Source organism: Chiloscyllium punctatum, chromosome 19, assembly GCF_047496795.1.
Source record: "Chiloscyllium punctatum isolate Juve2018m chromosome 19, sChiPun1.3, whole genome shotgun sequence".
Taxonomy (NCBI): domain Eukaryota; kingdom Metazoa; phylum Chordata; class Chondrichthyes; order Orectolobiformes; family Hemiscylliidae; genus Chiloscyllium; species Chiloscyllium punctatum.
The window spans coordinates 29,361,393-29,433,481 of record NC_092757.1 but is presented as its reverse complement, the minus strand read 5'-3'; the positions used below and the strand labels follow the sequence as shown (position 1 = coordinate 29,433,481).

Below are 72,089 nucleotides of genomic sequence, written 5' to 3'. Positions count from 1 at the left end.
GGGTCACCAGGCTCAAAACGTTGACTTTGCTTTCTCTCCACAGATGCTGCCAGACCTGCAGAGTTTCTCCAGCAATTTCTGTTTCTGATTCGATAATATCAATTTTTCTTTCGCAGGCATTGCTGGTTCAGATATCATTGTACTAAACAGTCATGCCAACTACAGTCAGAACCTCACTTATATCTGAGGCAGTAAATCAAAATTCCAGAGTTAATTGAGACTAACCGACCAGTTTGAAAATATATGATAAAAAGTGACCTGGTATCTGCAGAAAGACGGTCAGTAGTATCAGTCCCACAGTAAAACCAGCATATTTACACAGTTTCTGTACAAACCCACTTACCCGGAATACCAATGATGGCCAGGATCATGTCATATATTTTGTTGACATTGCGAATAATTCCGTGCATTTTCTGACAGCATTACTCTGCCTCGAGCAACCCGACTGAATTAAACTTGGAGTCAATGAAGCCAATTATCTATATTCTTTGGAAATCTCCACAGGGACATTCAGATGGCAGCATTTTCAAAGATTTTGTGTACAGTTTAGAACATACAAAAATACAGCGCAGTACAGGCCCTTTGGCCCTCGATGTTGCGCCGATCCAAGCCCACCTAACCTACACTAGCCCACTATCCTCCATATGCCGATCCAATGCCAGCTTAAATGCCCATAAAGAGGTAGAGTCCACTACTGCTACTGGCAGGGCATTCCATGAACTCACGACTCGCTGAGTAAAGAATCTACCCCTAACATCTGTCCTATACCTACCACCCCTTAATTTAAAGCTCGTAATAGCTGACTCCATACGTGGAAAAAGGTTCTCATGGTCAACCCTATCTAAACCCCTAATCATCTTGTACACCTCTATCAAGTCACCCCGAAACCTTCTTTTCTCCATTGAAAACAGCCCCAAGTGCCTCAGCCTTTCCTCATACGATCTTCCTACCATGCCAGGCAAACCTGGTAAACCTCCTCTGCACCCGTTCCAATGCTTTCACATCCCTCCTATAGTATAACGACCAAAACTGCACACAATACTCCAGATGCGGCTGCACCAGAGTCTTTTTGTTATGTTACTCATACCAAAGTGAATCACTTCACACTTACTCACATTGAACTCCATTTGCCACCTTTCTGCCCAGCTCTGCAGCTTATCTATATCCCGCTGTAACCTGACACATCCTGCCTCACTGTCAACAACTCCACCGACTTTCGTATCATCCGCAAACTTGCTCATCCAACCTTCTAGCCCCTCCTCCAGGTCATTTATAAAAATGACAAACAGCAATGGTCCCAAAACAGATCCTTGTGGAACACCGCTAGTAAGTGCACTCCAAGATGAATCTTTACCATCAACTCCTACCCTCTGTCTTCTTCCAGCCAGCCAATTCCTAATCCAAACCTCTAATGCACCCTCAATGCCATACCTCCGTATTTTTTGCAGTAGCCTACCATGGGGAACCTTATCAAATGCCTTACTAAAATCCATATACACCACATCTACCGCTTTGCCCTCATCCACCTCCTTAGTTACCATCTCAAAGAATTCAATAAGGTTTGTGAGGCACGATCTGCCCTTCACAAACTGGATAAACAAATTCTGGCAGCTATCCACATCAGAACACTGATGAGGTAGAATATGATGATACTGAATTGTTAAGTAATACAAGTGGATAATTTATGTGAATCAATGATTTTTTTGTTGCAAAAGTATGCAGCACTTTATGAAATAATATGTGCAATACAGTCCATTAAAGTCCATTTCAAATCATACAAAACAGAAAAGGCAAAGTGACCATAGTCCTGATCTCTCATTAGACAGAGGTCACTGGTGGTGGTTTAACCTGAAGATCACGACATCTCAGACAAAGGGAAAGGTTGAGAAGGAGAGTCCTTCTTCGTAACCTCAGCCAGGGTGCCATTTGAACTTCTGCTATTAGTATTACAAGCCACCTGCCCTGCCAACTGAGCTAAACCAATGGCTCATAGTGTTCAGGGCTGTGCAGGTTAGGTGCATTAGATTGGGGTAAACGTAGAGTAGTAGGGTAAGGGAATGGGTCTGGGTGGGTTACTCTTCAGAGGCTCAGTGTGGACTTATTGGGCCGAAGGGCCTGTTTCCACATTGTCGGGATTCTGGAAAAAAAGGCAATGTGATTGTTGGCCCTTATTTCAAGGAGGTTGGAGTATAAGAGTAGGGAAGTCTTCCTGTAACTGTACAAGGTGCTGGTGAGACGACATCTGGAGTACTGTGAACAGTTTCAGTCCCTTTATTTAAGGAGAGGCATCATTCCATTGCAGGCAGTTCAGTGAAGATTCGTTCGGATGGTCCCGAGAATGGATGGATTGTCTTATGAATAGTTTGGGACTGTACTTACCAGGATTCAGAAGAATGAGCCGTGATCTCATTGAAACATAGGCTTTGACAGGGAAAATGCAGGGAGGATGTTTCCTCCCATGGGAGGCTTGGCCAGTTCACCGAACCTGCACATCTTTGGAATGTGGGATGAAACTGGAGCATCCTGAAGAAAGCCACACAGACACAAGGAGAACGTGCAAACTCCACACAAACAGTTACCAGTTTGTTGATGGCATTTGGAGGTGGCAGAAATGGGGCTTATGCTGTGTAGCGATACCTAACTCAATTCTGGTTTTCTTCCATTGACCAGTTCCTTCCCACTTACATCTATAATTTCTCTGATATTTTACGTCAGTTTCAGAATTTTCAGTTTGCAGGCTCTAGCCACCTCCCCTTTACCGTGGACAAGCAATCCTTTCCCCATCCATCCCCATCAGGGTGGTCTCAGGGCTCTCTGATTCTTCCTGGAAAAATGGCCTGATGGGCCCTACCCACCACCACCCTCCTCCACCTGGCTGAGCTTATCCTCACCTGAACAGCTTCTCTTCATGGCACTCACCTTCTTCAGGTCAGAGAGGTGGCCATGGATACCCACATAGAGCCCAGTTATGTTGCCTCTTTGTGGGGTATGTGGAGAAGGGAAGAAAAGCAGAATGGAGTGAGGTCTCTCTACACTCCATAAGCCCCATTTCTGCCACCTCCAAATGTCATCAACAAATATGTCCTCCCATCTCCTCTCCTCCCGTGTCAGCCTTCTGCAAGGACCATTCCCTCTGGGAGACTCTGGTGCACTTCTCCTTCATTCTGCAACCCCAGAAGGTGGAATATCTGCCCATTTACTTCCTCCATCATCAATATCTCAGCGGCTAAACACACCTTCTAGATGAAGTCATACTTAATCTATACTTCACTCGATTTAGTTTACTGCAATCCCTGCTCAAAATGTGGTCTCTACTAAACTGGGGAAACAAAGCATAGACTGGGTGACTGCTTTGCAGAACATCCATGTTCTGTGTGCAAAAAAATGTCCCTGAGCTTCCAGTTGCTTGAAACTTCAGCATCCCATCTTGCTCTCTGGCCTACATCACTGTGTCAGGCTTGCTGCATTGTTCCAGAACAGTGCCTCATTTTCTATTTGAGAACTCTAGAGCCTTCCAGACTCTTGAGTTCAACAATTTTAGAACTTGAAACACCTTCTCCCATTTCTTGCCTCAACCCCAAGCCTTGTCCTTGCATGGTCTGCTATTATATACAATCCATTATTAGCCATTAATTTATCCCCCTATTAGCTATTTGATTTCCCAGGCTGCTCCACTTCGCCGTCTGCCCGACTGTTTATCTCTTCTCTCTGGGCTCCATCTCCACTTTACTCCTTCCCTCCCCCACCCCCAACCCACTCTATCTTCTGCATAAAAAAAAACAATGCTTTCCTAGTGACTAGCAGCTCTGTGGAAGAGTCACTAGACCCAAAATGTTAAATCTTGATTTCTCTCGACCTACCAAAGCACAACCCACCCGGACCCATTCCCCCCCCACTTCACCTCATACTACAGGCAATTTAGCATGGCCAATTCACCTAACCTGCACATTTTTGGACTGTGGGAGGAAACCGGAGCAAACCCACACAGACACGGGGAGAATGTGCAAACTCCACACAGACAGTCACCTGAGGCGGGAATTGAACCTGTGTCTCTAGCGCTGTGAGGCAACAGTGCTAACCACTGTGCCACCATACCGCCCAGACTTGCTAAAGTCTTCCAGCAAATTCTGTTTTTGTTGGTGATATGTTGTGATTTGTTTAATTAAATGCTGATTGGAAGCTGTTGCTGTTCCAGACCAATCATGTGATGCTCAGTGACCGAGGGGCATCGCGATTTGCTGAAACACTGGGGTTTCCCGAAGTCCCAATGGAGGCTTTGATTACAGAATGTTTAGGGGATTGATGGCAGCGAAACGTCCAAGCAGCTTCCACCCCAGTGGATTTGCAAATGGGAGTGTATTTAATTCTATCTTATTTTGTTCATTAAACTATACCTTGTACAGAATCCTGTACAATGATTTTTATTGACCTCAGTATCATTACGGTTATGGGGTTTTAGTGAGGGCTCATTTGATATAATTAGCATTTCTTACAATATGGTACTTGTTTGAATCAAGTTGCCTGTTACCTTCCCTGTTTTACTGTCGTGTTAGATGTGGAGCTGGAGTTGAGCATGATTTTCTGAATTCCCATATCTGCAGAATCTGAGCCAAAATGTAGAAAGAAGCACGAGCCTGGATTATGGCCAGAGCTACTTTTACACTTGGATGTTATTCATTCACCCTCCATTTGCCTAAAATAGTCACATTCGCAATAGTGTTATACACATTGTACACAGATCGTCAGAATACGGTCACCGGGCATGTGATATCAGAGTGAATCACTTATACTTGCAGTAACCAGCAGTTTCCTTCTGCTATGTTAATGTTTTAGGTGAAAGTGAGGACTGCAGATCCTGGAGATCAGAGTCAAGATTAGAGTGGTGCTGGAAAAGCACAGCAGGTCAGGCAGCATCTGAAGAGCAGGAAAATCGATGTTTTGGGTAGGAGCCCTTCATCAGGAATGATGCTGGGAGCCTCCAAGGTGGAGAAATAAATGGGAGGGGTGTGGGGATGAGGAGAAGGTAGCTAAGCATGCAATAGGTCAGAGAGGAGGGTGGAGTGGATAGGCAGGAAGGAAGATTGGCAGGTGGGACAGGTCATGAGGAAGGTGCTGAGCTGGAAGGTTGGAACTGGGGTAAGGTGGGGGGAGGGGAAATGAGGAAATGGTGAAGCCCATATTGATGCCCTGGGATTGAAGTGTTCCGAGACGGAAGATTAGGCATTCTTCCTCCAGGCGTCGGGGGGTGAGGAGGCCCAGGACCTGCATGACCTTGTCAGAGTGGGAGGGGGAGTTCAATTTCTGCCGTCACTCATAAAAGATTTTATCTTTGTTGTACAGAAATGTGAGCATAACTTCAGTACACCATGCAATAACTTCATGACCCAAAGTTTGACTGTCTGCGAATAATATTATGTCATAATTGGAGCATTAACACTTGCTTCAGTTCAAGTGGACAAGTCGAGGTCATTTTAGCCTAGTTGCTGTGCTTAATTGTTTAAAGTAGTTTAATACTGAAGAGCTGTGCACTGATACTTCATATATGATTTCCAATTTCTTAAGCTTCATTTTTTGCTAACATAGTGACCATGTGCTATTGCATGAGACAGTTTTGGGAATGTGGCCTGTACTACCTCCACTGGAGGCCTAACCAACACCTTGGTCGGCCAGATTGGTGATAGCCCCTGCATAGGTAAGTAATTTCTCTTGTTGCTTGCATGGTATTCCTAACTTATCTGCTTTTGCACGCTCTATCCATGCAGTCACAGAGCAAGAGAAACCAACTTCCATTCACTGAGGGTGGAGCAAAGGGGAGGTTGGAGGGCTTGAGGGAGACTGGGGGGAGATGTGGAGGTCAAGGAACTATCGGAAGCAGGAGAAATGGAAGGATTGGTGAATGGTGGTTGGGGGGGGGGGGGGGGGGGGCGGGAGAATAGGGAATGGGGCTGAATTCTGCCTTGGGAAAAGATAAATGGAGATGGAGAAGAGGGACACTTGGAGGGAAGTCCCATGTGGAACCAAACCACCTTTTATCAACTATCATTCCTCCATCAAATACATGCACTGGCCATTCATCCTGCTGTCAGTGGAGCCTGTTTCTTTTACTATAAATCGTTTCTATCAAATCTTCCCTTCACCTACTCTGCTGTAAGAAGAATATTCCTAGCGTCTCTTGATTCCAACTATTCTTGCTATCATTCTTTATCCTCAATACCATTTCAGTGAATCCCCTTTTTGTGCGTTGCCATTTGTCCTATATTATGTTACCCAGTGTTGAGCAGAGTTCTCTGAATGGGACTTAACCAATGATTTTTCAAAATCGGGAGAAAATCTTTTGCTTCATTGTAATCTTTGCATCTATTTGCTCCTTCATAATGTCAGAGGTGAGAATATTTACTGATGACCGTACAATGTTAAGCACCATGTGCAGCTCCTGTCCTTACTGTATCCTGGATCCACTTGTCAAACTGTTCCTTCCAATTCTGGAATCTCCATCATTGAAAAGGACAAAGTTGACAGGTGCATTCATATTCATGTCCTACCTTAATTTAGAACTAGATTGGTATTCCTGCATTGTCACTGAATCAAAGTCATGAAAATCCCTGCCTAACATCAGTATAGACGCATCTTCACCGGAAAGACCAGTTGTTCAAGTCAGCAACTCACCAGCACTGTCTCAATGGAAGTGAATGACAAGCCTTGCTAGTGTTGGCTCTGTTGCTAATCTGTAAGTTAAAAACAAGATTGCTGGAAAATCATGTATCCATAACCTGTCAACACAAATGGAGCTCCATTTCAGGTGCATTGTTTGTAGATATGTTCTATGTTCAAAGTTATTGCACATCTCTGGAGCAGATGGGATTTGATCCCAGGCCTCCTTGACAAGACACACACATTTTACCATAAGAGATCTTCAAATTATGGATTTATGAGGTGCAATTTTGGATTGATTGTCTAATCTATGTTACAAATCGGTCTGTAGATGCGCTATTTAATTCCTGTAGAGGGAAGTAAATGTTTTGCCTTGGGAGCAGAGCATGATAATTGGAGCTGTTCTGGGAACGTCTTTAAAACAGGTAAACATCTTACAACTCCGACAACTTTTCATAAGACACAACAGGTTTCGAAACTAAATTGGTTGGTCAGTTTGTCCGAAACATCCTACAAAAGCAATAAAAATCATACTAAATATGAAACCTTTCTGCCTTCTCCCCATGCTCAGTAATTGGACTGCATTTTGCAGCTGAGGATGATGTAAAAATGCTGAAAATGTGTTGCTGGAAAAGCGCAGCAGGTCAGGCAGCATCCAAGGATCAGGAGAATCGACATTTCGGGCATGTGCCCTTCTTCAGGAATGGACACATTTTCAGCTCTGATCTCCAGCATCTACAGTCCTCACTTTCTCCTGGATGATGTAAAAATGTCCTGTACTAAAAACTTTTAAAATTGATTAATAGCTTTGCTGCTTTTTGTTTAGAATTTTTCAGACACATCAATGTCAGCAGCGCTTCCACTGACTGCCTGATTTTACAATATCATCTCAAAGGTCTCTTCTGTTTTGAGCAACTGACTATGCAGTGATTGGGGGGGGAAAAAATGATGTTTTGCAGTGCCCTTCCTGAGTGACTTCTGGATTCTCACCAGAAGTGAAATTCATTTTGAGTATATTCTGTCTTCATTTAGATCTCCGTCTAACCTGCACCTTTATGTCCAAGACCTTTTCAAATGCTTGTTCCTTTTCAAAAAACATTGAGCAAAGAGAGTTTTAACTACTTCAAGTTAAAGTAACAGTGGTGCAATATAGTTTGTATTTTGAAATACTTCCATTGGAAGCTTTGACGAAAGAAAGAGTAACAGGGATTTTAATGCTTGGCTTTTTATTTAAAACCGAAGACAATTCTTGGAGAAATCTAACCTAATCTAAAAATAAAGTGACAAAGTTGATTGATGAGGGAAGGGCTGTAGATGTCATACTCATGGACTTCAGTAAGACATTTGATAAGGTTCCCCAAGGTAGGCTGATGGAGAAAGTAAAGTTGCTGGGGCTCCAGGATGTATTAGCTAGATGGATGGAGATCTGGCTGGGCAACAGGAGACAGAGTAGCAGGGAAGGGAGTTTCTCAAAATGGAGAACTGTGACCAGTGGTGTTCCACAGGGATCAGTGTTGAGACCACTGTTGTTTGTTATATACATCAATGATCTGGAGTGATGTACAGGTGGTCTGATTTGCAGATGACACTGAGATTGGTGGGTTAGCAGATGATGAAGGGGACTGTCAAGAGAATGCAGCAGAATATAAATAGATTGGAGAGTTGGGCAGAGAAATGGCAGATGTAGTTCAATCCGGGCAAAATGTGAGATGATGCATTTTGGAAGATCCAATTTGAGAGCGAACTACACGGTAAATGGAAATGCCCTTGGGAAAATTGACGTACAGAGTGTTCAGGCCCTGAAGGTGGCAATGCAGGTCGACCAGGTGATCAAGAAGGCGTACGGCATGCTTTCCTTCATCGGACGGTGTTGAAGAAAATCTCAGATGCAGACCTTGGAAATTGACCAAGCTTATTACATAATATGTCATGGGTAGCAGCCAGTCCATAAAACAAATGGATCACGACTGCGCCGAAAAGCTCCAGTTGAGTGGGGATTTATAAATGGCCCAACGACAATTTGCTTAACTAGACTCAGTACCACAAATTAGCCACTAGATGGCCGACTTACACTTGCATGCAGCAGAGTTGAGACCTTGCCAAGAGTGGGTATTAATGGTGCATTGTTCTCAGGACTTGTGTCAATACTCTGTATTCACATGCTCATTAGCGACAGTCTCCAGATAAGGCAGTTCATGAGTCATGCGAGAAAGCATTCTATCTCATAGGTAAGGCAAGTCTATTTCTAGAGCAAATTATACAATGATGGAAGAGAAAGTTAAAAATCAGACAACACCAAGTTATAATCGAACAGGTTTATTTGGAAGCACTAGCTTTTGGAGTGCTGCTCCTCCATCAGGTGTATAAGATAATAAGACACAGGTCTTTTTCAATATATCATTTCAGTTGCATCACACTGTCAACTTTTGCTATAAATTCTGTGTCTTACGATTTTATATTCCACGAACATTGAAAGCACTACGAAGGCTAGTGCTTCGAAATAAACCTGTTGGATTATATCCTGGTGTTGTGTGATTTTTAACTTGGAACCGAATGAAATATTCTAAGTATGGCTTAACCAACATAATATAAAGCTGCAACATGACATCCTGACTCTTGGACTTAATATCCTGACCAATACTGGAAATACGACACACACCTTCTTAACACCCGATCTACATGTGTGGCCACTTTCAGGGAGCTACAAACTTGAACCCTAATATCCCACTGTACATCGATATGTTCAGGGTTCTGCCCTTAACTGTATACTTTTCCTTAACATTTGATCTCCTAAAGAGGAGCACCTCACACTTAGACAAATTAAACGCCCTCTGCCACTTCTCCGACCATATCTGATCTATATGCCGCTCCATCCTCTCACAACCTTCTACAATATCCACAACTCTACTGATCTTTGCATCATCTACAAACTCACTAACCCACCCATCTACAACTTCATCCAAGTCATTTATACCTGTTACAAAAGCAGAGGCCCCAGTCTGATTCCCTGCAGAACACCACTAGTCACCATTCTCCAGCCTGAAAAACACCCTTCCACAACTACTCTCTGCCTTCTATGGGCAAACCAATTCTGAATCCATGCGGCCAAGTTACTGTGGATCCCATGCATTATACCCTTCTGGATGAGCCTACCATCAGGGACCTTGTCAAAAGCCTTACTAAAATCCATGGAGACAATATCCACCCGCTCTACCCTCATCGATCACCTCCTCAAACAATTCAACCAAGTTAGTATGACACGACCTGCCCTACACAAAGCCATGCTCACTGCCCCTAATTAGGCAGTGCTTTTCCAAATGTGCTTAAATCTGATCCTGGAGAATTCTGTCAATAGCTTCCCAATGACTGATGAAAGACTCACCAGTGTATAATTTCCTGGATTATCCCTAATTGCAGTCTTGAACAGAGGAACAACATTAGCTGCTTGCCAGTCCTACGGTACCTCTCCAGTGGCTAGTGAAGATACAAATGACTTGGTCAAGGTCCCAGTAATCTTCTTTCTTGCCTCACTCAAAAACCTGGTGTAGATAGCATCAAGCCCTTGCGACTTATCAACCTTAATGGTCTTCAAAAAACCCAATAACGCTTCTTTCTTGATCTCAAAATGCCCTTGCATATTAGCATGCGCCACACTAATCTCACTATCCTCTAAATCCTTCTTCTGAGTCAATACTGACACAAACTACTCATTTAGGATTTTGCAAGCCTCCAAGCACAAGTTACTCCTTTATTCTCAAATGGTCCTACCTTCTCCCTCATTATCCTCTTGTTTTTATTTTTTAATGTATGCCTAGAATGCCTTGGAATTCTCTTTAAACCTATTTGTCAATTTCATGGTCCCTTCTTGCTCTACTAATTCCCTGCTTGAATTCTTTCCTGCTTTCTTTATATTCTTTACAGTCCTTGTCCAATTTTAGCTTCCTAAACCTTCAATTTGCTATTTTTTTCTTTTTGAGTAAATTCACAACCTCCCTCTTTGTCCATGGTGCCCTTACCTTGCTATCCTTATCCTTTCTCCTTACAGGAACATGCCGGTCCCAATATTGACCCGTTGGGAACTCCACTCCAAACCTTCCTCCAGCCAAAAAATATCCACTGACCATTGACTCTCTCTTTCCTATCACTCAGTTAATGTTGTATCCATGTTGCCCGTGCCTCTTGTACCATGACTGTAATCTTCCGCACAATTTGTTGTATGCTATCTTCTGGAAATCCATGTTAATCTCATCAGTAACATTGCCCTCATCGACCCATTCTGTTAAGTCATCAGAAAACTTTAGCAAGATAGTTTACACAATTTCCCCTTGACATTTTTAAACCAACCCACCTTTATCCATGTGATTATCAGTTTTATCACAATAGTTGTTTCCAGAAGCTCTCCCAACACCAGTGTTAAACTGACAAGGCTGTCAATTCCAGGATTAACTTACAAATCTTCACAGAACAAGGTCATAATGTTGATAACCCTCCAGTCTCCTGACACCTCCTCTCAGTCCAGAGGAGACTGTAATGTTGTGGCCAGTGCCCCCTCTCACTTCAATCAGGATCCTTGGATGGATCTCATCCTGATCTGGTGTCCTGTTAACCCCGAGTGCCAACATCATTTGGACAGGTAATTGGATAGAAAACCTTTCCTCCTCAGTGTATCCGCACATTAACAATTTACTGATTAGTATCATCGCTGTTTTCTCACCTTCACTGGAAAGATTTAAAAATAAACTCGCGCAGAGTCGGTTAAACGGCCGCGCCTCGAGACCCCGCGTGAGCCCTCAGGGCGGGCCTTTACTCACATCCAGCTCTGATTGATCAGAACATCTGTCAATCTCGTGCTTATAGCCAATAGAAGTGCGGTCCCGCGTGGGGACGTCATCGGGAAGTGAATGTGGATGAAAAGAGAAATCGCTGGAGAAACTCGGCGGGTTTGGCAGCTTCTGTGGAGTTAAAACAAAGGTAACGTTTCAGATTCAGTGACCCTTCATCAGGACTGAAAGTATCTCGGAAAAAAAGTGCAGTTAGTGGCTCTCACTCCTGCAATAGGTGGCGATAGAGCCCAGAAAGAGAGAGAAGAGACGCAGATATAAAGGGGATGGATAATTGTGAGACAGGGAGAAATAAAAGCTGATACAGGGGAAAATGTAGGAGCAGATTACTGCAGATACTGGAATCTATTGAAAACAAGTCACATTCCTGATGAAGGGCTTATTTCCGAAATGTGGACGGCACAGCATTTCTGCGTTTTTAGGGTTTCGCTTGAGGGAAGGATAGGATTGATAAATCAATGGCTGAAAAGGTGGTGCAATGTGCAGGGATTCAGTTTCTTGGATCGTTGGGATCTCTTCTGGGACATAAAAGATCTGTTCATAAAGGATGGGTTTCACCTGAACTGGAAAGGGACCAATATCCGACTGGGGAGATTTGCTAGTTCTAGTTTCGGATCCTGTCAACATTTTGAGTGGTGAGGTGGGAGCTTCTAAGTAACAGTACATAGACAGAAATATGAGGATGGTTCTGAATCAGAAAAGAACAAGTTAATTCAAAAAGACAGACATGAGTGGTCAGAGAATGATTTAACTCTCAGGTAAGGCTGATAAGCTCAGCGCATGTATGGGAATGTGGGTTTGAGATGTCAAAGCTACTACAGAAGCTTGGCTGAGGAATTGACAAGAGAGGCAGCTCAACATTTCAGGCTTTAGGTGTTAAAGGAGGGATAGTAAGAGAGGAGAGGGAATGGTATATTTAATTAAGGAAAACATTACTACTGCAATTAGAATAAAATTAAAAATCACACAACACCAGGTTATAGTCCAACAGGTTTAATTGGAAGCACACCAGCTTTCGGAGCGTTGCTCCTTCATCAGGTGATTGTGGAGGGCTCAATCGTAACACAGAATTTATAGCAAAAATTTACAGTGTGATGGAACTGAAATTACACATTGAAAAATTGATTGTCTGTTAAGCCTTTCATCTGTTAGAATAAAGTGATAGTTTCATTTCTTTCATGTGTAAATCACAAAACATTTTTTAAAAGTTGCATTCTCGGGTTAGCTGTTAACAATGGTGATAGCTAGACAATATGTTGAAGGTGTTAGCCCCCTGTGTTCTCTGTCTATGACCTGATGTTTAGATTGATTCTAATCTAAAAAGTAAGATAACAGAGTTTTACATAAATTCATGCAGTTTTTGAGCTCAGAGTTCTACATGAATGTATGCAGTTTTTGAGCAAAGTGCAATGTAACTCTGCAAGTACAAATTCACCCCACAAAATATATGTGTGCATGTGGGTCTTTGTCTGTCTGTGTGTGTGTGTCTGTCTGGGGTGGGGGTTGTAAGTGTGAGAAAGTGTGTGTGTGTGTGTGTGTGTAGTGAGTGCAGAGTGTCTTAAGTCTGTGAGGGGGTGCATGTGGGAGTGTGGGTGTGTGTGTGTCTATAAGGGTGTGTGTGGGTGTCTGTGTGCACATCTGTGTGTACCTGTGTCTGCTGTGTGTGTGTGTGTGTGTGTGTGTGTGTGTGTGTGTGTGTGTGTAGTACAATGGTGATCACCTATAATGTGACATGAACCCAAGGTCCCGGTTGAGGCCCTCCCTATGGGTACCGAACTTAGCTATCAGCCTCTGCTCGGCCACTTTCCTCTGCTGCCTGTCCCGAAGTCCACCTTGGAGGATGGTCACCCAAAGGTCTGAGGCTGATGGTCGGACCTTCAGGTGACCATCCTCCAAGGTGGACTTCGGGACAGGCAGCAGAGGAAAGTGGCCGAGCAGAGGCTAATAGCTAAGTTCGGTACCCATAGGGAGGGCCTCAACCAGGACCATGGGCTCATGTCACATTACAGGTGATCACCATTGCACTACACACACACACAGATATTCCTACACACACACACAGACACACACACTCTCTCACATACACATGGACACAGGTACACACAGACGCGCACACGACACCCACACACGCCCTTATAGACACACCCACTCCCACACTCACACATGCACCCCCTCGCAGACTTAAGACAATCTGCACTCACTACACACATACATTCTCACACTTACAACCCCCACCCCAGACAGACAGACATCTTCAACATATTGTCTAGCTATCACCATTGTTAACAGCTAACCCGAGAATGCAACTTTTAAAAAATGTTTTGTGATTTACACATGAAAGAAGTGAAACTATCACTGTATTCTAACAGATGAAAGGCTTAACAGACAATCAATTTTTTAATGTATAATTTCAGTTACATCACACTGTAAATTTTTGCTATAAATTCTGTGTTAGGATCGAGCCCTCCAGTATCACCTGATGAAGGAGCATTGCTCCAAAAGCTCGTGTGCTTCCAATTGAACCTGTTGGACTATAACCTAGTGTTGTATGATTTTTAACTTTGTACATCCCAGTCCAACACCGGCATCTCCAAATCATGGTAATTAGAATAGATATTTCTGAGGGACTGTCGTAGTGTTAAAGTTTTGGTTAGTGAAGAATTTGTTAAATGTGTTCAAGAAAATTTTCTTTATCAATATATAAATGTTCCTGTGGAGAATGAGCAAAACTTGAATATCTTTTGCAAAATAAGGCAGAGCAAGTGACTGGAACTGGTGATTGTAATGCTGTTAGTTTTAAAATAGCTATGGAAAAGGATAAATCTTGCAAAAAAGTTAAAACTCTTAATTAGAATAAGGCAAAATTTAAGGGAATGATGCAATAACTTTCAAAAGTTGATTAGAGCAGACCGTTTACAGGTAAAAGTATGACTGACAAGTGGAGTCTTTAAAAGTGTGATAATGAGAGTTCCTGTTGGTTGAAGGGTAGAAGAGGGTAGGAACATGCTTAAAAAGGAAATCAGAAAGGCAAAAATGGAAAATTAGATAACCTTGGCAAGTAAGATTTAAGATAACCCAAAAAAGATTCTATAAACACTTCAAGAACAGGAGAGCAATGAGAGAGAGTAGGACCCTTTAAAGATCAACAAAGTTGTCTTTGTGTTGAACCTCAGGAGGTGGGAGAGATGGTAACTGAATATTTCACATCAAATTTTACTGTTGAAAAAGAAATGGGGGCGAGAGAACTCAGGGAAATAAATATTGATATTTTGAAAACAGTTCACATTACAGAAGAGGAAGAACTGGAGTTCTTAGAAAACATAAAGATAAATAAACCTCCAGTACCTGATTATATTTGTCCCAGGATGTTGTGGGAAGTTGGGTAGGAAATTGTGGGGCACCTAGTAGAAATGAAAAGGAAAGGGGACTAATTGGAAAGTCTATGTCAACTTAACTGGTTCTACAGCCTGCGCTGATCATTCAGCAAAGGGAGGAGACATTATCTTGCGAAGGAAGATAAGGACAACCTTTCACATTACCTCATAGTAAGGAATGCATAGCCAGCAAAGTTCTGGCTGGGGACACAAAATGGAACTCTCAGCCGAATCAGGAAAATGGCTTCTGGGCAAATAATGTTAACTTTTCCCCAACACATAGATAAACAAATATTTCTACTAGGTGGAGAAAGTGAGGACTGCAGATGCTGGAGATCAGAGCTGAAAATGTGTTGCTGGAAAAGCACAGCAGGTCAGGCAGCATCCAAGGAACAGGAGAATCGACGTTTCGAGCATAAGCCCTGCTTCAGGAATGAGGAAAGTGTGTCCAGCAGGATAGAATAAAAGGTAGGGAGGAGGGACTTGGGGGATGGGCGTTGGAAATGCGATAGATGGAAGAAGGTCAAGGTGAGGGTGATAGGCCGGAGTGGGGTAGGGGCGGAGAGGTCGGGAAGAAGATTGCAGGTTAGGAAGGCGGTGCTGAGTTCAAGGAGTTTGACTGAGACAAGGTGGGGGTAGGGGAAATGAGGAAACTGGAGAAATCTGAGTTCATCCCTTGTGGTTGGAGGGTTCCTAGGAGGAAGAAGAGGCACTCTTCCTCCAATCGTCGTTTTGCTATGGTCTGGCGATGGAGGAGTCCAAGGACCTGCACGTCCTTGGTGGAGTGGGAGGGGGAGTTGAAGTATTGAGCCACGGGGTGGTTGGGTTGGTTGGTCCGGGTGTCCCAGAGGTGTTCTCTGAAACGTTCCACAAGTAGACAGAGGGAATTATCAATTGTTTCTATTATCCAAAGCAGAATTATTTTTCTGTGCTGGTTGGGTCGGATTTGACTGTTTTGATTGGGTTTTAATGTCCTTGGTTCCATACACTTTAATTCTGTCGCTCAGTGCTGACAGTGAGACATATTTTTGTGACAAGTCGGGCCCATCAGAGACTGAAGGGCCATAGCAAAGGAGAGAATCCCAGTGACCCAGAGTTGGAAAGCAGAAGAAAGTCTGTGATATTACTTTTGTGGTTATCCGACACTTTCATCATTCTGTGGTCGGTGCAAGAATTATAGAATTCTTTTATTATAACATTCGGGGAACATACCTGAGACATTACAACAGTTCAGAATTTATATTTGCAATGGTTGGCGTTTCACTGGTGAATTTAAATTGCTGCATAAACACTCAGTTCAAGTTCAGACTGCAAGTCAAAGAAATGATGAAGTATCCTGTCATATTAAATATCCAATTAATAAATAAACAACATATCTGAGAGTAGTCTAGAGAACCCAGTATATACATCACATGAATGAAAAAAAAACTCACGAAGGCTATTGCGAATAACTGGAATCCAAGCATAGATCTTTATACTACCCAGTGTCATTACCTTCCACTCCAAACAATACACGTGCTGTTTGCTATGAATTCTCAATTCAAGTCAGTATATTATCCTGATCCCATTTGCTTTGATGTTGCAAACTAACTTTTTATGTGGAGCTTTGTCAAAAGATTTCTGAAAATCCAAGTACCCCCGTCCACTAGATCTCCCTTATCTATTCTCTGAGATAATACCAACTTAACAGAATTATTTGAGGAAGTGCCAAAGTTGTTTGATGAGAGAAGGGCTGTAGATGTCATATACGTGGACTTCAATAAGGCGTTTGATAAGGTTCCCCAAGGCAGGCTGATGGAGAAAGTGAAGTTGCGTGGGATCCAGGGTGTACTAGCTAGATGGATAGAGAATTGGCTGGGCAACAGGAGACTGTGAGTAATAGTGGAAGGGAGTTTCTCAAAATGAAGAACTGTGACCAGTGGTGGAGTAGCAGTTAGTGAAGGGGACTGTCAGAGAATGCAGCAGAATATGGATAGATTGGAGAGTTGGGCAGAGGAATGGCAGATGGAGTTCAGTCTAGGCAAATGCGAGGTGATGCATTTTGGAAGACCCAGTTCTCAAGCAAACTATACAGTAAATTAGAATCCCTAGAGTGTGGAAACAGGCCATTTGGCCCAACAAGTCCACACCAACCCAGTCCCCTACACCAATTACTCTAGACTTCCCCTATCTAACGCACCTTGCTTACATATCCCCGAACACGATGGGTAATTTAGCAAGGTCAATTCACCTAACCTGCACATCTTTGGACTTAAGCCTTGGGGAAATTGACATATGGAGAGATCTGCGTGTTCAGGCCCATATTTCCCTGAAGGTGGAAATGCAGGTCAATAGAATGGTCAAGAAGGCATACGGCATGCTTTCCTACTTCGGACGGGGTATTGAGTACAGGATTTGCCAGGTCATGTTATTGTTGTATAGGACTTTGGTTCGGCCACATTTGAAATGCAGCATACAGTTTTGGTTGCTACGTTACCAGAAGGATGTGGATGCTTTGGAGAGGGTGCAGAGGAAATTCACCAGGATGTTACCTGGTACGGAGGGTGCTAGCTATTAAGAGAGGTTGAGAAGAATAAGATTATTTTCATTAAAAAGATGGAGTTTGAGGGGGCGATCCTGACTGAGGTCGACAAAATCATGAGAGGTATAGACAGGGTGGATAGCAAGAAGCTTTTTTTTCCCAGGGTGGGGGACTTAATTACTAGGGGTCACAAGTTCAAGGTGAGGTGGGAAAGGGTTAAGGGAAATATGCGTGGAAAGTTCTTTATGCAGAGAGGAGGTAGAGATGGACATGATGGCATCGGTTAAGATGTATCTAGACAGCTACATGAATGGCCGGGGACAGAGGGATACAGATCCTTGGAAAATAGGCGACGGGTTTTAATTGAGGATCCGGATCAGCAGAGGCTTGGAGGGCTGAAGGGCCTGTTCCTGTGCTGTAATTTTCTTTGTTCTTTTTTGTTAGCGTGGTTTTGTCAGAGGGACAAAATGCATCACAAGTGTGGTGAAATTTTTCGAGGAAGTGACCAGGTCTTAGGATTCGAGTAGGACAATTGATGTAGTTTATATGGATTTTAGCAAAGCCTTTGACAAGATTATATTCAATTCCCTACAGTATGGAAACAGGCCAACAAGTCCACATTCAGCCTCCAAAGGTTAATCCATCCAGACCCATTCCCCTGCCTAATGCACCTAATGTCTATGGGCAATTTAGCATAGCCAATTCACCTAACCTGCACACCTTTTGGAGGAAACAAGCACCGAGAGGAAACCCGCACAGACACAGGGAGAATGTTTAAACTCCACACAGACAGTCACCCAAGTCTGGAATCGAACCCAGGGCCCTGGAGCTGTGAGGCAGTCGTGCTAAGCGCTGAGTTACTGAACTGTCCCAAAGCCACACATAGGAGATTGACAACTAAAGTAAAAACACATGGAATTCAGAATAAATTAGCAAATTGACTCAGTCAGAGGAAGCAGAGGCAAAGCTGAAAGAAGGCTGTTAGTGTGATTGGAGACTGGTATCCAATGGGATCAATTTTGGATCTTTTATTATTTGTGATATTCGTAAATGATAATAAAGAGTGTGTGTGTATGTGTATGTGAGTGAGTGTGTGTACGTCTGCATGTGTGTGTGTGTGTTCATGTATGTGGGTGAATGTGTGTGTTGTTGGGGGGTGGCGGTGGTTGGGGATACTAAGTAGGTTTGTGATGACACAAATCTTGACTGGGTGATTAGATTAGATTAGATTACCTACAGTGTGGAAACAGGCCCTTCGGCCCAACAAGTCCACACCGACCCGCCGAAGCGCACCCACCCACACCCATTCCCCTACATTTACCCTGCAGCTAACACTATGGGCAATTTAGCATAGCCAATTCACCTAACCTGCACATTTTTGGACTGTGGGAGGAAACAGGAGCACCCGGAGGAAACCCACGCAGACACGGGGAGAATGTGCAAACTCCACACAGTCAGTCACCTGAGGCGGGAAATGAACCCGGGTCTCTGGTGCTGTGAGGCAGCAGTGCTAACCACTGTGCCACCGTGCCGCCCTTGTGGTGGTTGGCGGTGAGGAAAATATTCTTAGGCTACAAACAAAAATAGGTAGATTGGTCAAACAGGCAGATCAACGGCAGATAAAATTTAATCCTGATAAACCCTGACGTGATACATTTTGCCAGAAGTTGCAAGACAAGGCAGTATCAGTGAATGGGAGGACACTATGCTGCATAAAGCAACCAAAAGATCTTAAGGTGCTTGTTAACAGATCTCTGAAGGTGGCAGGTCTGGCTAATAGGGTAGTTAAGAAGGCGTAGAGGATATGTGCCTTTACTAGTCAAAACGTAGGTTATAAGAGCAGGGAAGTGCTGTTGGACTTTGTTTAGGCCATAGTTGGACTATTGTGTGTAGTTCTGGTCACTGCAGCATGGGAAGGATGTGTTTGCATTGGAGGGAGTGCAAAGGACATTCAGCAAAATGTTGCTTAGGCTGTAGCAATTTAGCTGTGAAGAGGGAGGCTGGATAAGCTCTGGTTGCTTCACTAAGAACAGAGATCGGAGTAACTATGAAGACCATAGACAGGGTGAATAGAAAGCAGTTGTTCCCCTTAGTCAAAGGGTCTATAACAGGATACTATAATTTTAAGCTGAAAGGCAGGAGGTTTAGAGGGGACATGAGGAAAATTCTTCCCACCTAGAGGTTGGCGAGGGGCCTGAAATTGAAATCGGAAACCTCATGAAAGTACTTGGAAGAGCACTTGAAATGTCATAACATTCAAGGCTATGGGCCAAGTGCTAGAAAATGGGACTGATGTAGATTTAGTGTCATTTTGGTGGGACAAACAATGGTCCAAAGGGCCTCTTCTGTTCAATGTGATTCTGTCATTTGAGAATTCTGAGGATAAGGATCTGAATTTGTTCCTGTTTTTCTTTGTATTTATTTTAAGAAAGTATTGCCTAGTGTGAGTTCTAGCAGTTGTTGTAGTCAGCATCAGCTTTTGGTTCTGTACCAGGGTGCTCATTGACAGATAGAATTTCCGAAATGAGTTACAAAACTGAATGAACAAGAAAAGCAGTGGGATAACAGTATTTAGTAAAACAGCTTTCAAGGTGTTCTACAACATGAGGTATTGATTGGCTGAATAGCCTTAGCAAAATGAAGGTCATCACTGAAAGGAATATTGAAAGATATTTCAATATTGATGGGACTGATAGTGGGTGAAATCATGCAAGTCTTATTGTTTGAATACAAATTGGAATGAGCATTTGAGACCTAATAGGTTCAGATTAATCCAGTCTTTGGAGTATTAAAGTACAAACATAAATCTCAAATGATATCATATCATTAAAATAAACCTGTTGTCATTCAATGATTTTAAAAATAATGAGATACCACACAAGATAAAATAGTCTCTGAAACTGTCTCTTCTTCAATTATGAGATAATTCTCCAATTCTGAGACATTGCCAGCAGCAGGAAGGGAGAGGTTATTTCACAAACAACAACATGTACTTTCCAAAGCTAATTATCTTGAAAGTATGCTACATCATCCTTCACATTGTTAGTATGCCTGGTAAATCTTGTAACAACTTATGTTACATAAATCTCTATATTTCCACTGTACACCTGATATGCGAAATGACTGTGTGCTCACTAACTGAGTTTAAAGTGAATAGTTTGTCAGATAGGAGGCTCCTCGGTATTGTGCAGTATTGTGGTTTTCTCCATGCAATACAGAATGTGTATACACTGAGGCCGCATTGATGGAATTTGGTTGAGCACTGACCCTATCTGGTCAAGAAAGTGTTCAGCAAGACAGTCTTTCCCTGTAGTAGTTTAAAGCCTGCTATTTCTCAGATGTGTTTTGTAATGACCCACTTCTCAGTGACATCTGGTGTTTCCCATTCCTTGATGTAAAGAGATTTTGTTGGTGGATCTTGCTCAGGCAGCTTACTCCAAATGGGAGCCCAGCTACAATATTAGCAAAAGGTGAGTTGAGCAGGTCGTTATGGAGTGACAACTGATGGTGAGCATGGATGGCATTGACTATCTGTGTGTTTTCATCAATCAATGGATGTGTGGGGACATGATATTTTTGAGGACAGGTCACTGGGAGCGATGTTAAGCACAAGGTTCCATTTATGATGTGTATTGTTGAATGATTTGTTTGTCAAAAAGACATGAGTTATGCTATTTGTAGAAAGTGGCATAGTGCTGTGGTGTACAGTTTAACAGGACAAACACTAAGATCTGGAGTGTTGTGATAGCAGCTGTCCCAGAGAGGATCAAACAATTTTGTCAAACAGGACGTTTCCCATCTTGCCCTTTGTTGCTGTTATCCTCTGGTGTTCCACAAATGATAATGGTCTATGTGAAGATACTCCCATGTACATTTGCTTGGGATTGTTATTTCATTTTAGGCTATTAATTTGCATAAGTATTTATTATTGCTATTATTATTTTGTTAGTACTGACATTTTAGAGATAAATGTCTGGATATATTTTGAGACCAATTCACTGTGAGGCCATAGTGTTACACCTTGATGCATCTGTTATTCGACCTGGTCCAGAGGCCTCACCACTGTGGAAATTGGTTGGTCCAAAAGGATTTGTCACAGATGAAAGCCAAGTTGGTTTATGATGACTGACATGTGATTTAGGATATTTGATATTTTTGTGCTGCTCCAAGGCTCCAATCAGGATCAAGAACATTTGGCCCGACAGAGTGAAAGTCAGTGCTGCTATTGTGTATTCCTGATGAAGAGCTTATGCTCAAAATGTCTATTCTCCTGCTCCTCGGATGCTGCCTGACCTGCTGTGCTTTTCCAACACCACACTCTTTAATTTTAATCTCCAGCATCTGCAGTGCTTTCTCTCTGTTGTGCCCTCCAGTTGAACTGAAATTCAACATTGAGAGACTCGTGAGTTGGAAACTGTAAATGGATCACCAGTTGATTCATAGTCCATCAGCAGCACACTGCTAAAAGAATATGAATCATCTGTCAACCGTGTTTTACAAGATGCTCTTTGCTTCATGGGACATCATTGCACCAATTGTCACACGGGATGTCTGTCCAAGCAGTGATGGTGATTCACACCACAGAGGCAGAATTATATAGATATATAAATTCCAACCGTTATAATTGCTGTAGTACAAGTCAGTTCAAGATCTTGCTGGGCAATTTTAGCCAATCTGCTTCTTAGAATGTTTATTGCATCTTCCTTGCATTCTGGATGATTGGAATGGAGGAGAGTGGGAATGACTGCTCACCTGTGTTCACTTTATGACTAGTTGTTCATGACTAGACCCTTTGCTGGTTGGGGATGGCTATTCAGGGAACTTGCCTCACATAGGGCAGTTTAGTATGTTCAGCTCCTGTTTGGATGACAGTTCTGAGGTAGGGCCACTTAAATTGAAATATTACCTCTGATTTCTCTCCACCAATGCTGCCAGACCTGCTGAGCTTTTCCAGCAACTTTTGTTTTTGTTTTGATTTACAACATTCGCCGTTCTTTCAGTTTTTATCTGTCATTTTTCATGTTGTTTGAATCACTGTGTGAAAGTGAGATGATTTATTGAAGATCACATTTAGGTGCTGAATAACCCCAGATTGCTTTGTGGTTATTGATGGTTGGAAAGTATATCAGGGTGGGAGTAAGGTAATATTGAAGGGACTTGTTGTTGCCAGCTAACAATGGAAAGTTTATAAATGTTTGCAGTAATAACAACACTGAGCAGAACATTCCCCCAGTACATTGTATATGTCAGGGCAGCTGCTGGCACAACATGTTTTACATCAAGGGAATAATGCAGTGGATCAGACGTTTTGATGGAATAAGAACCTGTTACTTCAATTCCAAAAAAGTGCACCTTGAAGGAAATGCTGTTGATGCTTGTGCAATGGCACGGGGTGTTCAGCAGAGGGGATCATTTTAAACACAAGAGAAAGAGAAAGAGGGAATTAACCCCCAAAACAAAAGAGACTCCATTGGACAGAGACACAGACACAGAGATTACTCACAAATATACAACACACTGATACATTCCCAGGCTGAAGCAAACCTCATGGGAGAGAAGGAAAATGAGAAACCATCAAGAGAGCTGGGACTAACTGGAATATGAGTATCACCACTTCAGTCTGTCCATGTCTTAACTTCTGTTTGTCCCTGTCTGACTTTTCCTCTTCTCTCTCTCTGTGTCCTTTTGTCTGCCTCCGTCTTTCTATCTCCTTCTCACTGTCCTTCTCTTTCTCTCTGTCTCCATCTTTCTCTTTCTCTCTCTCTTCCCTATCTCTCGCTCTGCCCTATGCATTATCTCAGTGATCAGAGCTACCTCTTTCCATCTGAAATGAACTGATTACTCCATAATCTAAGAATGAAATAAATGATTAATAACCAATCAATTAATAAGGTTAAAATTACAGAATCATTTGTATTTCCAACTGAAGTGCACACATTTTGAAATTAAACTGTAGCAGCTACACAGTAACAAATGGCGTAAATGGTGGGGGAGAGAGAATTGAATGAGCTGCTGCATACACAGACAGTGCTGTAGGAAACTAAGGTGTTGATATTTGAGGAATAATGTAAATTATGATGTAGTTGGACTGGGGGATCTTCACTGGACTTGTAATGCAGTGACCCAGGATACACATACCAGCAATTGGCAGAATTTAATCTCAAATAATTTAATCCATCTGGAATTGAAAGTTAGTTTCATAGTCTTATTGCAGAACCAAACACCAATTGCTGTAAATACACATCTGCTTCACTCATGTCCTTCACCAAAGAGAGTCTGGGAATCTTACCTGGTCTGGCCCAGAAGTGTTTTCAGAAGACATTAAATAGTTCTGACTGATATATAATGTATGGTTAAAGATGTATGTTTCAGACATGAGTGAGGAACGAAAACAGGAATGCTATTCGGTTTCAGCTTCGACATTGAAATTGGCAACACACAAAATGAACACAGTAAAGTACTTCTTCCTAACAACTAGTAGCAAGACAGACATGGTCAAGATTGTTTTTACTGATTATTACATCACTTCCCTCCTAAATGTTGATTCCCCTTTAAACACCACCTCAAAGACATGCTTCAAATGGCAAGGACGGAGAACAGATTCTGACTGGGGAGCATCAGATTCGCAGTTGCAGCACTAGGGACCAAATTCGTCACTTTGTCTGGACATTGTCAACCAGACTAGACCTGAAACTCACATGAAGGGAACCAGTAAGAGAGAACAACTTACTTGTGTCCCACTCCTCCAATAGATGGAGCCCAGAAAGAGAGAGAAGAGCAGTCTGGCAGACAAAGGGATGAATAATTCTGAGGCAGGGAGAAAGACAAGCTGATCATGGAGCTACAGGTGAAAATGGAGTTGGCTGTGCCTGAAGCAGCCCGTGTCATGACCAGGGCCTGGGTTGTGGAGGGTCGATGCAAACTCAATGGGACAAATGGTCTCTTTCTGCAGTGTAGGGATTCTATGATCTTTGCAAGTTGAGTACCTAATGCAATTAATCATTAAAGCAAACATTAAAAATTAGAGGTATACAAACCCTGTTAATTGAGCTAAATGTTGAACTGGGAACTGAACTGAACTGCATTGCCAAAGAATTCATCAATCTTGGAGAGTTGGCACAGGAAGATTACCAGGAGGGTACCAGAACTGGAGAACTTTATTTAAATTTGCTCACAAATGGAAGCATCATTGATTGGGCTGGCATTATTGTCCATCCCCAGTTGCCTAGAGGGGTAGTTAAAGGTCAAGCACATTGCTGTGGGTCTGGAGTCACATGTAAGCCAGACCAGGTCAAATGGCAAATTTCCTTACCTAAAGCACATTAGTGTATCAGACGGGTTTTCACAACAATGTTTTAATGGGGAAGACTCCTTCCTTTTCCCCTGAAATTGAATTCAATTCCCACGATCTGCCGCAGTAGGATTCAAACTCATGTCCCCAGAACATTGACTTGATTTTTTCTGCCCTTGCCCAGTCCCTTCCCACTTCCATCTGTGATTCCTCTGGTTCTGGATGCTGCCAGGTTTATAGTGTTGTCAATCACAGGGACCTTGTTTCAAAAACTCAGTCAACTTCCATGACAGAATAGTCATCTCAATCCTTGTGCTCCTCATGTTGTGGCTCAGACTGGGAACACTTCACAGTTCCCATCTTCATATCCCACAGTTTGACCTACACTGCTGTCCCACAGGGACAAATCACCTTTGGGTGTAGAAGGATGGACTGGGCAAGGAATGGGAATTTTAATCCGTCACTAAATTAGTTTGGAAATATCTGCTGCACATTATATTCCATCTGATAATTCCTTCCTCACTCAGCGAAGTCGCCTATATCTTTGGTCATCCCCACAGCTTTCTTTCCCACCCACCGTAGGTCTTTTCAGTGAACCTGGAAACATTACATTTGTTCCCTTCAGTTACTCATTGCTATCAATTGTAAGTGCCTGTGTCTTTAGCAGTGACCTTACAGGCAGCCCCACTTGGTACTAGCTTGGAGAAAGTGAGGACTGCAGATACTGGAGACCAGAGTTGAAAAGTGTGGCGCTGGAAAAGCGCAGCAGGCCAGGCAGCATCTGAGGAGCAGAAGAATCGATGTTTTGGGCATAAGCCCTTCTTCAGGAATGAGGCTAGTGTGCTAAGCGGGCTGAGATAAAAGGTGGGGGGGAATTTGGGGGAGGGGCGCTGGGAATACGATAGGTGGAAGGAGGTGAGGGTGAGGGTGATAGGCCGGAGAGGGGGTGGGGGCGGAGAGTTCGGGAAGAAGATTGCAGGTCAAGACGGCGGTGCTGAATCCGGGGGTTGGGACTGAGATAAGTTGCGGGGAGGGGAAATGAGGAAGCTGGAGAAATCTACATTCATCCCGTGTGGTTGGAGGGTTCCTGGGCGGAAGATGAGGCGCTGTTCCTCCAGGCATGGTGTGGCCAGGGTCTGGTGATGGAGGAAGGCCAAGGACCTGCATGTCCTTGGCGGAGTGGGAGGGGGCGTTCAAGTGTTCAGCCACGGGGTGGTTGGTTGGTTGGTGTGGGTGTCCCAGAGGTGTTCCCTGAAACGTTCTGCAAGTAGGTGGCCTGTCTCCTCAATGTAGAGGAGACCACATCGGGTGCAGCAGATACAGTAAATGGTGTGTGGAGGTGCAGGTAAATTTGCAACTGATATGGAAGGATCCACTGGGGCCTTGGAGGGAGGTGAGGGGGGAGATGTGGGTGCAAGTTTTGCACTTCTTGTGGTTGCAGGGGAAGGTGCCGGGAGTGGAGGTTGGGTTGGTGGGGGGGGGGTATGGACCTGACAAGGGAGTCGCGGAGGGAGTGGTCTCTCCGGAACGCTGATAGGGGTGGGAAGGGAAATATATCCCTGGTGGTGGGGTCTGTTTGGAGGTGGCGGAAATGACGAAGGATGATACGATGTATCCGGCGTTTGGTGGGGTGGAAGGTGAGGTCCAGTGGGGTTCTGTCCTGGTGGCGATTGGAGGGGCAGGATTCAAGGGCGGAGGTGCGGGAAGTGGAGGAGATGTGGTGGAGAGTATCGTCGACTACTTCGGAGGGGAAATTGCGGTCTTTGAAGAAGGAGGCCATTTGGGCTGTTCGGTAGTGGAATTGGTCCTCCTGGGAGCAGATGCGGCGGAGGCGAAGGAATTGGGAATATGGGATGGCGTTTTTACAGGGAGCAGGGTGGGAGGAGGTGTAATCTAGGTAGCTGTGGGATCAGTCAGTTTGTAGTAAATTTCTGTGTTGAGTCAGTCGCCCGAGATAGAAATGGAGAGGTCTAGGAAGGGGAGGGAGGAGTCTGACACGGTCCAGGTAAATTTGAGGTCGGGGTGGTACGAGCTCACCAAGCTGGAAATGACCTTGTTTTCTGCCCACCAGCTACTCCTCCATCCTCCAGGGCACACCAAACACTGTGACATTCATGGTACAGTCTCTCTTAACATCGCAATGGTGTCACGAACCCACAGAAAACCCACAGAAAGCAGCGATGAGGGAGGGAGGCAGGGAAGTGAGAGGCAACGAGAGAGAGAGACAGGAGAGAAATGGGGAGACAGAGGAGAGACAGACACAATGTCTATGCTTATGAGGGAGAAAGAGCGGTGAGGGCTCACTGGGCTGAATACATGCCTAAATGATGAAACAAAATTCAGAGACAGATCTATAGTCCTATGACAGTGTGGAGACGTCTTTTCAAACCCATAGCCAAAGGAACAATGATGGGCACATAGTTGAGGTGTGTTCTTCCTCTGTACCTAACACCATTCTGTCTCTGTCCTGGGAGTGTTTGATGAGGATGGAGTGGAGGGAGATTTACTCTTATCAATCCCAGGATTGTTCCTACCCTGGATGTATACAGATGGCATTACATGTGGCATCACAGTGGCAGCATTTCTCTTTGTATAGCTTCTGCTGTCATTGCCCTGTCAATTTTGGTGGGAGATGGATAAAATGGAGATGTCTGAGTCCTTGAAGTATGAAGCAAGCTCCATTAAACAATCCCTGAATGTTAGACTAACACAGGACATTCACGCACATAGGTCAGCTTCCGTCATTTGTACAGAAACCACCCTGAACCCCTTGATTAGATTCCAGTCTGAAAGTCACTCCCGCATATCTGGTATTCTTTATACAAACCACCCCGAGACCCTCAATTAGATGTGGACATTATTACAGTGTTCTGATTTCTGTTCATTAAACAGCCATAATCATCCTCACTCAGTCCCATTTAGTTCCCATTTCTACAAATAGATTCTATCTCATTTGTTTTCTTTTTGACTGTTTTAATTTCTATCTGCATCCAAATGATATCCAGTGTCACTATTTCCGGTGTTAGTGTCTATAGTTAAAACATCTGACATCGCAATGTCCAGCATTACACTGTCCAGGGTCACAGTCTGATCTCACAGTAACTAGTGATAGTGTCCAGAGTTACAGTGTTGTAATCTGAGTGACAGTGGAGTGTCTGGACTGACAGTGTCATACAGGGAGTGACAATGTCCCGAGTTATTGTGCCCGGAGGTACGGTGTCCAGACTGACTGTCACTCCCTGTATGACACTGTCAGTCCGGACACCGTACCTCCGAGCACAATAACTCTGGACATTGTCACTCCCTGTATGACACTATGTCCAGAGTTATTGTGCCCGGAGGTGCGGTGTCCGGAGTGACACAGGAAAATGAAGCTGAACCAAAACCAACCTCCCAATCACTGGATTTGCAACACAGTGACATTCAACCATTCAATGACCCTCAAAATCGTTCACTTGTTCCTTACCAGAATTTACAAATAACAGATCTTGGATATCAAGTTTATAAGTTAATAAATTGTTAATTTCTGTTTATGTCACTTTAGCAGAATACAGATGATCATAAACCCATGCAACCCCCCGCCCCCAATTCGCACACCAGCAGACAGTTAAGAGATAAACTTGTTTAAAATTTTAGTTTCAATGATAAATAGAGGCCATCATGAAATCCTTTGATGCTGGGTTGTATTACAGGCACAAGAACTGTATACCATGTTTGAACTTAAAGTCACCAGTCAATGCGAACAAATTCTGAAGACCTGTGGAGACTAATACTCATTCCCGAAGACTCACATTCTCATTCTCATTCTCATTCTCATCTCAGACCTTTTAACAAGTTAACAACTGGGGAAATAACTAGACAAAGTCAAACCAAAAAGAAGACCAGACCAGTCCAGCAACTTCCAAAGAAGCACGTCCTCCAAGCCCAAAATCCAGTCAGAGCGAGGTCACTCATGGTTTTTGCTTTCTTTCTCACCATTCTCTGTGGTTACCTGCCCGGCAGCATTCCTCTTACTGACTGACCCATTCACTATCCATCCAGCTGTCAGTCCCTGAGCAGAACTACATCTCGGTGCTGAAGCGTCTGCTGTGTTCAGAGAGCAGTAATTCACCTGCATTATCTTTCCTGGCCAGATCCTAACAGCAAACATCAGTCTTTTGTCTCTCCACTTTTTTTAAAAAGAAGAACTAGCCACTGTTCAAAGTTCAATTCTCAATTTGGACTCACAGTTCCAAACCAAAATGAGAAAAATAAAAAAAAGTGATGGTCACAACACTGGTCTTGCAGTGTCCAGCTGTAGAGTGCCCACTCGTGCAGTGTTCCAGTAATGCAGTGCCCACTCGTGCAGTGTTCCAGTAATGCAGTGTCCACTCGTGCAGTGTTCCAGTAATGCAGTGTCCACTCGTGCAGTGTTGAGTATTATTAGTGGATGTGTCCCTGTGAGACTGGGCACAAGTAACCCCATTGACCTGTAGCCAACCACTTCAACTCCTCCTCCCACTCCACAATGACACTTCCTGCACCACCAAATCCAAGCTATCTGACGATTGGAGGAAGAACACCTCATCTTCTGCCTTGGGACCCTCAACCACATGGCATCAACATTAACGTCACTAGTTTCCAAATCTCTCCTCTTCCCGCACCTCATCCCAGATCCAATCCTCCAAATCTGCTCTCTCCTCTTGACCTGTCCATCTTCCTTCCTAACTATATGTTCGACCTTCCCCACCGACCAATCACCATCACCCCCCCCCCCCCCCCCCACAACACCGATGGATTTACCGAGCACCTTCCCAGCTACCTTCCCCAAAAGCCCCACCCTCCCTCTATTTATCTCAACCCCCTTATTCCCCCACATTCCTGATGAATGGCTTATACCTGAAACATCGGTTCTCCTGCTCCTCGGATGCTGCCTGCCCTGCCATGCTTTTCCAGCACCATACATTTTGACTCTCACAGTAACTAATGTTACAGTGCTAAGTCTCACAGTGCCCAGTGTTACAGTGGATAGTATTAAGGTATCCAATCTCGACAGTGCCCAACACTACAGTGCCCAGCCTCTCACTGTCTAGTGTTACAATGGCCATGTTACAGCATGCAGTCTCACTGTGCCTGGCCTCCACAGCACCCAGTGTTGTAGTATACAATCTCACAGTGCCCAGTCTCTCAGTGTTTCCGATGTCTCACCCACCACCCCTACCACCATTACTGAGGTTTACTCTGTCCCAACCTCCAACCCAGCCCTAATATTACCAAGTGTCCTGTTTCGGAGATATTCCTCCATGCACTGTACTGCTGTGTTGTCCATATTGGGGTCAAACTTATTTGCAAAGAAACATCTCTGACGGACCACCCACTGTAGATCTCCTGCCCCGTACACACAAACCAAGTGGCGATACCTTCCCGTGCAGGGAGGGTATAGGGCACCCCTCGCAACGTCACCAGCCTCAAAGGACCACTTTACTGCCCGGCCAAGTGTCCTGGTGGCTCCTTGGGTGTACGGGATGGAGCCGGGTACATTGGGCATTCTGTGCAGGGTAGCCCACACATGCTCGTCCGGGCTGTAGGTGTCCTCCGACCACTTGAGGAAGGCCTGGATCTCGGCACTATCAAACACATGGCTGACAAACTCTCTGGAGGCCATGAAGTAGGCGCTGCCCACGAAGATGGAGGTGCTGATGTTCGGCTGGTCTTTCAGTTGCGCCGTCAGGACGACTTGGTCGAGGGTATCATGGTGGTATTGCCAACGTTTCTAAAAGGCAGGCACAAGAGAGAGTGAGAGAGACGAGAAAGCAGAAATGATAGCTTTTCAACTTTGCCTATGGCTTTTTCCCTCCCCAACTCCTCTGCACTCTCCTTGCCCCCAGCTCCAGCAAGATCCATGCACACTCCTTCTCTCAGTTACTCACCTTACAGTGGAGAACAAGGCCATTCAGCCCCTCAGGCCTTTCTCACTCCTATTGCCTAGTGCCAGTCACCTGCCTACTTCCCCAAATCCCTGCCTCCCAAACCATCTCCCAATGCTCATTCGCTGAGCAAACATAAAACTCATCCTCAAACTCTCCCAGTGGATCTGGCTCCAAAAATACACTTCAAGCTGTGCCCTCTGATCATAAAGGTTGAGAGCACCAGAAAAATAGATCCTTCAGCCCATCGTGTCTGTGCTGGCAAAACAGGCTCCTTGCTACTCCAGTCTCATTTTCTAGCACTTGGAACATTGCCTTTCATGCCTCACCAGTGCAATGGAGACACTTTTTCCTGTGGTCATCAACTCCTGGAGTGGGACTTGAACTCAGAGCTTTTGCCTTCGAGAGAAGGACATGGTGTGCAGGGATATAGTTCTTTGAAAGTTGCATTGCAGATAGACAGGGTGGTGAAGTAGGTGTTTGATACCTTTACTTTCATTGGTCCGTGCATTGAGTATAGGAGTTGGGATGTAATGTTGCAGCTGTAACAGAGATGGATAGAGCTCTGAAAGATAGTGGAATCAAGGGTTATGGGGATAAGGCAGGAACAGGATACTGATTGTGGATGATTAGCCATGATCATAATGAATGGTGGTGCTACTCCTGCACCTATTGTCTATAAGTAGGAGTATCTTTGACTATCTCTGATATGCATTTGCCATTACCAAGTGTGATCTATTGTCTGTAGAGGACATTGGTGAGGCCACTTTTAAAATACTGCATACAATTTGGTTCACCCTTCGAAAGAAAGGATGTTGTTAAACTTGAGAGGGTGCAGAAGAGATTTACCAGGATGTTGCCGAGATTGGAGGGTTTGAGCTACAGTAAGAGGTTGAATAGGCTGGGGCTATTTTCCCTGGAGTGTTGGATGCTGAGGTGTATCCTTACAGAAGTTCATAAAATCAGGAGGAGCATGGATAGATGTTGAAATGATCAGCCGCATGATAGTACACTTCACACATACATGCAAGAAGACTCAACCAGCTGGGTCAAAGCCCACCCTTGCCTGGAGAGTCTGAAACAGGCAGTTGCAATCACACTTTTACACACAAATCAGCATTCCCTTTTCACGAATTACATTTTGATTTCAAGCCTTAGCAACACAACTGATCAATCAGATCCTGATCTAGGTACATGACGTTTAGCATTAGATCATTGACCTTAAACTTCTACAATACCTGTTGAGTGTTGTTTCGGTCTTCCTACCTTCTCACTTAGCTGGGGCCAGTTTCAGTAAGCTAGCTAGCTTGCATACGTGCTTGGCTGCACTTTTCTGTTGCTGCTCAGAATTGTTTAGCTGACCTCCTTTTCTGTTCTTGCCCCATTTTGATTCCTTCCACATCGGCTATATAGCCAAAGGTCTTTTCCCAAGGGTGGGGGAGTCCAAAACTAGAAGCATAGGTTTAAGGTGAGAGGGGAAAGACCTGAGGGTCTTTCACGCAGTGGATGATGTGTGCCTGGAATGAGCTACCAAGAGGTGGTGGAGGCGGCTGGTACAATGACAATATTTAAAAGGCATCTAGATGTGGACATGAATAGGAATAGGTGAGAGAGATATGTGCCAAAGGCTGGCAAATGGGACTAGGTCAGATTGGGATGACTGGTCAGCGCAGACAGGTTGAACATAGAACATAGAACAATACAGCACATAACAGGCCCTTCGGCCCACGATATTGTGCTGAACACTTGTCCTAGCTTAAACACTTATCTATGTACCTATCCAATTGCCGCTTAAAGGTCACCAATGATTCTGACTCTGCCACTCCCACAGGCAGTGCATCCCATGCCCCCACCACTCTCTGGGTAAAGAACCTACCCCTGATATCCCCCCTATACCTTCCACCCTTCACCTGAACTGAAGGGTCTGTTCCATACTGCATGATGCTATGACTCCATGCTCTCTGGTTATTGAGGTTTAGAGCATCAAAATAATAAGTTGCCCTTCAGCCCATCGTGTCTGCACTGGTCAAAAAGACAAGCTTTGAGCTGTTCTCATCACATTTTGCAGCACTTGGCCCATGCTCTTGAGTGTCTCACAACAGCAATGAAGACACCTTCCTATGGCCATCAGCTCCTGGAGTAGGACATGAATCCAAAGCTCCTCCCTCAGAGTGAAGGACACCACACATTAGATTCTCTACAGTATGAAAACAGGCCATTTGGCCCAACAAGTCCACACCAATCCTCTGAAGAGCAACCCATCCACACCCATTACCCTACCCGATATTTACCCCTGACGAATGCACCCGAACACTATGGGCAATTTAGCACGACAAATCTACCTGGCCTGCACATCTTTATGGATTGTGGCAGGAAACCAGAGCACCCGGAGGAAACCCACGCAGACATGGGGAGAATGTGCAAACTCCACACAGACAGTCGCCCAAGGCTGGAATCGAACCCAGGTCTTTGACGCTGTCAGGCAACAGTGCTAACCACTGAGCCACCGTGCCACCCCTTCCGCAAGACACAAGACACTTTATTTACATTGTATCAAAAGATATCTTTTATCCTCGGTCCTTGTGGCATCATGCATGGGAGATATGGATCCTTGGTTACCAAGGGGAGGATAGATTATCGATGGTATGCAGGAATGTGGATGGTGGAACAGGATCAAAAGGGCCAATGGCCTACTCTTGTTCCTTGTATGTATGGGAGCTGATTTTCTTTTATACAACTTACATCGGAACTTGCCATCATTTCATACAAATGTAGTTTAGGCTTCATTTGCATTTCAATTCCTCAGATCTCCCTACTATGCCTCTAACCCAAAATCTTACGTCTGCATTCCATTGCACTTGTACAATCGGTGAACAGTGAAGTATATTTCCTTGTCTTAATTACCGAGTGCTCACCCATTCAATAAATCTCACCCCAATCTCCTTTATTCCAGTGGGAGCATCGTTGACCTTTCCAACTGAGCCATCCAACTTAAACTCTGGCACCATTCTGCGAAATCTCCTCCCTGTCCTGAGAGCCCTCACATCATTTTATAGTCACCGGAAATGACCACAACAATCCAACTGGGGCTAAACCAATTCGACATGCAGCATAACTCAACCATTTATTGGCATCAATGCCTCTATTTATGAAGCCTTCTGCTTTTCTACCCTCTTATGGCCTCCCCCATCTTCTAATGTTGATGAATGTTTTTCGCCAGATCCCTCTAATCCTGCGCACTCTTTACGATTGTGCCATTACATTTCTATTACCTTCTCCCAAAACATATTACCTTACACTCTTCTGTATTCACCTCTGACTGGATGCTGTCTGTTCATTGTGGTGACTCTGGACAATTCACATCATCCTCACCATTTGCCAATCCTCCAGGTTTATCATTGTCCCGAATATGGGCATTTTGCCACATACTGCAAGATTGATATCACTGACATATTGAATAAAAGCAGTCATCTATTTAGGGCTGAGATGCGGAAACATTTCTTAACTTACAGGATAGTGAAGTTATGGAATTCTGTACCACAGAAAGCTGTGGAGTTTGAGTCATTGAATATATCCAAGAATGCGATTAACAAATATTTAGGTTTCAAAAGCATCAAAGGCATGGGGAGAAAGTGGTAGTATGGCATTGAGATTGAGCATTAGCCATGATCATATAGTATGGTGGGCCTCATGGAGGGCCAAATCATCTTCTCCTGCTCCGGATCTTGATGTTTATATGTCCCAGCTGTGTGGATCATTCCCATCTCCGAACCACCCATCCAAAACAAGATCCATGAATCAGGGCTTGTGTTGTCAATTTTGTTGTCCAGCCGTTTTTATCTAGTATCTAGTGAAACACTTCATTGAATCCAGTTCAGACAACATTCTCTGCATTCGAATTCTCAGCTGCTTCATCAATGCATGATGCGATGTTAGAGACTTACCTTTTGAAAACCTGCATTGGCTTCGCTTCATTAATTTGATCGAAGGCAGGTTGGTGCGAATTGCAGCCATAACTACCAGCATCAATGTCAAGTGCATGATACAAAGTAAACTAGGATCCATGCGGTGTGAGCCTCGGAGACCCAGGTTCAAGTCGCTTCTGCTCCAGAGTTGTGCGATAACATCTTTGAACAGTTTCATCAGTAAATGTAAGACCATTAACAAGTCGGGACAGGAGTCGGCCATTTGGTCCCTCAAGCCAGCTTCACTAGGATCGTGGCTGATTCAACATTCCTCAAGTCCAAGTCCATGTTTCATCCAATATTCCATTAGTCTTCCCAATTACCTGCTACCCCCGTGTGCGAACTTTCCATGTTTCATTCACTAGTTCCTCCAAGTCCCTTTGTATTGCAACTTTCTGAAGCTTTCTCCATTTAAATAATATTCTATTCTTTTGATTTCCCTTCCAAATGAACAACTTCACATTTTCCCACATTGCACTCCATTTGCCAACATTTTTGCCAACTTAACCTATCAATATCTGACTGTAAAGCACATAAGACAACATTTTTTACTGTAACTCGATTATATATTACAGTAATATATCAGCAAGGTTTGAGAAGGTTTGTAGCTCAGGTTGAGGTTCTCGATGTAGATTTGTTCGCTGAGTTGGAAGGTTCACTGAAGATGTTGCCTAGTATGGTGACAAACATCTGAAAATGAACCTTCCAGCTCAACGAGCAAACCTACATCCAGAGTAATATTTCAAGTCAATCTCAGAGTACAACGGGATCTTGATCAGATGGGCTGATAGGCCAAGGACTGCCAGATGGAGTTTAATGTCGAGAAATGTGAGGTGCTCCATTTTGGAAAGGCAAATCAGGGCAGGAATAATACACTTCATGGTAAAGTCTGGGGAGTGACGATGAAGCAAGAGATCTTGGAATGCTGATTCATAGTTTCTTGAAAATGGAGTCGCAGATAAACAGGGTAGTGAAGAAGTCGTTTGCTATGCTTGCCATTATTGGTCAGTGCATTATGTGTAGGAGTTGGGAGGTCATGCTGTGGCTGAACAGGACATTGGTTTGGCAACTTCTGGAATACAGCATGCAATTCTGGTCTCCCTGCTATAGGAAGGATGTTGTGAAACTTGAAAAGGTTCAGAAAAGATTTACAAGGATGTTGCCAGAGTTGAGTGAGGAAATGCAGGAGATTGGTACTAAATGTGGAATAATTACAGACACAATGGGCTGAATGGCATCCTTCTGCAAAAATTCTTTAATTCTGTGACTGGTGCAGAGGGAGATTAACTTCAAGGTTCATGTTATCAGGAGGACCACCAAAGCCCTTTCCTTAGCTGAGTGGTCAGAAAACTCCCTACTCTTTATTTGAACTAAGGTATAACCTGTCTCCACCATAGCAAAAGTCAGCCATTCGTCCCTTCAAGTCTGCTCCACCATTCAAGAAGATCACTGCTCTTCTGGTTGCAATTTCAATTCCACATTTCTGTTGGTTGCCCCGGGGTCCTTATCTTTTTTTAAAAAAAGGTCACCTTGCTCACCCTTTCATAACTTCATCAACTCAGCCTTCACAACTTCGTACAGAAGAGATTTACACAGTGCAACAGCCGTCTCAGGGGAAAATAATTCTGCAAGGCATTGGTGAGGTCACTTTTGGAGTATTGGGTAAATTTGTGATCGACCTGCTGTCGGAAGGGTGTTGTTAAACTGCAAAGGATGCAGAATAGATTTACAAAGATGTTGCCAGGACTGCAGGGTTTTAGTTATAAGGAGAGGCTAGATAGGCTAGGACTTTTCTCACTGGAATATTGGAGGATGAAGGGTGACCATATCGCGGTTTATAAAATTGTGGGGGAAATCAATAAAAGTGAATAGCCCTGGGATAGGGGAGTCCAAACCCAGAGGGCATAGGTTTAAGGTGAGACCTGAGGGTGGTGCAAATACGGAGCAAGTTGCCAAAAAGAATTGTTGTAGTGGGTACAATCACAAGATTTAACAGACGACATAAATAGGACAAGTTTAGGGGGATATGGACCAAACACAGGATAATGGGACTAGTTCCAATTAGGATACCTGCTTGGCATGGATGAGTTGGACAAAAGGGTATGTTTCGGTGCTGTAGGACTCTGACGATATCTTATTGTACAGAACATCTTGTCAAACCTACAAGAGAAAGCAATGTCCCATCAACCACCTTATCATGTCCCCTCAGAGAAATTTATACATTTCAAAAAGATCTCTCAGATTTCCAAACATAAATGTATAAAAGCCAATTTGTTCAACCTTCCTTCATAAGATAAACCCTTCATTCCCAGGAAAAAGGCAGGTGAAACTTGCTGTCAATGTAATTATTTTATGTTTTAAATGAGAGAAAAATGTACAGACTGATTCTGATGCGGTCTCATCAAGGCTTTGTATGGCACTCTGTCCACCCCTCAGGCCTGGAAATGGACACTACATTTTGAAGAAAAATGTCTGTGCTAATGGACTCTGGACTAGAAAGGACTCTGTTTGTTGGTAATTAACTGTCATGTGGTTTGTTGGGTTTATCACCTGCACTGTCTTGCATGTCCCTGGGTCTGGCAGGCCTTACCGTGAGCTGGGAGGCTCATGGGTCGTCCTGAAAGCTGTCACCCCGAGAGCCGGCGAGTGGGTAGGCCACCCTATGACAGTCTCCCGAGAGCTAGATGGTGGGTAGACCATTCTGAGCACTGTCATCCTGAAAAGGGGTAATCGGGACGGGCTGTCCTCGAGGTGGTCGAAAGCTGTGTCAGAGCAGCCGAGAGCTAGAAAGCGCGTAGGGACGGGCTGAGATCCAGAAGACTTGTGGGCTGCCCTGCACACTGTCGACCCAGGGAAGGGGACAGACTGTCCTAGAGGTGGCCGAAAAGTGTGCCAGGATAGCCACTGGCCAGATGGTGCATCGGGGTGGGTGAGAGCCCAATGGTACGTAGGGGCAGACCGAGAGCTAGAAGGTTAGCAGCCGTCCTCAGCGTTGTCACCCCAGGTGGGTACTGAGGCGGGCAGTCCTAGAGGTGGTCGAAAGGTGTGTCAGGGCGGGCTGAGAGCCGGAAGGCGCGTAGGGGTGGGCTGCCTTAGAATGGTTGGAAGGTGAGAGGGCCGGGGGCTTGCTGGGTCTGTATTATCTGCACTTTTTAATGTAACAGGATTGTCTTATGCATAAATGTCATTGTTGCTGTCTTTTCATATTTGAAACTGGGATTTGTGGTTTGTCCTCAATTCCCTGTGAACTGGTTGAACGGTAGGGTTTGGGGCCGAGATTTGCTGCTCCTCTCCCTTGTAAAATTGCTGTTGTATACAGCTGTAAATGTTAACTGTTGTGCTGTAACCTCTTTTTTGTAATTGTTTAATAAAATAAAATAAAACAGGGGAATGCTCCTCTCCCTTGTAAAATTGCTGCCTCTTGTGTACAGTTGTAAATGTTAACTGTTTTTATAAACTGTTTCATAAAATTTATAAACAGGAGATTCAGAGGTCTTCTCGATTTAGGGGACTGACTCTGTGCTGGCTGGGTCACAGTGTGTTACTGTTGGTTTCTGCTTGTTTTTTGTGTGGGGGATACCTGATTCCTGAACTAGCTGAATTATTTAGCCAGCTTGTTAACTGGTCTTCCTTTAGTGAGGACTGATTGTTAAACTCCTGATGCACATAATGTGTCTCAGGTGTAACTCAGTTCTCATTAGGGGATTGTTGTTTCACTGGCTGGTTACAGTCTGTGTGTTACTCTTTTCTTCACCATTGAGAAAAGGACAATGTTAATTTTGTGGTAGGGCTTTGCCCTTGGACTCTAGTTTTCTTTGTTTTTTGTATGTGTCCTCACTGTTTGGACTGAGCCCTTGTGGAAGACATACATTTTATCAGAGGAGCTGTTCCTATGGGGAGGCCTAGCCCTGAGACTGGGCCTCTGAAGGTTGAACACCTGTGTGTGTGCTGGGAGATGAGCACTTGCTGTATCCTGGAGTTTGGGAGAAGACCTTTCCTTCAGGAGTGGACCAAAACGCCTGTGAGTTAACTATCTTTACAATGTACTGTGTTCCTGTGAGTGGGCCTGGCTCTTCAAGGATGTGCCAGGACTCCATGGAGACTGAACACCTATGTGCTCTGGGGTGTGCATTTGCTGCCTTTGGGAGTGGACTCTGCCCTTGGTTGTAGACCCTGTTTTTAGCAGTGGTCTCTATTTCTGATAACACATGTCGTAAACTGGAATGGACTCTGTTCTTGAGAACTTTTTTTGAAGACTCAATATTTGGACTCTGTTCCAGAAAGGACTCTGTTTTTTCACAATTAACTCTATCGTGTTTCTTTGTTGGGCTTATCACCTGCACTGTCTTGTGTGTCCCTGGGTCTGCAGGCCTTACTGTGAGCTGGGACATTCATGGGTGGTCCTGAAAGCTGTCACCCCTGAGAACCAGAGGGTGGGTAGGCCACCCTGATGCCTGTTGCCCCTAGAGCCAGTAGGTGGGTAGGCCATTCTGAGCGCTGTCGTCCTGAGAAGGGGTAATCTGGATGGACTGTTCTACAAGTGGTCGAAACGTGTGTCAGGGTGGACCGAGACCTGGAAGGTGCGTAGGGGCGGGCTGCCTTAGAGCTTCCAGAAGGTGGGAGGGATTTGGGGGGGTGGGGGGGGGAAGGCTTGCTGGGTTTTTTTTGGGGGGGTCTGTATTGTATGCTCTGTTTCTTACACAATTGGACTGTCTTATATGTATGAATGTCATTGTTACTGTTTGTAATGATTGAAACTGGGATTTGAGGTTTGTCCTCATTTCCCTGAAAACCGGTTGAAGGTCAGGGTTTGGGGCTTGGCTTTTGTCATTCCCCTCCCTTGTAAAATTGCTGTTTCTCTGTATATCGCTGTAAATGTAATTGTTTGTTTGTATAAACTGTGAATTGTTTAATAAAATATAAATAAACAGGACTGTCTGTTTCCCTTCTTCCCAGTGATGGAATATAAATTGTGAGGAGCAATTATAAATGTTGTCTGCAAAATCACAAAGCTAAATCATGAAAGAGGAAGGGGAGTGTAGGTTAAGCTACATATGCTTTGTACAAACACTTAGCATCTGTTTCCAGCTTCTGCAAAAACAAAAACCACAATCAAGAGGTCATAAGGCTCAGCGTGGACGAAGAATGAGAGGAAATGTTGCTTTAGAAAGCAAGGAAGCAGATGGCAGTGAAGGAGGATATACGCTAACAATAGACCACAGAGGGACGTAGTGAAATGGTAAAGCAAAACCTGTTCTGTTACGCACAAGGCCAGATAAGGCAAGAGATAAGCAAGAGGAATGGGTGCTGGGTTTAGAGTAGTGGGAGGAGGGAAAGAGAAATGAATTGTATCAAGGTTTTGTACTGTGTGCCTATCTTGTAGACACCACTCTTGCAAGAGGATATCAGATGATACTGCTGCTGCAGATCTTGTCTTGGACTGAAATTATGAAGTGAGTGGGTTCTATTTCCCACATAAATTAAGATTTACACACTTGTTGTTTTTCACTGCATCTGACACCTACACACATGACATGGGTACAAGGAGAAAAATAAGCACGACTGCTGTTGGGTTGTAGTGGAAGAAAAATAAACAGGCATGTCAAGGGATCTGCTCAGAGAGCTGGCTCTAGGGGAGCTGGATCAGCATATGAAGGACTCTTCAATCCTCTTGAGGAGAGGAGACTGACTTTGAAATAGCCTCAGTGTGTCTTATGTGCTGCTGTTGGTGTCCTCCTCCTGAGGAGGAGTTTATTTTTTTTTCATAGTTTGTTGTGGTTTCTTCTTATTTCTGTTAATTTGAAGCTGTGCTCAGCTACTACCACCACTGCTGCTACAGTCTGGGTCTGGGCCTGCTCCTGCTACTGAAGCCTGGACCTCACCTGCACCGCTGCTGCTGCTGCTGCTGCTGCCTGGGCCTACCTACACCTGGGGATGACTTCGACTGCTACTTCTGAGGCTGCTTCTGAAAAAATAAACAGGACGATCAGATGTTCTGTTCACTCTGAGCTGGCTCTGAGGAAGGTGGATCCGTGTCAAGGGCTCCATGTGTAAACAAAAAGGTGAGTTGGTGACTGGATAATGGCCTCTGTCAAGTTATTCCTGATGTAGGGTTTCCTGCTCCTCGGATGCTGCCTGACCTGCTGTGCTTTTACAACACTGCTCTAATCTTGACAATAATCTCCAGCATCTGCAGTACCCACTTACAGTCCTAGAGATGTACAGCATGGAAACAGATCCTTCGGTCCAATCTGTCCACGCCGACCAGATATCCCGACCCAATCTCGTTCCACCTGCCAGCACCCGGCCCATATCCCTCCAAACCCTTCCTATTCATATACCCATCCAAATGCCTCTTAAATGTTGCAGTTGTACCAGCCTCCACCACATCTTCTGGCAGCTCATTCCATACGCGTACCACACTCTCCATGAAAATGTTGCCGCTCAGGTCTCTTTTATATCTTTCCCCTCTCACCCGAAATGAATGCCCTCTAGTTCTGGACTCCCCGACCCCAGGGAAAAGACTTTGTCTATTTATCCTATCCATGCCCCTCATAATTTTGTAAACCTCTATAAGGTCACCCCTCAGCCTCTGACGCTCCAGGGAAAACAGCTTCAGCCTGTTCAGCCTCTCCCTATAGCTCAAATCCTCCAACCCTGGCAACATCCTTGTAAATCATTTTGGAATCCTTTCAAGTTTCACAACATCTTTCCAATAGGAAGGAGACCCAGAATTGCATGCAATATTACAACAGGGCCTATCCAATGTCTTGTACAGCCGCAACATGACCTCGTAACTTCTGTACTCCATACTCTGATCAATAAAGGAGCATATACCAAACGCTGCCTTCACTATCCTATCTACCTGCGACTCCCCTTCAAGGAGCTACGAACTTGCACTCCAAGGTCTCTTTGTTCAGCGACACTCCCAAGGACCTTACCATTAAGTGTATAAGTCCTGCTAAGCTTTGCTTTCCCAAAATGCAGCACCTCACATTTATCTGAATTAAACTCCATCTGCCATGTCTCAGCCCATTGGCCCATCTAGTCCAGATCCTGTTGTAATCTGAGCTAACCCTCTTCGCTGTCCACTACACCTTCAATTTTGGTGTCATCTGCAAACTTACTAACTGTATCTCTTATGCTCACATCTGAATCATTTATGTAAATGACAAAAAGTAGAGGGCCCAGCACCGATCCTTGTGGCACTTCACTGGTCACAGGCCTCCAGTCTGAAAAACAACCCTCAACCACCACCTATCTATCTTTTGAGCCAGTTCTGTATCCAAATGGCTAGTTCTCCCTGTATTCCATGAGATCTAATCTTGCTAATCAGTCTCTCATGGGGAACCTTGTTGAATACCTTACTGAAGTCCATGCAGATGACATCTACTGCTCTGCCCTGATCAATCCTCTTTGTTACTTCAAAAAACTCAATCAAGTTTGTGAGACTATTTCAATATCAACCTAAGAACAATCCTTTACATGCTCTGAACCGAACTTACATTCTTCTGTTCACTCTTATCTCTTGAGGGGTAGCCATGAGCACCCACATGGGCCCCAACTATGCCTGCCTCTTCATCCAGCGGTACCATTCCCCACGTTTTCCTCCACTACATTGATGTCTGGATTAGCACTACCTCGTATTTGCATGAGGTAGTTGAAAAGTTCATTAATTCTACCAACACCTTCCAACCTGATCTCAAATTCACCCGGACAATCTCTGACACCTGCTTCCCCTTCCTGGACCCCTCCATCTCTGGCAACCGACTAACCGTGGACATCTACTACAAACCCACCAACTCCCACAGCTACCTGAAATACACCTTCTCACACCCTGCCCCTATAAAAACACTATCCCTTATTTCCCAATTTCTCTGCCTCTGTTCCCAGGAGGACCAATTCCACCACAGAACATCCCAGATGGCGTCCTACCTCAAAAAGTACAATTTCCTCTCCCACATGGTTGACAATGCCCCCCAGTGCATCTGCTCCATTTCCTGTACCTTCACCCTTGAACCACACCCCTCCCAACGTGACAGGGACAGAACCCCTTGGTCTTCACCTTCTGCCCCACCAACAGCCAGATACATTGCATTATCCTCCACCACTTCTGCCACTTACAAACAGACCGCACCATTAGGGACATATTTCCCTCTGCACTCCACCTGCATTTCAGAGACCATTCCCTTTGCAATTCCCTTGTCAGATTCACACCCCCTACCACCCTCCCCTCCTGGCACCTTCCATGGCCACTGAAAGAAGTGCAAAACCTGCACCCACACCTCCCCCCTCCCCTCTCCCCTCCGACCAAGGCTCCAAAGGATCCTTCCACATCTGACAGAAATATACTTGTACCTCCACCAATGTCATCTACAGCATCCATTGCACCCAATATGGTCTCCTCTACAGCGGGGAGACAGAACTCTGACTTGTGGATTGTTTCAGCGAACATCTCTGGGACACTCACACCCACCAACCAACCCCACCGCCCCATGGCTGAACACTTTAACTCCCCCTCCCACCAAGGGCATGCAGGTTCTGGGCCGCCTCCATCACCAAACCCTTACCAGCTAATGCCTGGATATTCCACCTTGGAACCCTGCAACCAGGTGGATCAATGTTGATTTCACTAGTTTCCTCATTTCCCCACCCCAATTTATCGCAGTCCCAAGCCTCCAACTCAGCACCACCCTCCTGACCGGTCCATCTTGCTTCCCACCTGTCCACTCTACCTTCCACACACACACCCCCCCTCCCCCACCCCCCAGCATACCTTCATCTATCTATCTCATTCCCAGCTACCTTCCACCCCCAGCCCCACACCCATCCCACTTACCTCTAAGCCCCCTGGTCCACAAGCCTCATTCCTGACGAAGGGCTTATGTCCAAAACATTGATTCTTCTGCTCTTCAGATACTGCCTGACCCGTTGTGCTTTTCCAGTGCCACACTCTTGTCTCTGATCTCCAGCATCTGTAGTCCTCACTTTTTCCTACACTCTTAACCTACCTACATTCCTGTATACTCGCGTAATCTGTCTATATCCCTCCTTATCCCTGGCCCAGCCCTCTCTCTCTACCCCATCCCTTTCACCTGACCATCTTCCTTTCCACCCATCTGCTCCACCCCACCCACTGTCCAATCACAGCCACCTCCTCCCTACATCCACCAATCGCCATCCCATCCACCTTTCCCCAGCCCCACACCCCCATTTCTTCTGCAGCCCCTTTCTCTCCCCGGGTTCTGATGAAAGTTTCCGACTTGAAACGTCAATTGCCCTTCTCCTCTGTTTGCAGCTCAACTCTCCAACTCCTCTATATTCCTTTGTACATTGTGAACCTCCCTCCATGCAATTGAACAGTTTTAACAACTCTGTATCTCTTTGTACAGTCGAGAGGTAAAGGACTGGAGGGGAGAGAGAGAGGGAGGGAGGATGGAAAACACTTGGATGAAGAGAGGCCGAGCAGACAGGAAGGCGGTTACCTTTTTGAACCCTGGTGCAGGATCTGACTCAATCACGTTGGAGCCGTTCAGAGCTCTGAGGCTGCGGACTATCTCCCGGTTGGACTTCAGGGGGAAGTCTTGGCCACACACATTGATGAAGTACGTCCAGGGGACAAGGCTCTCCAGCAGCTCCTTCATGCAGTTGAGATCTGCCTGAACTCTGCTCCATCCAGCATAGGTCACCCACTCCAGCTTGGCTGCGACAAAGACATTGTGGAAACACGAAGCGATGGCCTGAACGGCCGCATGAAATTGACTCGGGGATTTGCGGTCCACGTGGATACAGTAGACATTCTGTGGGGCGTAAATGCTCCGTAGAAGCCTCTCGAACATCTCAATGCTCTGGTGGATGACCATGGAGAAAGCCAAGGGGAAGAGTTCCTCCTCAGGGCTCAGGGGGACAGTGATATACTTGCGGGCCCTCACAAACGATCTGCAATTTCGCGTCATGTTCAGATAATCTCCCTCAGTGACGGCCTGGTGCTTGAGGGAGACAGTAATGGAGTTGAGGAGGGCCCTTTCCACCTCCTGCCTGTCCCCCTGGATGATCTGCCAGCAGGTGGAGTTCTCTTCGACCAGCAGGTGTTCCTGCATTGGACTGGCGCCTGGTTTCACCAGCCTGAGGGTCAGCCGGCCCCCTCCTCTCTGGACCAGCAGCCATTGGCACAACAAGACCACACTGAGTACACACAGAGCTGATCTGAGGCACGACCAACGGGTACAACGCTGGCTCAACTTGGGCATGGCACTTTCCAGAGGGCAGTGTCCCCAGCCTATAGGCGATAGGCAAATGCAGAATGGATGCTCTCTGTGCTGGGCAGCACTGCCTCCACCAGGCCCTTGGGGAAGGAGTGACTGCAATTTGCTGGAGAGGTCGCACCAGCCAGTCCCCTCGTTGTTAGACTCTTGTCTTCCCTTTTCCCCAAGATTCAACGAATGACTCCGACTTTTACTCCCTCTTCCCCCCGGAACTGCTCTCCCTCTGGAATTCCTCTCCCTCTCTCCGTTATCCCTTTGTAACCCCTCTCCCTCTTTAACCCCTCTCCCTTTATAATCCCTCTCCTCCACTAACTCATCTCTCTCCCTCAGTAACTGCTCTCTCTCGTTCCTCCTCTCTCTGTCCCTCTGTAACTCCTCTCTCTCTTTCTCTGTCCCTCAGTAACTCCTCTCCTCCCTCTCTCGGTAACTCTCTCTCTCTCTCTGTAACTCCTCTCCCTCTCTCTGTCTCTCTCAGTAACTCCTCCCGCCCTCCTCTGGATGAAACCCAGCCAATGTTCCGTTGTTTCTCTCTCGGAGTCCGGGCTCCTCTCGCTGCTGTCTGCCTGCCTGGCTACAGGCGTTTCCTTCCCCGGTCTCTGCTTCTCTCCGGCCGTTCCTGGATCGGTGTTGCCCGGGTGAAGGAAACGAGAGGATCGCGATGGTGTGCAGTCTGGATCGGAGAACCTACTACCAGAGAGACACAGAGCCAGCCGAGCCCAATAAACCACGCCCCAGCCTGGGCTGAGATGCTCTTTCAGGAAGGAACCTGCCATCGAGCCCACAACAATGTGGGAGGGGTAACCCTTGGATGAAGAGAGAACCAGGAGAGGGGAAGTGGTTACCTGTTTGTACTGTGACTCTTAACTGCCCTCTGGGCTATTAGGGATGGCCAATAAACACGGGCCCGGCCAACGGTGCCCCCATCCCATCAATTTATTTGAAAAAAAGTGACAATAGTAAATCAAGTTAAATCAAACTTCACCACCCCTCATCTCTTTCTCTCTCTCTCTTTGATGCGAAATTGGAATTATGGTGATTTCGCCGTTCATAATAAAGATGTGAATCTGAGTACAGCAAGTTGATCTGAATCCAAAAAAAAATTCCCCAGTCGAGAGTGACTCAGAGGTTAGCATTGCTGGAGCACAGTGCCAGGAACCAGAGTTTGATTCCAGCCTTGGGTGGCTGTGTGGAGTTTTGCATGTGTCTGCTTGGGTACCCTTCGGGTGCTCTGATTTCAAAGATGTTCAAGTTAGGTGGATTGGCCATGCTGAATTGGCCATAATGTCCAGGGATGTGCAGGCTAGGTGGGTTACCATAGCCACACACACACACACAGCAGAACACTCCTGCAGGTTTAGGCAATGCTCAATCTAATGCAACATCCTGGTGGATCTCCTTTGCCCCCCCCCCCCCCCCCCCGCCCCAGTACAATCACATCCTTCCTATAATGCGGTGACCAGAACTGCACACAGTATTCCAGTTGTGGTCTCACCAAAATCCTATAAACCTCCAACATGACACCTCCCTGCTCATGTATTCAGTGGCTTTGACCCTTCTTAATTCCCTTACCTGCCTATCCTACTGCCTTCATGGCATGGCTGGACACACAAACCAGGATCCGTCTAATCTTCTGTGCTTGCCAGGGTCCTCCTATTTAACATGTACTCCCTTGCCATGTTAGTCCTCCGGAAATGCATGTCACAGAAATTTGGGCATTCAGTAGCACAGAATGGAGAAAAACAATGACTGGCATCAAGAGCTGGCATCTTTTAAACATTGTAACTGTGCCCACATACATTACTTCATCTGGTAGTTCATTCCATCACAAACCACTCTGGGGGAAAAAAGAGTTGCTCCTCAATCTTTAAATATTTTTCCTCTGACCTTACAAACATGGCCCTGAGTCTGAACTCCCCCACACTAGGGAAAAGACCCTTGTCATTCACCTTATCAATATCAAAATCTGTCATGATTTTATAACCTCAACAAGGTCACCCCTCAATTTCCTATGCTCCAGTGAAAAACACGTACAGTTCTGATGTGGATCCTTCAGAGAGGGGACAGAAAATGTTTACCAGGACGTTGCCTGGAATGGGGGATTTTACCTGTGAAGAAAGATTGGATAGACTGGGTTTGTTTTCACTAGAATGCAGGAGGTTGAGGGGCGACCTTATAGAAGTTTATAAGATTGTGAATGGCATGGATAGGGTGGAAAGTATGAGGCCTTTGCTCAGGGTGGGAGTGTCAGTTACTCGGGGACACAGGTTCAAGGTGCAGGGGTCAGGGGGGTGTTTAAAAGAGATATGTGAGGCATGTTTATCATGGAAAGGGTGGTGAATTCATGGAACACACTGCCAGAACAGACAATGAAGCAGACATAATTGTGGCTTTCAAGAAGCATCCAGCAGCAGGCATGAATAGGAAGGGAACAGGGGAATACGGATCCTGTAAGTGAAGACAGTTTTAATATGGAAGGCAAACTGTGTCAGTACAGGCTTGGAGGGTTGAAGGGCCTGTTCCTGTGCTGTAATGTTCTTTGTAAAATGTCCCCAGCCTCTCCAGTCTACTTTTATATCTCAAACCCTGCAACATCCTGATAAATCTTTTCTGAACCGTCTCCAGTTTAATAATATCGTTCCTACAGCAGCATGAGTAGAACAGGACACAGTTTTCCAGAACTGGCCTTACCAACTTCCTGTCCAACCTCAGCACACCATCCCAACTCCAATATTCAGAGGGCTGAACAATGAAGGTCATCACACTCCAGCAGGCATTGTTTCACTCTGACTCCCCTTGTAACTGTCCACATCTCACTGGGACACTGATGTGAAACATCTTGGCTCTTTGACTGATTCGACCAAGTCTCATTTCCTCTGTTTCTGTGTATCCCTCAGAACAGGAATGTAATGTGCATTCCCATGGCAACATCACAATGACAGACTTGATTATGGATTCACATGAAGTGGGCATCACTGACTGGGACAGCCTTGTTACCCATCCCCCTAATCTCTCCGGCATAAATGATAAGGAACTCTCCTCTTTAACTCCACTGTCCTTGTATTTTAAGAACCCTGACCACAAATGCAAAGTCACATGGGAGAGAGGTCCATGATTCTGTCCCAGAAAAACTGAAGGAAGGATGATTAATTTCAAAATTGGGATTAAGGGTAAAGTGGAGAAGGAGTAGGAGTAGTGCAGAAGGAGTAATGTTGCGTCATATTGCTGGCCTTGTCTTCAAGGTCATATTGATGTTGTGTTTACAAGGTCCTGTTGAGGGACCCTTCCTGAATTACTCTCGTAAATCCACAACAGGTATAACATTGTTTCCAGTAAAAAATGGACAGGATTCATCAGAGAAGGGAAATGCAAATTGCTCAAAGTCTTATGAGATGATAACATGGAGGGACCAAGCAGCTGAAGGCCGGTGGAGTGATGGAATTAGGGGATGGTCAAGAGGCTGGAATTGCAGGAGGGCTGACATCATGAAGCGATAATGAGCATTGATATTACAGCTAAGAGAGGGTTGTTGGGACTGGAGGAGGTTTCAGAGATAGGGTGGGGTGTAGGGGGTGGAGGAGGTTCTGGATTTAGGGAAAGTGTCAGGGCTGGATGAGGTTACAGAGATAGGGAGGAGTGTATTGGGTGGAGGGGCTTACAGAGTCATAGAGATGTACAATGCAGAAACAGTCCCATCAATCCAACTCGTCCATGCCGACCAGTTCTTCGAACCTAATCTTGACTCAATTGCCCGCACTTGGCCCATATCCCTCTGCAGCTTTCCTCATTATATACCAATCCAGATGCCCTTTAAATGCTGTAATTGTACCAGCCTCCACCACTTCCTCTGGCAGCTCATTCCATACACGCACCACTCCTCAGCCCATTGGCCTATCTCATCAAGATCCTGTTGTACTCTGAGGTAACCTTCTTTGCCATCCACTACACTTCTAGTTTTGGTGTCATCTGCAAACTTACTAACTGTATCCCCTATGTTCACATCCAAATCATTATATAAATGATGAAAAGCAGTGGACCCAGCACCGATCCTTGTGGCACACCATTGTCACAGGCCTCGAGTCTGAAAAGCAACCGCCACCGCACTCTGTCTTTTACCTTCAAAGTCGGTTCTGTATCTAAATGGCTTGTTCTGCTTGTACTCCATGAGATCTAACCTTGCTAACAAGTCTACCATGAGGATCCTTGTCGAACGCCTTACTGAAGTCCACATAGATTGCGTCTACCACTCTGCCCTCATCAATCCTCTTTGTTACTTCTCTGAACAAACTCAGTCAAGTTAGTGAGACATGATTTCCCACACACAAAGCCATGTTGACTATTCCTAATCAGTCCTTGCCTTTCCGAATACATGTAAATCCTGTCCGTCAGGATTCCCTCTGACAACTTGCCCACCACCAATGTCAGGCTTACCGGTCTATAGCTTCTCTCAGCTTTAAAGCATCACCTTTTCATTCTGAGCCTATGTCCTAGTCTCTCCTACTCGTGGAAACACCTTTCCATATCCAGTCTACCACGGGGTCTCAGTATTCTGTAAGTTTCAATCAGATCTCCCTCACTCTTCTGAACTCCATTGAGTCCACACCCAGAGTCCTCAGCCACTCCTCATGTGACAAGCCTTTCATTCCTGGGATCATTCTTATAAAATGCCTCAGGAATGCTCTTAACTTACTTGTGAGAGATGACATTACACTGAATTACATATTTTGACTGCAGGCTATAAAACTACCAAACTTTAGCAGCAAGCTATGTTAGTGTCCCTTTCTCACGGACTGCTGCTATCTCCTGAACAGTTTGAAGGGTCTATGATGTGTAGATACTAGACAATACAAACTGAGCGTACACATCTCTCTGTAATGAGAACAACCCATGGTCTACTCAGACTATGTGGAGAAAGTGAGGACTGCAGATGCTGGAGATCAGAGCTGAAAATGTGTTGCTGGAAAAGCGCAGCAGGTCAGGCAGCATCCAAGGAACAGGAGAATCGACGTTTTGGGCATCAGCCCTGAAGAAGGGCTGATGCCCGAAATGTCGATTCTCCTGTTCCTTGGATGCTGCCTGACCTGCTGCGCTTTTTCTACTCAGACTATGTGGATGTTACCTTTACCTTCACTAAGCATACATTGATATGATTAAGAAAACATTTACTCAACAACAAGAATGTTGGATGATTACAAAAATAACTTGGTCCACATATATTTTGCCCTAACCATGGTTGCTCCAATATAACCAAAAACAAATATACATGAGGAAGTCTAAACCCAGTTTATTCATCCTAGACGTGTGTTGCAATTCAGTTCTTTCTGTTTTCTTGTCTTTGACAGTGCATTACCCTATAATGTAGGTATGTCTGCTCTCATGTATGTTCACCCTGTTCAATGTCCTTGTCTTTATCTTCATCTTCACTCTCAGAAGATTACTACTGATTCCCTATTTCCTCTGCCAACAGTCCACACTCTGTTTGTCAACTGCACTTGAGAAAGGCATCGTGCACCATTTCTGATCTATACTGCAATGCCCCACTGGAGCTTCCAACTTATCTTGAAGTGATTGAGTTCTGATTGTTCAACTATTGCCCTGGTGGAAGCATGGGCAGTGTTGTATCTTCATTTTGACTCAGGGATGCACTAGCAACTTGATAACATTCATAGACCCTTATTTCAAGGAGATTGGAGTGTAAGAGGAGGGAAGACTTACTGCAACTGACAAAGGTACTGGTGAGACCACATAGAGTCATACAACACGGAAACAGACCGTCCGGTCCAACAAAGCCTTGTCGAACATTATCCCAAACTAAAGTAGTTCCACCTGCCCGCTCCTGGCCCATTGCCCTCCAACCCTTTCCCACTCATGTACTTATCCAAATGCCTTTTAAACCTTATAATTGTACCCACATCCTCCCTTTTCTGAGGAAGTTCATTCCACATGCGAACCACCCAATGCATAAAGAAAGTTCCTCATCTTTTTAAAATCTCTTTCCTCTCACCTTCAAAATGTGCCCCCTAGTCTTGAAATGCCCACCCTTGGGAAAAGACAACTAGCATTAACTCTATCCATACCCATCATTCTTTTATAAACTTCTATTAGTCTCGAGTAATGTGGGCAGTTTTGGTCCCTTTATTTGGGGAAATTTCATTGGAGGCAGTTGAGAGAAGGTCTACTAGGCTAATCCCCAGAGGGCAGGCATTGTCTAACTAGCATATGCTAAACAGGTTGGGACTCTACTCACTGGAACTTAGAAGATCTAACTGAAAAATATGAGATTCTTAAGGGGTTTTACAGGGAAAATACTGAGAGGAGGTTTCTCGTCATGGGGGAGTCTAGGACCAGAAAGCATGGTCTCAGAATCAAGGGGTGTCAGTTTAAGACTGAAACGAGGAAGAATTTCTTCTCTTTGTGTCTTTGGAAGTCCTTGTCACAGTGCCCCCTGTGGGGGCAGAGTCCTTGTGTATATTTAAGGCTGAGATGGATAGATTCTTGATCAGTCAGGGAATCAAGGTTTCCAGGGAAGGTGAAAGTGAGGAATGTTGGATCAGTCACGATCCTATTGAATGGTGGAGCAGGATCAAGAGCTTAAGGGCCTACTCCTGTTCCTGTTTCTTATGGCATTATTGTCATGGGATCATCCTGAGCACTAACCCACTGTTCTGGAAATCATGGTGTTGAATACTATCATAGCTGATGGTGAAATATGAATTCAATAAAATCTGGATTTAAAAACTAACCATATAACCATTGTCGATTCTCAGATTACAGGTTTATTAGTGAAATTCCAGATCCATGGCAATTACGTTGGCTCTTAACTGACATCTGAAATAGTGAAGTAAGACACTCAGTTCAAAGGTAATAATGGATGGAAAATAAATGGCAGCCTTACCAAAAAAGCCACATCCTAGGAAAGAATAACAAGAAACATGTTATGAACCAAATTTAGAGAATTTTTCATTTAATTCCCTGCAGCTCTTCTTCTGTGGCCCAAGGTCTTTGGAAGGAGGCAGTATCTCGGGACTTGTCTTCTACATCAACATCATGGCAGCTCCAAGACGGTCTGAAACAATCCTTCAAACTCTGGCATCGATGGTTCCATATAAGTTAAACATTGTTGAAGTGACAAAACCTTTCCACTCTCCAGCTCTTGCAGGTTGATGATAGGGCAGTCTGAAAGCAACATGGGTACAGGCTATGGCACCCTACAGCTGAGGGAAGGTAGTGATGGCAGAGAATCCCACTGCCCAGGTTGCTTGGCTCTCCTTGTTATGGGTGAATGATATAAACAAGTCTAATCTGGAGAAAGAGGCATCAGTGACAGCTTGAATGCATTTGCCGGTCGCCTCAACTGGGAGATGCGACAAAAGACTCGATACAAAATATATGTGTGTGTAAAATGTATGGGATTTTGAACTAATGACAAATATGTTTTGTCCTAATTATTTAAAAGGACTTAATAATTATCTAGGTATGTCTTTCTGGAACCATGAGTTAAAGGTGGAATGTGCCTCCTGGAATATTAATGGTTATTTGTTATATTGTGCTAGTTTGTAAGAAAATTCATTGACAGATTTTGTTCTGAGCAAGGATCACTGGACCCAAAACATTAACTCCTGATTACTCTCCACAGATGCTGCCAGACCTGCTGAGTTTTTTTTTGTTTTTGGAATGACTGCAGTTTTTGAATAGGAAATGGGACTTTATTTTGTGTTTTGAAATATTTTATAATATATTGCAAATAGAAAGGAAAACAAAGAACTGCAGATGGAACTGGAGATCTTAAAGAACCAAATTCAAACCATGCCTGAGAAATTCAGAGGCTCTGGTAACATCTGTGGCAAGAGAAACAGAGTTAACACTGAGTCTAGTGTGACTGTTCCTCAGAACTCTGTTTCTCTTTCCACTGGTGCTGTCAGACTTGCTGAGTTTCTCCAGCATTTTCGATGTTTGTTTTGATTTCCAACATCCACAGTTTTTGCCTTTAGTCAGATCTGAAGATAAAGCCGTTCATATCTGTGTCTTAGGGAACACTGTTCGCAAGTAATCCATGGCTGATACATTAATCAATAAAGATATTTGAGAGTGCAGGTGGGAGACAATTTAAAACAAGGAAAAAGAGTAAGGGCTGAGGGAATGCAGCAAGTTTGCAGCGTCTGTGGAAAGAGAGACAGACAAACAGACAGAGTTAACATTTTGAGTTCAATGTTCAGTTTTCTTGACAATTTAAGGTCTCCTCTGAATGACAGAACCTCCCACTAGTTCCGTTCTGGTGGCTCAGGACTGATGTTCATGTTCAAGTTTTGTACCAGGGCCAGATTCTACTCAAATGGCTACAGTTTAAGCAGTTAAAGCCTGTGTAAATTGTGGGAATTAATATGAGGGTTTTGCAATTAAAGCCCAGCTACCAAGACAAATCAAGCTACAATTGAAAATAATGCATTTCCATTGGCTTAGAACAAGGCAAACAAACAAAATAAATTGATTGCAAGAATGTTTCATCATTGAGTTTAGTCTGCCCTTCCCTCTGAACATAATAAAACTGCAATGAACAATGCACCTGTTTCTAGAATTTGTTTTATTTCAACAATAAATACTTTGCACAGTGAGCAATAAAATCTTCCTGAGGACACAGGACAGTGAATATTTTCTCTGTGCTGACATTTGAAACACAGATGGAAGTGATATGGGATATTTTGGAACTATCATGGTCCCTGGATCACGAAACATTAGATATGTAAGTAAGATACATACGGAAATCCTGATAATATGACTCGCATGTTTCAAATTCCCATGACCCTCTGTCGGCCCCTCTCCCTGACCATCAAGAACACCCAAGGCTTAACTCCCAGCTCCCCTGTGTACCAGCTCCCCAGCCTGTGATATCTAACCTTGGTTTATTTAGACATTTCAAAGCAATCCTCTGCCTTCTGCACTGAGTTTCAGTCACAGACATTGCAAAGTCCTCGTTAGTTTCCTGACAGCTGATTGCTAAATCTAGGCTTCAACCACCTCTTGGGTAACTAAACTATTGATAGCATCATCACACACACTGAGTATCTTTCCCATCTATCATTCTGTTCCTATCCAAACCCACACATTACCTTCTGAATACTCAGTGACTGAGTGAGTAAGCTAACCTCCAGATCCAGCCCCACAAACCTCCAGACCCTCCGAACACTGTCAGCTGAAACTACAAACATACATCATAGATCATCCGATTTCAGCCCCATCCCTTACCCTCCCCTTATCTGACCTGTCAAACACCTTGACTGTCAGAACCATCCTCCAACCCAGAACTGATCAGAAAACACCACCACCCACACATTCTAATTACTCCCACTAACTGGACTCTGCAATTCAACCTCAACCATCCAGCTTTTGCCCCCAAAAAGACACAATTACCCCCATTGAAATGCATTGACACAATAGAGTCAGGCCTGAATATACAGCTCCTTTTCCCAATGATCCGGATACACTCAAGGCAGAATGACCAGCTCATCCTTGTACCAGCTCAGCAATCTGCATTATCTAATCTTCGTTTATTTATCAAAGTCATCCTCTGAAATGTGAAGGAAGGATGTGACTCAGGAAACACATAGATTTGACAAAAATCTTCTGTGAAGATTGCAGCTCTGTATCAGCTGAGCGACAGAATTCCATGATTATGTGCGATGAATCTGTCACAGTCACATTCTATCAAGTTGCTCTGGAGAGTTTCAGAGATCAAAACTCTGGGTCGGGGACAGAATTGTCACATTCAATGGATTTCCAACCAGAATTCTTGAGACCAAAGTTTGGTTTCTGGTCACTGGATTCAAAACATTAACTCTGATTTCTCTTCACAGATGCTGCCAGACCTGCTGAGCTTTTCCAGCAATTTCTGTTTTTGTTTCTGATTTACAGGATCTGCAGTTCCTTCCATTTTATTTGATTATCAAGGACCTGAATGCTCAGCATTTTGTCCAATATAAAATGTTCAAATAGCCAATCACTACGAGACAGAGACTAACAGTTAATAAGTCTGTTGTCCACCTGTAAACTTGTGAAATACTGACTCTCTTTGTCCCTGTGCTGCGTAACTGACTTACTCAAGGGCTAATGCAACAGGCCAGACAGACAGTAAGTCAGGTGGCATGTGAGACAGTATTGAATGCCCATTGAATGCTCATTGGCATTTGGTGCTAAAGGTTTGGATTATGACGCAGTCTGGATAAGGAGATAATCAAATGGACAGTCACTATTTTCAATAATATAAAAGAAAGAACTGTGGATGTTGGAAATCTGAAGCACAAATAGAAATTGCTGGATATTTCTCTCTGCATTCTCTGTACCGATGCTGCCAGACCCGTGGAGTTAACATTTTGACCCTTTTGCAGAATTGGACTTGAAATGTTAACTCTACTTTCTCTCCACTGGCTTCAATAAGCAGCTCTGCCACCCCCATTTTGGAGCAGATATTTTAATCTTCGTTTGCTGAGGAACATCAACTCAGACAGCTCAGTTTCCAGACATGAAAGTTTGTGTTTTGGAAATGTGCATGCAATTTAAATCCCTCTCATTTGCCCTGTTGAAAAGGTTTTGGCTTCTTTTGATGGGCAACATAAAGACAGACCTTGAGCCTGTCCAATATGTTTGTATTAAAACAAATCAAAATAATAGCTCTGTATCTGAACGTGGGCAGCTTTTGCGTCAACTTAAACAAGCACATTGATGTAAATAAATACAGCATGAGGACAGTTAGGGGAAAGCAGCCACTCAAGGGGCTGATCGATAGGCCCCCTGATGTTAGACATGAAGAGATATTGGCTGCTTGTGATAGTGAGATGGCAATCATCATTGCTGACTTGAATCTACACAAAGACTGTGTAAATCAGGTTGGCAGCAGTAACGTGGATGAGAGGTTATTGATGATCTTCGAGAAAGTATCTTAGAGCTGCGTATTCTGAAGCAACCAGACAGAAGGTTATGTTATTATCATCTTATTTATACCGTGTAATGTGACAGGATTTATGAAACAATCTCAGTGTAAAGGCTCTCCTACGTAGCAGCCATCACAATATAATTCAATTTTAGATCCAATTTGAATGGAAGAAGATTGACTCTGAGGTAAGTATTTCAAACTTAAACAAAGTCCACTCTGCGGGCATGTAAACTAAGCCAGCTGAAGTGAATGGCATAACTGGCTCAGAGAGAGATCAGTAGACACAGTGATGGCAGAGATTTAAGAGGGTACCTCAGAATATTCAGAAGAAATATATTCTGACTGAAAGAAGAGACTTTAAAGGGAGGACTCGCTTTCTGTGGTTGACTGAAAAGTTGAAGAAACCATCCAACTTGAGGATATTGCAAAGATGGGTGGCAGGTCAGATGATTGATTAGAAAATAAAGTATGGCAGAGAAAAAGGTTAATTGGAAGGAGGAAATTGGAATCTCAGAACCCAACTCAAAATCTTAAAAACAACAAAGCAAGAGTTTCCATGGGTATTTAAAAACAAAACCTGTGCGCAATGTGAGTGTCACTCCTCTAGGGAGTGAGAATATTGAGTTATTGGTAGATGATAGGGGGCAAAAAGTGCAGAGCTGGAAAAGCACATCAGGTCAGACAGCATCCAAGGAGCAGGAGAATCGATGTTTCAGACATAAATCCTTCATCCATAGATGTTAAGGAAATGGCGAATTAAATGAATAAGTACTTTGCTTCTATCATCACTATAGAAGATACAAAAAGCATTTCAGTAATAGTGGTAAGTATCTGTTTTGCTGACATTGAAACTTCAGGCCAACTGTGTCTGCATGCTGACTCAGAACTGCGCACATGCACAGTTCCAGATTGTCTGCATCATCATCCCAATCTCCCTCACCCTCTCCCCTCCTCTCTGAATCTGAACATCACCACCATTCTCCGCACCACCTCTACCAGCCCCAACCACCATCAGACTGGACATCAATCTCTCTCTTCTCCAGGTCACAATCTCTCTCTCACCCTCAGACTTTCTCTCCCACCCCCACTCTATCCCTCCAAATCTCAACATCCAGTGAAACTGAGCAGACATGGAAAGAAGATGCATGATTGAAACACTTCAACCAATCACATTCACCCATGCATGAGTAAGCATCTCCCAAGAGAATACTGCATATGCTCCTCAGTGTCAACCCAACTGTAAGTCAGGAAGTAGGAGGGAGGGATGAACACAATGTAATTACAGTCACTAAGGAGGCTGGACTCAGCAAACTGATAATAGGTCTCATCACCTTCTGTCTTCATCCCAGAGTCTTAAAAGAGGTTGTTAATTCGGTTGTGGATGCATTAATGCAAATTCTTTGAATTTCCCAAGATTCATTAGACTTCACTCAGTCAGAGATGATTTAATCTGTCAATGTTTTACCCCATCCCTTGACAGTGACCATCACCTCCCTGCCTCTAAACTTCTTCTGGCCCCAAAGCCTATCTGGAATGACTTGATGGCACTAACTGCTGTTTGTAGACTCTTGCTGACACTAACCTCTAGGATGCATAAGGTTCACTTGGTACAAAGTTCATTAATTGAAACCTGCTGTTTTTCTATTTCTACGGTATAATAATGTCTATTTAACCCTGACAGTATAATTCATTTCAACAGTCCCTTATTTTGAAAGAGGACGTAAATGCATTAAAGACAGTTCAGAGGAGGTTTACTCGATGAATACTTTGAATGAGTGGCTTGTGCAATCGGGTTAGGTGCTCAGACTGGGTTTGTTTCTGCTGGAGTTTAGACGAGTTAAGAGTGATCTGATCAAACTGTATAAAGGCTCTTAATGATCTTGACACAGTGAATGTGGAATGGATGCTTCTTCTTGTGGGTGAGTTCAGAATTAGGGACCATGTTTATAAAATTAGTGAGGAATCACACTTTTTGGACAGAGATGAAGAGAATTCTTTGTTCGGTTGTTTGGAATTGTCTGTCCCAGAAAGTGGGAGAGGTGAGGACAATGGATATTTTTAAGTCACAGGTAGATTTATTCCCTTGCATAACAAGAATCTAAGGTTACATTGGGTAGATGGGAACTCAAAACATAAACTTATCAGCCATAAACTTATGAAAGAGTGGAATAGGTTCAAGCGAGCAAATTAATTTGTTAAATACATTCATGAAAGTTTCCTCAAGCAGCATATAGAGGATCCTACTCAGGAAGGGACAAAACTCGACCTACTCATGGGAAATAGGGCAGGACAGGTGATGGAGGTGATAGTAGGGGAACACTTTGGGACCAGTCCTATTAATTTTAAAGTAGTTATGGAGAGGAACTGGTCCACAGGTTCAAGTTCGAAATTGGAGAAAGGTGAATTTTGATGGAATTAGACAGGAGCTGACAGGGGTTGATTGGAGTAGTTTGTTTGCAGGTAAAGGGACCTCCAGCAAGTGGGAGGCCTTTAAAAGTGAGATCGCTGGAGTTCAAGGTCTCTATGTTCCTATGAAGGTGAAAGGCAAGGTTGACAGGAATAGGGAACCCTGAATGACAAGAGATATTGAGGCTTTGACCAGAAAACGAATGAAGTATGGCTGAGGTACCAGCAGCTGGGACCAAGGGAATCCCTGGATGTATACAGGGGATGCAGAGTTTTACTGAAGAAGAAATCAGGAAAGCAAAAAGGGGGCATGGGAGGCCTTGGCCGAGAAGGTTATGATGCATCCAAAGAGGTTCTTTAAGTAAAAAAGAGTAAGAATAACTAGCGAAAGAATAGTTATTTCTTATTTTCTAAAGGCAAGTGTAAGTCATTGTGTTCCAGAGGCAATTCAGTTGGACAAATTGATAGGCTTGAAGCAAAGCGCACTTTATTCTTACCCTGCAGTTAAAATAGTGATTTTAAAATAGCGGCAATTCCAAGATAGAGGTGGAGTAAGACACCTGAGATCGAGCTTGTCCACTCCTCCCATTTAGAGTCATCGGGTCATCGGGTCATCAAGTCATAGAGATGTACAGCACAGAAACAGACCCTTCGGTCCAACTTATTCAGATATCCTAAGCCAATCTAGCCCCATCTGCCAGCACCCGGCCCATCTTCCTCCAAACCTTTCCTATTCATATCCCCATTCAGATGCTTTTTCAATGTTGCAATTGTATCAGCCTCCACCACACCCTGTAGCAGCTCAATCCATACATGCACCATCCTCTGTGTGAAAAAGTTGCCCCTTAGGTCTCTTTTATATCTTTCCCCTCTTACCCTAAACCTATGCCGTCTAAATTCTGGATTCCCCCGCCCCATTTGTCTATTTATCTTTTCCATGCCCCTTATGACTCTATAAACCTTTATATAGTCATCCCACAGCCTCCGACGCTCCAGGGAAAACAGCCCCAGCCTGTTCAACCTCTCCCTACAGCTCAAATCCTTCAACCCTGGCAACATTCTTGTGAATCTTTTCTGAACCCTTTCAAGTCTCACAACATCCTTTTAAAAGGAAGGAGAGCAGAATTGCACACAATATTCCAAAAGTGGCTTAACCAATGTCCTGTACAGCTGCAATTAACTCCTGTATTCAATACTGTGACGAATAAAGGAACGCATACCAAACGCCTTCTTCACTGTCATATCCTACCTGCAACTCTACGTTCAAGGCGCAAGAACCTGCACTCCAAGGTCTCTTTGTTCAGCAACACTCCCTCAGACTTACCATCAAGTGTATAATTCCTGCTAATATTTGCTTTCCCAAAATGGCTCCTACCATCACTACTTTACAGTTGATAAACATTTGCACAAACTCCCTGAAAATTTATTTTTACGTAGCTTTCCCATGCGTTCTTGGCCGATAGAATACAGGCCTAATGCACTTTATGGTCTCTTAAGAACGTCAACCTCTGTGTGGCAAATTCCCAACTGCAGCATTGCCATGTGCCCTTGCAGATTAGAGGGATAATTAGTGGGATTAGTTCAGCCTTGTTCAAAAGAGGAGAATTACTTGAATATCGAAGTAGTACTTACTATTCAAGCTCAATGAAGGAGGAACAGAATATCGGTTTGCTTCAGCATTGTCTCATATGCTGCAGGTGGGAGCTCTGTGAGTATTCCTTCATTTGAAAAGGGGATTTTCAAACTAAATGAGAGAGAATAATTGGATTAGATGAAATCAATCAAGTCCCATTCGCCAGCACCTGGCCCACACCCCTTCAAACCTCTCCCACTCAAATACCCATCCAGAAGCCCCTGAAATGTTGCAATTGTACCAGCCTCCACCACCTCCCCCGGCAGCCCAGTCCACACACCTTTCCTTTTCATTTTTCTCTTTTCCTTCTTCGCTTTTCCGTTTTTGATCTTTCTCCTCTCTTCTTTCTTCTCCTAGCCATGGGACTCCTGGCCTCAGACTGTGCACAAACCCAGCCTGACAGTCTCTCGGCCCAGCTGAGCAATCTCTCAGTGGCCTAAGGTGCCGCTCTCTCAGTGGCTGAGCATGTGCAGTCTCTTGGCCAGGTGTGTTGATCTCTCTGCCTGATGTGGTGATCTCTCGGCCGGCTGTGGGGATCTCTCGGCCTGGTGTGGGGATCTCTCGGCCGGCTGTGGTGATCTCTCGGCCGGCTGTGGGGATCTCTCGGCCGGCTGTGGGGATCTCTCGGCCGGCTGTGGGGATCTCTCGGCCGGCTGTGGTGATCTCTCGGCCGGCTGTGGGGATCTCTCGGCCGGCTGTGGTGATCTCTCGGCCGGCTGTGGTGATCTCTCGGCCGGCTGTGGGGATCTCTCGGCCGGCTGTGGGGATCTCTCGGCCGGCTGTGGTGATCTCTCGGCCGGCTGTGGTGATCTCTCGGCCGGCTGTGGTGATCTCTCGGCCGGCTGTGGGGATCTCTCGGCCGGCTGTGGGGATCTCTCGGCCGGCTGTGGTGATCTCTCGGCCGGCTGTGGTGATCTCTCGGCCGGCTGTGGGGATCTCTCGGCCGGCTGTGGTGATCTCTCGGCCGGCTGTGGGGATCTCTCGGCCGGCTGTGGGGATCTCGCAGCCCGCCATGGTAATCTCTCAGCCAGCGTGATGATCTCTCAGCCCAGTTTGGTGATCTCTCAGCCCGGCATGGCCAACTCTCAGCTGGGGGATGGTGATCTCCCAGCCCGGTGTGATGATCTCTCGGCTCAGCGTGATGATCTCTCAACCCAGCGTGATGATCTCTCAACCCAGCGTGATGATCTCTCGGCTCAGCGTGATGATCTCTCAACCCAGCGTGATGATCTCTCAACCCAGCGTGATGATCTCTCGGCTCAGCGTGATGATCTCTCGGCTCAGCGTGATGATCTCTCAACCCAGCGTGATGATCTCTCAACCCAGCGTGATGATCTCTCAACCCAGCGTGATGATCTCCCAGCCTGGTGTGGTGATCTCCCAGCCTGGCGTGGTGATCTCCCAGCCTGGTGTGGTGATCTCCCAGCCTGGCGTGGTGATCTCCCAGCCCGGGTGATGATCTCCCAGCCTGGTGTGGTGATCTCCCAGCCCGGGTGATGATCTCCCAGCCTGGTGTGATGATCTCCCAGCCCGGTGTGGTGATCTCCCAGCCCGGGTGATGATCTCCCAGCCCGGGTGATGATCTCCCAGCCCGGGTGATGATCTCCCAGCCTGGTGTGGTGATCTCCCAGCCCGGGTGATGATCTCCCAGCCTGGTGTGGTGATCTCCCAGCCCGGGTGATGATCTCCCAGCCTGGTGTGGTGATCTCCCAGCCTGGTGTGGTGATCTCCCAGCCCGGGTTATGATCTCCCAGCCCGGGTGATGATCTCCCAGCCCGGGTGGTGATCTCCCAGCCCGGGTGATGATCTCCCAGCCCGGGTGATGATCTCCCAGCCTGGTGTGGTGATCTCCCAGCCCGGGTGATGATCTCCCAGCCTGGTGTGGTGATCCCCCAGCCCGGGTGATGATCTCTCAGCCCGGGTGATGATCTCCCAGCCTGGTGTGGTGATCTCCCAGCCTGGTGTGATGATCTCCCAGCCCGGGTGATGATCTCCCAGCCCGGGTGATGATCTCCCAGCCCGGGTGATGATCTCCCAGCCTGGTGTGGTGATCTCTTGGCCCAGCCTGATGATCTCTCGGTCTGGTGTGGTGATCTCTCAGCCCAGCATGTGCAGTCTCTTGGCCAGCTGTCGCCTTAGCGTGGGCCTCTGATCTCAAGGTGATTCTTTGAAGTGCGGTCCAACTGAGATTAAGCACTTAAGAAAGACTGTAATGTTTGAACCTGCATCTTTATTCCTTTATTTTCCACTTAAAAATAAGAATGTCTGCAACGTGTAACTTTTAAACTTACATCGTGTGTTTTATGTTATAGTATATTTACTTTAAAAATAAAAAGTGTTGAATTTTTAATATTGTTCTTTCTTCATACTCTGGCACAGTGGTTAGCACTGCTGCCTCACAGCGCCAGAGACCTGGGTTCAATTCCCTCCTCAGGCGACTCTCTGTGTGGAGTTTGCGCATTCTCCCCGTGTCTGCGTGGGTTTCCTCCGGGTGCTCCGGTTTCCTCCCACAATCCAAAAATGTGCAGGTTAAGTGAATTGGCCATGCTAAATTGCCCGTAGTGTTAGGTGAAGGGGTAAATGTAGGAGTATGGGTCTGGGTGGTATACGCTTCGACGGGTTGGTGTGGACTTGTTGGGCCGAAGGGCCTGTTTCCACACGGTCAGTAATCTAATCTAATCTAATACCTTCTTCTTAAGGTTCTGTGCCGAAGTATTTGTCCCTAAGATAGTGCATTATACACTTCTCACTGTATTCCTGTACCTTTGTACTGAGTACATGTGACAATAAAATCAAAATCAAATTACAGTCAAAAAAAGAAGAGTTGGAATAACTATTGGAAAACGTAGCAGGATAATGGGTTATTTATCTCATAAACAGCAACTGCTCCAATAGAGTAACACATCCTTGGCACAGGCAAATTCAATAAAATAGATTGTCTCACATGCAATTCTGGACAAGGACTGTAATAGAGTTGTTCAAGATTGCATTTACTTTCAGTGTTCAGGAAACAGTTCAATATTTTTGTTTATCCCTTTAAATCTTTCCTATTCATGTCCCTGTCCAAATGTCTTTGAAATGTTGTAATTGTACCTGCCTGGACCACTTTCTCTGGCAGCTCATTCCATACATTCACCCCCCTGCATGAAAATGTTACCCCTCAGGGAGGGAGTAGTGAATAAAAGGAGGAAGGTCTTGTTACAACTGCACGGTCACTGTTTCGACCACACACCGAATATTGCACTCAGTTTTGGTTTCCTTTATGAAAATGATATACTTGCATTGGAAGCAGTTCAGAGAAGTCTCAGTTCCTGGGAGGAAGGGATCCTTGTTTCAAAACTCCAATTAACCTGGATTAGAAACATTAACTCTCTTATCCCTCTACACCTGCTGCGGTTCTCCAGTGATTTCTTTTTGGTGTGTTCCAAGAGGTTTATATCTAGAATAATCAATACCCCGGAATGAGTTATGGACTGGAATCTAATCAAGGGATTTGGAGTAGTGATCTGACTGGAAAGCCACTGGAATTCTGAAAATGTGATTGCACTGATATTTTTGTCTCAATAGTATCCAGCGGAGGTGTCTTTTTAAAAGTAAAACACAATATTCAAACTTCCCTGTGCACTAGTCTGGGAAAGCCACAACTGGGACTGTATCCTCCAAGGTGGGTCTGTATCTCAGTGACCTGGAGTTGTTTCATAGCATCCCTGTTGCAGTGTTTTAAATACAGGCAGAGCTCACTGAACAGAGAAGAACAAAGAACAATGCAGCACAGGAACAGGCCCTTCGGCCCTCCAAGCCTGCGCTGACACATGTTACCCTTCCACACTAAAACCGTCTTCATTTCCAGGATCCGTATCCCTCTATTCCCTTCCTATTTGTGTATTTGTCCAGGTATTCCCTTGAATGCTGCTAATGTGTCTGAATCCACCACCTCCTCTGGCAGGACATTCCAGGCACTCACCACCCTTTGTGTGAAAAACGGGCCTTGAACATCTCTTTTAAACTTCTCTCCTTGTGGATTGAACCTGTGTCCCTCGTAATTGACGCCCCAACCTGGGAAAAAGCCTCATATTTCCACTTCATCCAATGCCATTCACAATCTTATAAACTTCTACATTCCAATGTAAACAAATCCAGTCTATCCAAACTTTCTTCATAGCTAAAACCAATCATACTAAGGCAACACCCTGACAAACCTTTTCTGTACCCTGTCTAAAGCATCAACGTCCTTCAAGTAGTGTGGTTATCAGAACTAGACACAATGTTCCGAGTGCAGCAAAACTCTCTTATGTATACTCTTCTGAGGATTCACTCGATCTATCCTGTCTATACTTGACATGTGCTTCCTTTCTTGCTGGTGGATAAGGGAGTAATCTATATGTGATCTATATGTACTTCAGTAAGGTGTTCGACAAGGTTCCCCATGGGAGATTGGTAAGCAAGGTTAGATCACATGGAATGCAGGGAGAACGAGCCATTTGGATATAGAACTGGCTCAAAGGTAAAAGACAGAGGATGGTGGAGAAGGGTTGTTTTTCAGACTGGAGGCCTGTGACCAGTGGAGTGCCAGAAGGATCGGTGCTGGGTCCACTACCTTTCAACATTTATATAAATGATTTGAATGTGAGCATAAGAGGTATAGTTAGTAAGTTTGCTGAAGACGCCAAAATTGGAGGTGTAGTGGACAGTGAAGATTACAATGGGATCTTGAACAGATAGGCTAATGGCCCGAGGAGTGGCAGATGGAGTTTAATTTAGATAAATGTGAGGTGCTGCATTTTGGGAAAACAAATCTTAGCAGGACATACACATTCATGGTAAGGTCCTAGGGAGTGTTGCTGAAAAAAGAGACCTTGGAGTGCAGGTTCATAGTTCTATGAAAGCGTAATCTCAAGTAGATAGGTTAGTGAAGAAGGCATTTGTTATGCTTTCCTTTATTGGTCAGAGTATTGAGTACAGGAGTTGGGAGGTCATGTTGTGGCAGTACAGGACATTGGTTAAGGCACTGCTGGAATATTGTGTGCAATTCCAGTCTCCTTCCTATTGGAAAGATGTTGTGAAACTTGAAAGGGTTTAGTAAAGATTTGAAGGGATGTTGCCAGGGTTGGAGAATTTGAGCTAAAGGGAGAGGTTGAATAGGCTGGGACTTCTTTCCCTGGAGCATCGATGGCTGAGGGGTGATCTTATGGAGGTTTATAAAATCATGAAGGGCTTGGATAGGATAAATAAACAAAGTCTTTTCCCTGGGGTGTGGGAGTACAGAACTAGAGGGCATAGGTTTAGGGTGAGAGGGGAAAGATATAAAAGAGACCTAGGGGGCAACTTTTTCATTCAGAGGATTTTACGTAAATGGAATGAGCTGCCAAAGGAAGTGGTGGTGGCCAGTACAATTGCAACATTGAAAAGGCATCTAGATGGGTATGTGAATAGGAAGGGTTTAGAGGGACAAGTGCCAGGTGCTGGCAGGTGGGACTAGATTGTTTTGGGATGGCATGGATGAGTTGGATGGAAGGGTCTGTTTCCATGCTGCATATCTCTATGACTCTATGACACTGTGACACTGCCACCTTTAGTGATCTGTGGATGTGTACACCCAGATCCCTCTGCATGTTAATGCGCCAAAGGGTTCTGCCATTCACTATATAATTGCCAGTTGTATTTGACCTTTCAAAATGCATCACCTCACATTTGTTGAGATTAAACTCCATCTGCCATTTTTTCTGCCCATGCCTCCAACTGATCTATGTTCTGTTGTATCCTCTGACAATCCTCCTCATTATCCACAAGTCCACCAATCTTTGCATTGTCCCACGTAATAATTAGACTCGTTACATTTTCCTCCAAATTATTGATAAAGGCCATGAACAATAGAGGTCCCAGCTCTGATCCCTGTGGAACACCATTAGTTACAGCCCTCCATTCTGAAAAGCATCCTCCACCACTCCCCTCTGTCTCCTATGATTGAGTCAGTTCTAAATAGGAAAATCCATCTTGCCAGCTCACCCCAATACCATGTGACTTCACCTTTTGTACCAGTCTGCCATGAGGGGCCTTGTCAAAGGTTTTACTGAAGTCCATGTAGACAACATCAACTGGTTTTCCCTCATCAAACATTTTCATCATCTCCTTAAAAAACATGGTCAAGTTAGGAAGGCACGACCTCTCCCGCACAAAACCATGCTGTCTGTCACGAATAAATCCACTTTCTTCTAAATGCATATAGATCTTGTCCGTCTGAATCTTTTCCAATCATTTCCCTACACTGACATAAGGCTCACAGGTCTGTAATTCCCAGGATTATCCCTGCTCCCCTTCTTAAACAATGGGACAACATCAGCTATTCTCCAGTCCTCTGGAACCTCACCTGTGACCAGAGAGAATACAAAGATGTCTGTCAATGCTGCAGCAATTTGTTCTCTTGTCTCCCTCAATATTCTGGGACCGATCCCATCAGGACCCAGGGACTTATTTACCTTAATACTTTTTAAAACACACACAATGTTTCTGTGTCCGTGTTTAACCTGATGTCATGAGGCTTCATGGGGTCTGGCATTAATGCTGAGCCCTTCCAGAGCACAGCCCTCTTGACTGTATCCCACGGAGCTGTTCCCTCTGCTGGCTCTGTCCTGCCAGTGGGACAGGACCTGCCCTGAGATAGTCATTGTGTTGTCTGGGACATTGTCTGTAAAGTGGGATTCTGTGAGTGTGACCATGTTGCTGGATTAGTCTGTGAGGAATATACTGCAGGGCAGTTTTAAGTGTTATACAAGAAAGAGTTAACACCTCTTGATTTCTTTCAATTTTAAAATCATGCGGAACTAAATTTAGTTCTCGTTTGCCTCAATGATCAGAGTACACACCCGATTATTTCTCAATTCAGTAACTGCAGTAACCAACTGAGTCATCTCCCAACACACTGCCCGATCTAATACATTGAAAACAGCTTCGGAAAGGCCTGAATTCAAATATAGTGCTGCTGCACCTCACTGTCCCTCCAATAAAGAGTGAGTCAATGATGGGATCTGAAATCTGTCCAGAGAGCTTCCAAACTGGATCCAGGCAATTATTCAAATACCCCCTCACTACAGACAATTCAGAACTATCTCAGAGAGGGTGCAGAATATTCCCAAAGGGGAGAGGGACCAGCAGAATGTTGCTGTACACATTGGAACCCATGATACAGGATGGGAAAAGGACGAGGTTCTGAGGGGAGAAAATAGGAATTTAGGCAGGAACTTAAAAAGTCGATCCCGGAGGGTAGTTGGAAGGAGGGGGGTGAGGGTGTGAGTCCTTTTAGGGTAGAGAGTACGGGAAAGTATATCAGGGTTATATGATTTAACCAAATCAGAAATTATATATGTACTTAATAAAAGCAGAGGGTTTAGTAAACGGATTCCCGCGGCTGGGTTTTGAGATTTCACTCCCTATTGCTGGTTTATTCCCTCATTCATTCCATTTCATGGAAGCGGATTTGACAGTAACTTTCTTAAAGGGGACAGGGACCCCATTCAATCTGTATCTAACAGGTCCGTGCTGATGGAGACAACTTGTTTGATGTCCTGCAAGCTGTTCAAGTCCCGGTAGATGGTTCTGAGGGGGATTAGTATTCTCATCTTTTCATAGTTTCGGGTGAGATAGTGCGCTGGGGAGTGGGGAGACCACAGTTTGATGAAATGCGGAAGGAGTAAATACCGAGCGATTGTGAGTGGGTTGGCAAATAAAGGGCCTTAATATAAAAATAAAGAAACATATCGTACAATATCTCACAAACCCATAGAATAAGATGTTTGAATTTGATTGACTTTCTGCATCAGTAAAGACACGCCAGCGAGCCCAGGGAGACATTGGTAATGATTAACTGATATGGGTGAGCAGGGCAGAACCTCAGCAGATCACAGGGTATTCAGGGACAAAGGTTACAAGATAAACAAGTGACCACATCAGCGAACAGGCCCCGTGTGTTTGAATCTGACTGGGAGATATGTAACACACAATGACCTGATGTAATCAAAATGCCGAGTTAATTGGATTGTAAATTTGATGTAATGAATTTACAGACCTGATGGAATTAACTTCCTCCCCAACTGATTTACAGACCTGATGGAATTAACTGCCTCGTCAACTGATTTACAGACCTGATGGAACCATCGCCCATTTGATTGACTTGTGGACTTGATATGACCAACTGCACACGAACAGTTAATTTGCAGCCTGACATAACTTTGATTACAGAAAGTGTAAGATTGGTATTGTGCGGGTGTCTGACAGAGAGAGCTCGATTGTCTTGTGTGACGGTCTTGAGTTCCTCTCCTGGCTGTAATCGATTCCCGCTGGAATAAACTGCTGTTCCTGCTGAATTGCCCAGGCCTTCAGAGTCTTCTTGCCTCATAGACAGTGGTCACTCCTACAGCAGTAATATCTGGATTACTCCCAGTGCCGTGTCCCAGTGGGAGTAGGAACAGGAGGGTGGAGCAGATGAATGTGTCGCTGAGGAGCTGGTGGAGGGGAAAAGGATTCACATTTTTGAATCATTGGAATCTCTTCTGGGGTAGAAGGGACTTGTATAAGAAGGGACAGTTGCACCTGAATTGCAAGGGGACTGATATACTGATGGGGAGATTTGCTCGAGCTGCTTGTGTTGGGGGCGGAGAGGTTTGGAATTGATACCCAGGGAGATAGTGGGGAAAGAGATCAGTCTGAGACAGGTATCGTTGGGAAGACGAGCTTGTCAATTACACCAGGGCAGGCAGGAACACAGCAGCGAACGAGGTAGGACTGAGGAATTAAACTGCATTTATTTCAATGCAAGTGGCCTAATAGGTAAGGCATTACAAATCAGGGCATTGTTAGGAACATGGGACTAGGATATCATTGCAATTCCAGAGATGTGGCTCAGGGATGGACAGGACTGGCAGCCTAATGTTCCAGGGTAATTGAAGCTAGAGGAATGATTGAAAGGGGGCAAGAGAGGGAGTGGTGTTTTTTTTGATTAGGGATAATATTACGGCTGTACTTAAGGTGAGTATCCCTTTCTTATTTCTTGGTTCCACCCAAATTGCTTCTTTTTAAATCATTTATGGGACAATGGGTGTTGCTAGCTAGCCAGCATTGATAGCCCATCCCTGTTTGTCCTTGAGAAGGTGGTGGTGAGCTGATTTCTTGAATCACTGCAGTCCACTTGCTGTGGGTTGACCCACAATGCTGGGAGGGAGGGAATAATTTCCCTGGATGTACTCTCAGGAATAATCAGCTGATTAGGAGTTTACTGTGGTTTCCCAAAAGTCAGTGGGAAATAGAGAAGCAAACTTGTAAGGAGTTCTCAGTTATCTGTAAGAATAATAGGGTGGTAATCGTAGGGGATTTTAACTTTCCAAAGCTTAGACTGGGACTGCCATAGTGTTAAGGACTTGGTTGGAGAGGAATTTGTTAAGTGTGTACAAGAATTTTTTCTGATTCAGTATGTGGATGTACTTACTGAAGAAAGAGCAAAACTTGACCTACTCTTGGGAAATAAAGCAGGGCAGGTGACTGAGGTATCAGTGGGGGGGCACTTTGGGGCCAGGGACCATAATTCTATTAGTTTTAAAATAAAGTTAAAAATCACACAACACCAGGTTATAGTCCAACAGGTTTATTTGGAGGCACTAGCTTTCAGAGCAGCATTCCTTCATCAGGTGGTTATACCTAATAAAGGAGGGGTGCTCCGAAAGCTAGTGCTTCCAAATAAACCTGTTGGACTATAACCTGATGTTGTGTGATTTTTAATGTTGTCCACTCCAGTACAATACCAGCACCTCCAAATCAGGCAGTTTTAAAATATTGATGGAAAAAGACAGACCAGATCTAAAAGTTAAAGTTCTAAATTTAGAAGAAGGCCAATTTTGATGACATTAGGCAAGAACTTTCAAAAGTTGATTGGAGGTGGGTATTCACAGGTAAAGGCCAGCTGGAAAGTTGGAAGCCTTCAACAATGAGATAATGAGAATCCAGAGACAGTATGTTCCTATTAGGGTGAAGGGCAAGGCTGGTAGGTGTAGGGAATGATAGATGACCAGAGAAAATGGGGCTTTGTTCAAGAATAAGGTTTTGTTCAAGCGTATGTCAGATATAGACAGCAGAGATCGAGAGAATCTCTAAAAGAATATAAAGGCAGTAGAAGTATACATGAGGGAAATCAGGAAAAGAAAAATGGGACATGAGAAAGCTTTGGCAAATAGGGTGAGGGTGAATTCGATAGGATTTCTTTTTCTTTCTCCGCCCCCCCCCCTCCACACTACCACCCAATCGCAGTAGTGCTTATTTTTCCCCAGCACCCCTGCGTGCAGGTGTCAGAACCTGTGAAGCACAACAATTAATTCAATCTTTATTTATATTCCACCATCAGGAAGAAACACTGAGTGACCCGTGATAAGCAGTGCCCTTCTCATCAAAGGGCAATGCTGCATGATCAAACAGTGAAGGGGAGGGTAAGGATTAAATCAAAATAGAGTTGGAGGGGGAAATAATACACTCCACTCCCTGTGGTGCCCACCTCTCCCTGAAAATCTCGAGGGTGTTGGTGGACACTGCGTGCTCCTTCTCCAGTGACACCTGGGCTCTAACATACCCGAAAAAGAGGAGCAGGCCCTAACGCCCCCCCCTCCACGGCCCACTGCCTGGACCGACTTATGGCCAGGCCCAGGAGCAGACCCACGAGGAGGTCCTCTGACCTACCCTCCCCCCTCCACACCGGGTGCCCGAAGATCAGAAGCGTGGGGCTGAAGTGCAACCAGAAACAGAGGAGAAAGTTTTTAAGAAAATCAAAAAGGAAGTGCAAATGCCCACACCCCATATATACATGGTCTCTGGACTCTACAGCACCACAGAACAAGCAGTTGGGCTGGGAGTCCATGAGCCACCGTAATGCGGTTGTAGGAGACAGCTGCGTGCAGCACCCTCCACTCCAGATCCCCGAGAGAAAGGGGGAGGACCCCCATGTAGAGAGCTCTCCACTGAGGATCCCTATCACCGAGTGGCAAAGGGGCACACCAAGGCGTGTCCGGGTGGTGGATGAGGGAATAGAGGTGGACGGTGTGCAGCAGCAGTCGGCACAGGGCCCACCATTTTATGTCCCTAAAAAGGGCAAAACTAAAACTCCGGAGGTAGCTCAGGTTGTGGGGCACAGGCTCCTGCAGGAAGTACACGACCTCGGCGACATTGTGAAATTCCGTCCGGGCAGGGTTTTTGCGATCTTTCTGGATAATCCAATATACGGATAATCAAATGTCGATTGTTGAACCGGGCAACAATCAACCTACAGGAATATTCCCTCCCAGTTGGAGAACACTTCAGCATTCCAGACCTTCGGATGACCATGCTCCAAGGCGGACTTCGGGACAGGCAACAACGCAAAGTGGCTGAGCTGATGCTGACAGCCAAGCTCGGTTCCCACAGGGCTGGCTTCAACCAGCATCTTGGGTTCATGTCACATTACAGGTGACCCAACTGCACTACACACACACACACACACACACACACATACAGACACACACATACACACACACACACATACACATACACACACACACACATACACACACACATACACATACACACACATACACATACACACACATACACATACACACACATACACATACACACACACATACATACACACACTTAGACAGACACACACACACATACATATAGACACACACATGCCTACAGACCCATACACTCATGCAGACCCTTCCTCATACGCTCACATGTACACTCCCTTACTCACACGCGCCCTCTCACAGACCTATACCCCTTTACACTCACACTCACATATATACACACACTCTCTCACATACCCCTACCACAGACACACACACCCACCTAGGCACACACACATATAATTTTGTGGGAAGAATTTGTACTTTCAGAATTACATTTTATTTCGCTCAAACACTGCACGAATCCATGTAAGATTCTGTCAATCTCTTTTTGAGATTAGAATCAGTCTGAACATTGGGGCACAGACAGCGACACACAGGGCACCTCACACCTTCAATGTATTACCTTGGCCAACATGGCACCGATTGTTAAAGCTCAGTTGAGAATGTAACTTTAAGCAAGTTCTGGGATTTACATATGAAAGAACTGAAACAACATGCCCATTCTAAAAGATGAAAGACTTAACAAACAATCCAGGCCTTTTTCAATATTTTATTTCAGTTACATCACACTAAACTTTTGCTATAAATTGTTTCCTACGATCTTATACTCTAGAACCACAACCACCTGATGAAGGAGCAGTGCTCCGAAAGCTGGTGCTTCCAAATA

General features: G+C 44.8%; 1 protein-coding gene across 4 annotated transcripts; it reads right to left on the bottom strand.

The window, feature by feature from the left end:
- Positions 1-29,523: 29,523 nt before the first annotated feature.
- Positions 29,524-61,048, bottom strand: LOC140491258 (beta-1,3-galactosyl-O-glycosyl-glycoprotein beta-1,6-N-acetylglucosaminyltransferase 3-like). 4 transcript variants are annotated; one of them, XM_072589226.1, is made up of 3 exons: positions 60,058-61,048; positions 59,777-59,888; positions 30,301-30,430 (listed from the first exon to the last, which is right to left on the bottom strand). In XM_072589226.1, exons 1-2 carry the CDS (start codon positions 60,789-60,791, stop codon positions 59,786-59,788), a joined length of 837 nt encoding a protein of 278 aa, XP_072445327.1. In that variant the 5' UTR covers positions 60,792-61,048; the 3' UTR covers positions 30,301-30,430; positions 59,777-59,785. The 4 variants fall into 4 exon arrangements, with proteins under 4 accessions (XP_072445324.1, XP_072445327.1, XP_072445326.1 ...); XM_072589225.1 differs by lacking the exon at positions 30,301-30,430 and adding an exon at positions 51,702-52,113; XM_072589224.1 differs by lacking the exon at positions 30,301-30,430 and adding an exon at positions 52,759-52,970.
- Between the last annotated feature and the right edge of the window lie 11,041 nt (positions 61,049-72,089).

What these genes read in the sequence shown, in the direction of transcription:
- LOC140491258 (XM_072589223.1), bottom strand. Translation starts at nt 44,649, where the DNA reads ATGCAGGAACACCTGCTGGTCGAAGAGAACTCCACCTGCTGGCAGATC. An exon ending in CTGCACCAGGGTTCAAAAAG is followed by an intron (nt 30,431 to 44,034) that starts GTAACCGCCTTC and finishes CCTGCCTTTTAG; the next exon opens with AAACGTTGGCAATACCACCA.